This window comes from Fundulus heteroclitus, chromosome 12, assembly GCF_011125445.2.
Source record: "Fundulus heteroclitus isolate FHET01 chromosome 12, MU-UCD_Fhet_4.1, whole genome shotgun sequence".
Taxonomy (NCBI): Eukaryota; Metazoa; Chordata; class Actinopteri; order Cyprinodontiformes; family Fundulidae; genus Fundulus; species Fundulus heteroclitus.
Window position 1 is genome coordinate 28,268,614 of NC_046372.1, and position 60,948 is coordinate 28,329,561.

General features: G+C 38.8%; 2 protein-coding genes across 4 annotated transcripts; one reads left to right on the forward strand and one right to left on the reverse strand.

The window, feature by feature from the left end:
* Positions 1-21,246: 21,246 nt before the first annotated feature.
* Positions 21,247-25,980, reverse strand: tmem167a (transmembrane protein 167A). The gene is made up of 4 exons (XM_012861357.3): positions 25,861-25,980; positions 24,166-24,275; positions 22,890-22,924; positions 21,247-22,081 (listed from the first exon to the last, which is right to left on the reverse strand). The coding sequence occupies exons 1-4, from the start codon at positions 25,861-25,863 to the stop codon at positions 22,011-22,013; spliced, it is 219 nt and encodes a 72-aa protein (XP_012716811.1). The 5' UTR covers positions 25,864-25,980; the 3' UTR covers positions 21,247-22,010.
* Positions 25,981-26,005: 25 nt separating this feature from the next.
* Positions 26,006-53,965, forward strand: LOC105925484 (DNA repair protein XRCC4). Of its 3 annotated transcripts, none has more exons than XM_021315816.2 (8): positions 26,006-26,120; positions 34,353-34,507; positions 35,269-35,468; positions 45,241-45,407; positions 46,449-46,613; positions 46,828-46,895; positions 50,418-50,550; positions 53,711-53,965. In XM_021315816.2, the coding sequence occupies exons 2-7, from the start codon at positions 34,375-34,377 to the stop codon at positions 50,540-50,542; spliced, it is 858 nt and encodes a 285-aa protein (XP_021171491.2). In that variant the 5' UTR covers positions 26,006-26,120; positions 34,353-34,374; the 3' UTR covers positions 50,543-50,550; positions 53,711-53,965. The 3 variants fall into 3 exon arrangements, with proteins under 3 accessions (XP_021171491.2, XP_036000289.1, XP_036000288.1); XM_036144395.1 differs by having other exon boundaries at positions 26,008-26,044; XM_036144396.1 differs by lacking the exon at positions 53,711-53,965 and having other exon boundaries at positions 46,449-46,651; positions 50,418-50,544.
* The last annotated feature ends 6,983 nt before the right edge of the window (positions 53,966-60,948 follow it).

The window sequence follows — 60,948 nt, forward strand, 5'->3', positions numbered from 1 at the left end:
TTTCAACCTCTCTATACATGCACACTTTCAGTATCTACTGCTTTGGAAGACACCAGTCAAATCATGTCTCTTTGCATAAGGGGGGGAGGGGAGGATGGGCTGCAGCAAGGGCCCTTCCCAAATTCTTCTAGCTGCGGCCTCAGTCTGCATGGCTGGCTGAGCACCGGGTTGCTGCCCCTGGGCCCTGCAGCCGAGGCACAATGTATGCGTCCTTTCTCCCTGGCTTATTGTGCAGATTCTCGTTGTCTCAGCGGTATCGTGTAGCCTCTGTGAGCCGGAGGCCTCGGCGTCGTTTCTGTGTGCTCAGACGGCAGCGAGGCTGCGGCAGGCGGCGCACGCTGGGAATCAGTATGCTGAAAAACTGTGGAAAACCAGCGAGGCCGAGGACCTGGGTTATGCAGCCCAAAAATAGAAGTAAGGGGGGGAAAAAAACGAGTTCGCTCCAGCATTTCCAGGACCCTGGAGCGGAGTACTGCAGCAGACCCCTCAGAGACTCTGGCGGTGGGGTGGAGAGACGTCAACCAATGGGGGCTCAGACGCTCAGAGTGTGTGTGTGTGGCTCTGTGCGGCAAACTCAGCTCCTCCACGCAGCTCAAAACGTTGCCTTGTGGATGAGTGCAGGGATGGCCTCTCCCTCTCTCTTTCCCACTCTGTGTATGAGTGCTTGTGTGCACGCACATCTGCCAGCATGTGAACAAATGGTGCAACCACTGCAGCCCCAGCTGAAGACAGACCAACGCTTGTTTCTGCCATTCCCTGACATGGTGACTCCTCTCCCCTCTGTGTGTGTGTGTGTGTGTGTGTGTGTGTGTGTGCGTGTGCGTGCATGAGCGTGCATCAACGTGCATGAGCGTGCGTGTCAGCGAGGGCCTTATTAATAATGATGTCTTCTTCCTATTGCCAAGAGCAACCTTAGTCCCAGCTGATGTAATTGGAATTAAGAGAGCAAATCATAAACAACCTGCTATTGTTTTTTTTAGTGAGTGGTTAATCAGTTCTTTATGAGGTCATCTTTGATATAATTAAGCAAACTCTGTTGCTTTACTGCAATCTTGGATGAACAGATTTACCATTGCTTGAATCTATTATCAAGCCTCATGCAGCGTACCTACGGTTCCATCATTCTGGCCTTCTGCCCCACCGTGGCTTCACGATGAGAAGATTCATGTCACTTGGTTGTGTGTTTTGGGAGCTCCAAACTTTTGTAAACGTAAAGTATTATGCTGACCTTGAAGAACACTAGCCTGATTGCCCCCTACATATATAGCCTTAGTGGCATACCGCCCTCTTGTGGTCACAAAAGAAAACTACTCAGGACCTTCTTTTTTATGGCAAACTTGGAGTACTGACAAAAAGCCTATTGTTTTATCTTTTTAATTGTAACACTGATACATTGGAGCCAGGCCCGTATTAAGACAATGTGGTGCCCCTGGGCATTATACCTCAAAGCCCCCCCCCCTTACCCGTGCTGTCCTCCGGTCAAAAACATCAGACTTAATCAAGGCGGTTTCTGTAATGTAATTTACTATTTACTAACTTACACAACTACATGTAGGCATATGAGCAGTGAGCAATATTCAAATATCTAATTTTAAAATGTTGAAATAAAAAAAATCTTGATTTATTTATAATTTATTATTATTGTGACATCAGTGTTCACAAAACAAATAATGCATGGTCTTTCAACAATTTCAAGTAAATAATATAACAATTTATGAAAAATATATTTTTATAGCATGTGTCATGTGGTGCCCCCCCCATGGTTGGTGTCCTTGGGCACTGGCCCACTGGCCCTTATGGATAATCCGGCCCTGATTGGAGCACCTAATGGCAGGTAAACTGGAGATCAAACTGACCACTGACATACATTGCATGGGTAGTTGTGTCTAAATTTTGGAGTATAGTGCATGAATGTGCTGGTATACAACGGCCCCATAACGTTTACAGTAGTACTTCTTGATGAACAGCGTGAAAGCCTGTTCATTTTCTCCTATATGGTGCCACATTAGGGAGGTTAAGCAGCAAAGGTAAGTATGTGGGTTGTGACCATGAATATTATGCCAAATCCCCCTGCTAATGAGAAAAAAAAAAGCTATTTCTGATATTGACCTACTGACTCTCCTTTGGTGTACTTTACTGGACTTGATGCAGCGTTGAAGGAATCTTTAATACCTGTTTGGTGTTGGAACTGTTCAGCAGCAGTAGAGCTTTCTGAGCTATCTAAAATTTTAGCTTCATCTAAACCTTCTACTTATATGATAGACCCGATCCCAACCAAGTTGTTTAGGGAGGTATTCCCTTTGATTAATGCCCCCATTTTAGATATGATTAAACTATCCTTAGTGGATGGGTATGTAACACAGGCTTTTAAAGTAGCTGTTATTAAATATTTACTTAAGAAACCCTCTCTTGATCAAGATGACTTTATAAATCAATTACTTCGACTGCAGACATGTCTTGATGACATCAAGAGCTGGATGACTTTAAATTTCCTGCGCTTAAATTCTGACAAGACAGAAGTTGTAATCTTTGGACCAGAGTCCTCAAAAAATAAACTTCTAAATCAATCACTTAATCTGGATGGCATTAACTTGGCTTTTGGTAATAAAGTAAAAAGACATGTCATTTAAATCCCATATTAAACAGGTTTCCAGGATTTCCTTATTTCACCTCCGGAATATTGCCATGAATGTCAATGAATGACACTGAAAAACTAGTCGATCTATTTGTTATTTCAAGGCTGGACTATTGTAATTCTTTACAATCAGGAAGTCCACAAAATGCAGTTTGAGGCCTTCAGCTGATCCAAAATGCTGCAGCAAGAGTTCTGATGAAAATCAACCAATTTTAACTTTTCTTTATTGGCTTCCTGTTAAATAAAGAATATGATTTAAAATTCTCCTTCTCACGTATAAAGCCATTAATGATCAAGCTCCATTATAAGTTCAGTATCAGTTCACAAGAGATACAAACAAACACTGCTTTATAAATACTCTATGTCACAGGGAAGATGGTCACCAATTTATTGTGGAAAATATGGGACAAAAGGGACATCACAAAAACAGGACATTTCTCCAGAACCGAGTTAAGATGGGACTGAAACTGGTCAGGGGAGCTCCAGGCAGCCTGACAGCAACATTGAAGAAGCTGTAGGAGCTTCTAAACAGCACTGATCGTGTTCTACAAGTCACAACAATCTGCTGTGTTCTCCATGCGTCTGGGCCAAGAACTAGGGCTGCAAAACCAAGTTAGTATTCTCACAAAACTTTGTGGAAAAAATATGTAATGGTTTGAATAACCCACAATTGAACTTTTGGACCATTATTTTAAAAGGTAAATTTGGCATAATGACAACAAGGTGGAATGATAAAAGAACACCATTATTTGACTTTTGAGATAGATAGATAGATAGATAGATAGATAGATAGATAGATAGATAGATAGATAGATAGATAGATAGATAGATAGATAGATAGATAGATAGATAGATAGATAGATAGATAGATAGATAGATAGATAGATAGATAGATAGATAGTCCACAGTTCTGCAATTAAAATGTTTATTTTTTACTGGTCTGATGTAATATTCTAATCTCAAATGTTGTGTTTAAATTAGCTGTAATCAAAAATTATCCTAATTAACAGAAATACAGTCTTAGAAAACATCAGTCTGTGTGTAATTAATATATATAATGTATTCACTTAGTGATTTCAGTTACTGACATTAAATTAACTTTTCAACAATAATAAAATTTCCTGAATGTGACTAAATTCACATACACTACCCCCTAAGGTTTGGACCTTTCTCATTCAATTGCTTTTCTTTATTTTTCATGACTTTCTCCACTGTGGATATATAGGGAAGACTTTAAAACTATGTCTCAAAAATATATAGAATAATGTATCAAACACAAAATTGTGAAAACTCAAGATATCTTGTACATCTTAGCTTTTTCTAAATACCTCTATTTTGTTTTGAATTCAACTTTGGTCAGTCTTGGCCGTCTCTCCTTGAGCTGCATGAATTTAATCACCTGAAATGGTATTCCAGCTGTTCAAGGAGTTCTAATAAGTAGTAATAAAAATAAAGACAAACCATTGAATGAGAAGGTGAGTCCAAACTTTTGACTGGTAATGGAGATACTTAGATATATAGGGCAGTAAGGCAGTAAAAAAAAAAAAAAGATACTCTGTCAAACATTTTCTGAGACAAAAATGCTGAAGATGCAGGTATTGTATTTTGGCCACTAGATGGAGGAAGAACACAGTTTAAATGATAGTTGAAATTATTATTATTATTATTATACACAATTACATGTTTTTGTGTTTCCTGTGTACGGTTCTCTTTTCTTAACTTGCCAGTAAAATTAAAATCTCTCTCTCTTTCTCTGTTTTACAGTTTGACTCGGCTCTTGGTTTTCAGATTATATGTTTGCTATACTGTTTGTTGTTATACTGTCAGGATGGTTGACCATAATTTCTTCAGCTTTGTCACTATAATCTGGTCTATTGTCCAAATTTGAATGCCGTATTTAGTACTCTTTTTTTAATGCTCTGTACATTCATTAACGTTAAGTGTGTTCAATAGAAAGCTATATTTCTCAATTTATTTCTGCTTCTAAAACTCACACGTATGAATAACAGTTCTGAACGTTCCTGACTGAATAGTTGTGCAGTGCTGGTGAGAAGTTCACATGCACTCATCATGAGCAAGACTGTCATTTGGCATTTAAAGACACTTATGAACTGTTTTATTTAATCATTTAATAGAGCACATTGATTGTGCAACAAACATCTTCACAGATTTTTGAAGCCTTAAACACAGGTTTGAATTTAATGTGATTTCATTTCTAATCTACACAGAATCACAATTATACAGGCAAGCTCAAATATCACATACATTGACTAAACATTCTTTAAAAGGTTGACAAGAAACCACACACCATATTTTTCCGACTATAAGTCCCGCTTTGGTCATAGTTTTAGCATGTAGCACTGCTACGCCAGGGTGACCAGACTTCCCAATTTCAGGGCACAGAGCCTGTTTTGCATGACCTGTCCCTGGCAAAAGCTGTCCCTGGAAATATCCCCAATTTCAGTTTGTCATGATGGAGTAAAAAAGTTTAGTGCAACAAGAGGAATTTACCCGGTCCTGCTGCTGTCCCTATCACGTCGAAGGCGCGTTCAGACGCCCCGTTGGCATTGCAGATAATGCAAAACAATCCAACATAAATGTGACTTATAGTCTGGTGCGAATTATGTTTTTTTCATCTTTATGACACAGTTATTGACTGATGTGACTTATATTTCGGAGCGACTTATTGTCTGAAAAATATGGTACTAGTTAAAACCGTCAAAAAGCTTATGGCTTAATTCTGGCTGAATATTTGCCAAGTCACCTAATCAAAATAGATTGAGTTTATTTAAACGTGCTGCTTTTCTTGCATGGGCCTGTGGGTTTTATTCACAGTCCATAATTAAACCATGTTACAATTTGTTGAGGTTGTGGCTATTCAAGAACCCTGTTGTTGGCCTTCTTATTTTAACATTGGTTCTAATGTGTGTGTTATGTACATAGCTTGTACATAAATGTATCAGCTAATTATGTACAAGCTCTAACCTTCTGACCCAAACTGTCATCCTTAATGGAAATTATTTGTTACAGTGATCAAGATCAATAATCCAGCAATCACCAAGGTGTGAGACTATAATAAACTGAAAGCCCCTGAAATGTAAGTGACTGTTCATTGTGAAGTGATTTTTTTTGGCTTTTGACCAAAAGAAGGGCCTATTCAAAAACAGGAATTTTGCAGTTGGACTATCGATTGGACCATGGACTATACAAATCTTCTCTGGAGCAAGTTTCTTTGCTCACATGAGACAAAGGTTGAACTATTTAAAACAACAAAAATAATTGTTTAAAAAAAGGTCAACATAAAGCTTTCACACATGAGAATTAGGGGTGTAAATCCCCAGTTTTATCATGATACAATGTTATATTTGGAAACTATACGACATTGACCAAAATCATCAAGTCTGTTACGATTTCAGATTGATGCGATTGATATGATGTGATATCTGCCCATGTAACACTATTATTTACATTGATATCAACTCACAAAAACACCCAAATATGAGTTGGCCATTTTATTTTAAAGCTCTTGCATGTATCAGGCATTTAAGGGAAAACCAGCATTCAGCCAATTTCAAAATACTAATAAGAACAATAATCGATTAGCTGCTCGCTGTAGTCTCACGGTTGAATTTCAAAATAAAGGCGTATCTTAAAAATGACGATATGGATCAATGTTTTCATTTTGCATTGATGTAAATGGAGCACTAATCATTAAATCAATACATCGATGTGGATTGATGAATTTGTTACATCCCTAATTAGAATACTATACTAATAATGTAATTAGAATACATTATTAAAGTATCTCTGATTCTGATACCAACCGTAAACTAAAAGTGGTGGTAGTCTCCCTATGAGGGTTTACTTTTGCTGCCAGTGTCACTGGTGCACCTCACAACAGGGGGGAAATAATGAAGATGAAGGATTAATCCCAAACTTTTTTAACTTTACCTCAAATCAACAGCAAGAGGGTTTCAGATTGAATGCAGTTGTACATATTTTCCAATCAGAAAAAAGATTTCAAACATTAATAAATAAAATTAATAAATAAGTCTCTTTCTTGATTGAACTCAAACCTCAACACTTTGAAAAGTTTATACTTCAAAGTATGGTCAGTGCCTTGAAACTAACCTATAATAAATAGCTCCACCAATTCTGATTAGAAGGGAGCAGCTTGTGGTTTCTCTTCAACTTGCTAAGGTAATTGGCCTGGTCAGCGTATGTAAACTTCTGGCTTGCAGTGAGATGAAACAACTGGTGTTGCTGTTACAACCATACAGTAGTCTGATTCTGATTTCAGAAAAAAAATCCTTTATGTTGACCTTTGAGTTGGTAATTATCCGTTTTGTCCCTTCTAAACTGTCTAGGATCTTCTTTTTACTCGATGCCTCCAAGTTTCAGAGGGAGAGGTGGTACCAGGGGAATCCCACTTTGCCAGCCTCCTCTAATAATATTGCTGACAAGTGACATAACAACCAGAGTCAGATTCCCGCAGGGATGGATCCCAGACCACAAAATATGGAACGACTGGAAATTGCACAATACTGTTTTGTCTGCTGCATACTGAGAATAACAATAAAAGGCTTTGCAGCGTAATAAGCAAACACAACAATTGTTTTAAATGATGTGTTTCCAATCCTCTAGCATATGTCAATGATTCGCCCCAGCCTTTCTATGCATTCATGGGAAATGTCACTGCTCCGCATGGGTCACAGCTGACGCACTAGCTCTTCCAGCCTCCACTTTAACACGCCGCTGTGTTTGATTATTAGCAGTAAATCATCGGTTTGCGTCGGAGCCTCCCAGATTTACAGGAATTGGTTTTAATGTTGCTTTTAATTGGATCCAAGCGGGCTGGATGGGAAAATGTCGAGAGAAGAGCTGTGCTGATAGCTCACAATTGTCAGTCTGGATGTAAAAAACAATGTATTCGTCTGGTTGTCAGATGTTTGCAACTAACATCCTGCACAGAAGTCATTCAATTATTCTTAATAGTGTGAAGTACAACTTACTGAAGAGGTTTCGTCTGAAGTTTCATGGAGTTGCATATTGGAATCATAAGACAACGCAGACGCCAATTGAGAAGGCCTCTTTTGCCAGATCCCTTTGCCGTAAGTTTAAAAGGCAAAAATCAAAGCGTTTTCCCTTGACCTACATTCTGTCTCTCTAATGTTTTGTGCGACATCCATCCTGGGGGGCGTTGTTTAATCCTTGTGAAACAGACAATAAGGAAAAACAAGAGAGTGACACTCATCATTTTCTCCTGCCCCTTCTTTCATGTCGGATCGAAGGAAATGTTTCCCTTGAACATTTAAAGCAGCTCATTCATCCTCATGACAAAAGCAATTCTTGCTGCGCTGGTGCAATTAGTGTCTTGTGTGGTTCTTGACCGAAATGTTTTCCAAGCAGCATCCATGTTTTGTGGGAACTTGGAGGAGCTTGAACGAACAAGCTGTTTTTCTACAGAAAATAGGCTCAATGCACGATACAAGTGCACTGTTAGTTTAAAAGGCAGGACACACATTTGGCATTCAATGCTGATGTCAAAGTATATAGAATTATGTAGCAATATGTGGCACATATTTCAAAACATCTTTTATCTTTGCTTTGATTACTCCTTTGCGCATTTTCGGCCTTCTCTCGATGAGCTTCACGAGGATGTCACCTGAAATGGTTTTCCAACAGTCTTAAAGTAACTCACAGAGATAGTAGTAAAAATAAAGACAAACCATTGCATGAGAAAATGTATTTAAACTTTTGAATGGTAATGTATTTCAAGCACTCAAAAACTACTGTAAATTCAAATTAATATATATATATTTTTTTGTTTGTTTGTTGAAATGTGTGTATTTTATATAACTGGCCAAATAGAAGTCCAACTCTCTTCAGGGCAGCATGACAAGAAACCATACCTCAAAAAATGCTTTATTTACTCACAAAAACGCAAATTTTACATTTGTTCTGGATTTACAGAGACTTGAATACTCTATACATAGCCTCTTTGAACTTTTCATATTTTGCCAATCAAGCATACCATCCCTATTTTAGAACATGATGGTGGCAGCATCATGTTGTGGGGAACACTTTTCATCAGCATGGGCAAAGAAGCAGGTTGGAGTTGATAGAAGGACAGATGTGGCAAAATACAGGACAGCCCTGGTTTAAAGAGCCAGATATACAATCTAGTGGCTTAGATCAAAGCATGTGCGCATGTGTTAGAATGGTCTAGTCAAAGTACAGGCCTAAGTCTAACAGAATATCTCTGGCTGTCTATCAAATATGACAGCTTATTTTTTTTTCCCCCAAATAATAATCCTCAAATGTTTCTGTGTGTGGCTGTGCATACTGAAATGAACTAACCTAGATCAATGCTATGGTTTAGGTGAGGCTAAATGTAAAAAATAAATAAAAAAAATGTTCACACGTTTATCTGTTTTGAAAACCAAGCACCAGCCTCACATGATGCAAGTGACCTACGGTCGGAGAGGAAAAACCACCAACCTTCAGGATTTTAGAGTTCGTACACCTCAAAACATCAAAGAAAGTTATTGAGCAAGGAAGCTTGTAACTCTACCTTTTTGTGTGTTTGAGTCTGTCTTCGTTCTCCAGAGAGTTAATCAATGGATTCTGTGGTCTTGTTAATACAACCTCCTCGCAGTAGGGCGGTAGTGGGAGGAAGTGACCGCATATGGACCTTGTTACCAAGCCTTGATGCGCTCTTCAGGTCACACAGCAGATTTGTGCTTGCAGGGAGATACGCCCGCGTGTGTGTGTGTAGCACTGCACGGTTTACACGTAGCTAATATCTGGTGTTCAATGAAAGAGCATCCTTTTAGATGATATCTTTCAGTACTAAGAACTGTCCATTTGATGTTCAAGTAAAGCAGCTATGTCTTGGCATGGGAGGAGGATGAAAATGTTCTTTAGAATAAAATGTCTAATCATTTTGCGCACAAACAATGTCATAAATTGAGGAAATGTACAAATTTCCTAATGTAAAGTATATGTGTGGAGCAGAGAAACACCCCCTCCTCTTTCGCCGGGTTCTGTTGTGGTACAGAGACCAGTACATCTCCTCCCTGTCTCTGCCTGAGTCATGTCTGAGAAACAAGGAGGGGACAGAAGAGTCTTTGTAACTCTCAGTCCCAACTAGTTCCCACATCTGAAAAACTTTTCTTATCTGGGCAAAAACACAAAATAACAAAAAAAAAAAACAGACCTTGTTTTACTTCGCTCAGGTTTTAATCAGTGCTTTAAGTGCTAAACAGACTACCGCACAGATAGAAAGATTTCTGTAATCAGACGACCTGTCTGTTGGACATAACACTCAGTATGTGTGACTGATTTGTCTATGGGGTATTGCAACAGGAATCCTATAAGACCACAACTGCTTGTGGTGATCAGTCATCTTTTATGGCCTTTCCCCCTCGCTCAGCAATCTAAACCACTTTGTTGTCATAACTTCCTATAGCAGTCACATGATGGAGCACTTAAAGTGTGATGTTGGTTTGGAGAATGGATTCAGACAACATTTAATATCTGAGTCAAAATATTTGTTAGATTTCTCACTTTTCATCAACTTTTTAATAAAACAGACAGATGATGATACGAGGCATAAAACATAATCCTTCTGGTTTCATACAAATATAATCTAAAGATTTATTGCGAGCGTCACTATAACAAGCCAGAGAAAGGACCGGCGGTTTTATCTGCAGGCCTGGGTTTGGTCAGAAGGATTGTTTCTCCTTTGTTGCTAAAGCAAGAGCTTTTGCATGGAAGGAATTTAAAGACGCTATGATGGAGGCGAATTTATGTTGCCCTCTAGGAGGTTCAGGAAAACTGTCCGAAAACCATCTCAGGCTGTGTTTAGGTTGAACATCAATGGCTGTCGGAAGGAGCACTTTGAGGATATCTTCAATCTCAATCCAGTCCCCATGCCCTCCGCAGAGCCGGCAGAGTCTGAGGACTTAGGGGAAGGCAGGTCCATCACCGTGGCAGAGGTCACTCAGGTAGTTAAAAAAATCACCCGAACGACAGGACGTCAGGAGGAGATTTGCCCCAAAATGCTCAAGGCTCAGGATATTGTGGGGCTGTCATTGACACGCCTATTTGAAGTTGCAGAGGACTGGGACATCACCTGCAGAGGAACAGACTGGGGTAGTGGTCCCAGTCTTTCAGGGAAACTGAAGAGTTCATGTTTTCCTATCACAAAACTCCAATAAGATGTATTCATTATTGCTGCACTGAAATTACTGCGGGCATGAGTGTATAATTGAAGGAGCATTGAGGGATTGATTCCTACAACAACACAGTAATTCATGTAGTTCAGAAAAGGGACTGATAGCAGACCTTTGGAACTCAGGACAAGTCTTAACAGACCCTAAAGAGTATTTTGGCACGCTTAAGCTCCTCAGGAAGTACGTCTGGTCAGTGCAATCAACTGACTTCATTTATATACACAAAGAAAAAGTGTAAAAACACTATGTGTGTTGTGCCTGCCTGTATCATTTATGCACATCCTGAGCCGGTGTCTGTCTCAAAAGAAAATATTTCACAACGGTAACACATGGTGACAATAAGGATTCTTGATTCTTAAGGTTTGTGGTTGAAACCTAAAAAAAAAAGTGTCAAAAAAGTTCAAACAGTATGATGACTTTTGCAAGTACTTTCATTGCACAACATCAAAATGTGCAGCAAGACAAGTGTGAACATTTTGTTTGTGGTTCTTCTGCAGCATCACTGTTTGCATCACTCAGCCATTGGAGATTTCCTGCAAATCCAGCTATTGCACCAGGAAATATTGTGACTAATTAGAAACAGTCGTATTTTAAAAATGGGTTTGCCTTCCTCAACAACATATTTACGCTCAGAGTCACTACAGGCATGCTCAGTTACATACAGTTACTAAAACAGCGAGAGAGAAAAAAAAAAAGCAGCAAAAAATAAAGGTCGCACCCATAAGTATGATGACTCGAAAACGGGCGTGTATGGGGCAGAGGTTTCAAATCAATTTTGCCCTGTTTCTTTAGCTAGATGTTCCCCACCCCAAAGCTGTGCCAAACATTGCCTGGTGATGTCTAACGGACACACTAATCCTAGAAAAGTGTAGAACTGTCCTGTAGCAACATATCACTGATCCATCCGTGTTTTACAAGCAGTAAAAACAATCCAAGTCTGGGCAGCAGAAGGCAGAAGGAAATGCCCACACAAAGAGAATTTAAAGACAAAACAAAGTGAGTTATAGTTTTGGAAAACAGTTAAAACACATCAAAAGATGTTTACAGAAATTGCTCTTTAGCAACACAGAATGACTTCTTTTTGTCAATCATATGATATTAAATGTCTTTCTTTGCCCTGTGATTATTTTTTTTTTCTTAAAACCCAGCAGACAAGTGTTTGCTATGATGAGGTTTTTTTTGTGTAACACAGTTTAGGATTATTTATGAATCAGTAAAAATGCAATGCGACTGAGAGATAATTTGTCCTGAATTGCCCTAAAACCCAAAGCAAGTCTGCTTTGACTGTATTGTATTAGCTGGACTGTGTGTTAATTGGATCTAAATCTGATTAAATGATTTCATGGTATTGTATCAAAGTGGACCGATGAGCTGCATTTGAACTGAGTGGGATTCTATATAATGGGATATAAACTGGATCTGTTAGTTCATAAATGCAAGATGACAGTGGAATCAGTGCTAGGTGAATAAACCGTGGCAGGCAGCTGAAGTACCCTGAGAAAACCTAAACATACAGAGAGAAAACAAAGAAACTCCACACAGAAATGCCCCAACAGAGATTTTAACTCGTCTTGGTGCAATGCAACAGTCGACATCCCAGTAGTACCTCAGAATTTGCTGCTAATTCCACCTATTTTCATTCAAGTTTTAGATTTTGCTGATTATAGAGTAGGATTTTGTTCGTAGGATGAAAGAACCAAGCCTGAACCAACAAAAAAAAAAAATTGAGTTTTGTCATAGACAAGACTAGATAGGCATGCAGATATAATATCTGGAAAGCTGTCTGTTCAACATTATTAACTAACCCAGCCACCAGAGTTCAAATAATGTCTCCCTGGAGGTGATAAAAAAAACCTATACACAGTCAAAAGTCAGAGTCTGGGGATCTTCACTCTGTAGATTTAAATATGAGAATATGCTGAAAAGCAATACACCAATGTGTTCATATGATTTTGTAAATTTTTATTTTATTAGTCCAAAATACTTTGTTAATGTCTCTTCACATTGGACGTAAACATGAAGCTTCTCTTTGCTTCCATAATCATTGTGCCAAACAAGGGATGTGCAATTGAGAGGCACCTATACTGCATTGACTGTAAATATGGTGGCGCCCTGCCACTGCAGTGTGGTACTCTCTGAGAATTTGGGTCTCTTAGTTATGCTTCACATTCGAGTTTAAACTGAAAATTTTCTGTAACAATTTTCTGCTTTAATTTTCCAATATAATGAGAACTAAGATGGAGAAAAAAAGGAAGATAAAGTAACACAAATTATTACAATAACTTTAACAATACTCTGTGTGCCTGTGACCCAAAGCAATGTTTGGGTCACAGGCACACAAGAACCTTGGTTTTGGTTTTCATAAACACCTTTGTTGCTAAATTTCTACAATGATCGTCACATTTTGAAGGCAAATCAAGTATGAATAAGAAGGTTGCAGAACTTACAGGTTTCGTTTGCAAAATCTTGATAGACTCCCTCACCACAAGGGAAAGCTTGACACCTGATGGCCAAAAACTTACCGGGCACACTCGGTCTCTTTATCTGCAGGTAATCGGTAATGACAGTGACAATTTTTAATATACCTTCTTGAAAATTTAGGAAAATATGCTGGAACGGTTACATGTTCCGAGAGTCTGGTTTCATAATTCAGCTCAAAATTTACTCCCAGTTCAGAAAGATTTACAATTTATTGAAATGCATTATACATGCTGCATCCAGCTACTCAGGTATCAATCATTTTGTTAAACTTAATGTTGCTTTTAATGGTTGTTGATAATTTAAAGATGGAGATTTTTCTAAGGTGCCAATAAATAAACATATAAAAATAAGTTATTACAAAAAATTGAGTTTGTGTAGGTAGAAAAGTTACATTATCTAATTTCACTGGATATTAGAGGAGTTATGCCTTCTCCTTTTGGTGAATGCATAATCAAAGTACACTGTCTTTCCTCGCTCTTTTCCAGAGGACTGTAAGAGTACTGACTGATTTATCAGACAAAGGATGACAGTGATCATTTATGGCTGAAATCTCTGCAATTTTGGACCACGGTCAATTATTTACATATGTTCACCTGCAACGTTCAATCTAAGAAACGTGTATCAGTGCTCTCTCCCTGTTTTTTTGGGGTTTGTTTTCTTTAATTTTGTGTTAATATCATAATTATTATACCCATCATTATTATACCCAAACAGTATCAGTTGGTGTAGTTGTCGTTGCATTTAGAGTCATCGTGTTTTTTCATTGATGTGGAATCCTTCATGTCATTTTGCAATCTAACACGGGCACAGTAATGGAACACCTGTAAAGTTAAGGTGAACTAATAGAACAACACCCTTAAAAAACATAAACTTTTTAAAGTTGTGGATCAATTCTGGTTTGTTTCTTGTGTTTTGTTGTAAAAAGTGACACTGAAATGGTTTTCATTGAACTATAAAAGCCACCTTTTAAAGGACACACGCTGCTCTTTCTGGACCCACAGAGTTTCCTGACTGAAAGAAAGTTTAAAATCTTTTATTCTATTAAAATGGCAGGTGAAAATATTTCTTGCTGAAAGTTGGGAAAGCTACCACAATGACCTGTCACACTGCATAGGATAATCTTACAGCCCTGAATAAACCATTTTACATCATTCCCTTTGTTTTTCAGCCTGGCCACTGACCCAAGCTTACCCTGTAGAAAGGATATGGGTGTCTTTCAGCTATAGCTACTTTACCCTTGTTCGCTCCCTTCATGGGCAAAAAAATTGGCACTGTTTCAAATGGAGAAGTGAGGAAAGAACAAAGGCTTCACAGCAAGAGTTCAGTGTCAGGAAATTTATCCATCACAGTGTTTCCTTTGTTTGTTTATTGTTAAAAAAGGAGTTTTGGTTGTATTAAAAACATTTAACAGTTACAAATTTTAATATGTAGGGTCATAGGCAGGTTTAACACATGACAAGATATGCATAATCCTCTTTGCTCATGTACAGCTTCTCAGCATCTCATTACATTGGTATATCAACATAAAAGATTTATGGAATTAGGTTCCTTGATCATTTGAAGTGAAATTTACCGTAGTTACTAGATTACACACAGAATGATATATTTCAAGCAATTATGTGCAATGTTGATGGAAATAACGTGACAGCTAACAAAAAACAAAATTGTCACTCAGAAATTTTGAATATTACATAAGACCCATAGAAAATACAGAAATATGAGCCTATAGACAATAATGTTCATGTAGCCTACTGTAGAGTGAATTAAATTAAGTTTTATTTATATAATGCCAATTCTCAACACACGTCAAGGCACTTTACAAAGTCAAATTGAATTAAATCATACAATTTCCTATCTAAGGAAACCCAGTAGATTGCATCAAGTCTTGACAAGCAGACTTCACTCCTCATGAAAGAGCGTAGAGCGACAGGGTCAGTTGTCTGCATTGTCGATGGCTTTGCAGCAATCCCTCATACTGAGCATGCATGAAGCAACAGTGGAGAGGAAAACTCCCCTTTAACAGGGAGGAAAGCCTCCAGCAGAGACACATAAAGCACAGAAGTACACATTGATCCAGGAATCCTTTCTATGTTATATGGTAATAGCGGATGATCTGCCTTTTTTGGATGCTGTCATAGCTAACCAAACGTCAGACCAGGAGTACCTAAGAGAAAAATGACAGAGAGAATAAAAAGTTAAAAATTGAAATAACAACAAAAAGTGCAAATTGGAGAACAGTAGGAGAACTCAGCAGTGAGAAAAATAGATCTTGATGTCCTCCAGCAGCCTAAGCCTAACCTTTTTCAATGCACTCAATACTTGGTTGGGGCTCCCTGTGCATGGGTTACGGCATCATTGCAGCTTGGCATGGAGCCCGTCAGCTTTTAACTCTGCTGAGGTATTAAAGGAGCCCAGGGTGCTGAAACAGCATCCTTCCGCCCGTCTGCATTGTTGGCTCTGGGGTCTCTCATCTTCCTCTTGCTAGCACTCCTTAGATTATTTACAGATTTTAGGTCAGGACAGTTTGCTGGTTGGCAAACCCCACAGCAATATCATGATCATTAAGTAGGTGTTGGTTACGTGGGACGAGTGAAAAATCCTGCTGGAAAGGGAAATCAGTATCTCCGTAAAGCTTTTCAGCAGAAGGAAACACAAAGTCTTCTAAGATTTGCTGGAAGACTGCCTTGGACCTGATAAAACACAGTGGAGAAACACCAGCAGGTGACATGGCGCTTGAAACTATCACTGACCATGGAAACTTTTCCCCGAACCTAAAAAGAAAAACAAAATTATACGACACTGCTCTTCCTTCAGATTCTATGACCTCAAATCAAGGTCCCATAGCCTAAATGAAATGCTAAATTTGCTTTCATTTAAAAAGGGGAACTTCAGTCTACTGAGCAGGTCTGGTCCTTTTAATCGTTAGTGAAAGAAAGCTGCGTCTAACGTCTGTAGTGGTTAACAAAGAGAACACAACGGTTGTAGCTCATGTCCTTGATATGGCCGAATGGGGTGGCTTTTGAAGCTCTGACTCCAGCTGCTTTCCGCACCTTGAGAAGCTTCCCCAAACTGCAGTTAGCTAGTAGCTTGAGCACTTTTCTTTTTAAACCACAGATGTTCTATCAGTTAACGTTTCATTAGTATGCCAGGGCACAACACTCAGCAAGCAGTGGCGTACTGAAAATATTAAAAATAAGCTCTTAAAATAAATTGCTTTGTGTGGAAATAATCTATAGTTTCCATGTTTTATTTGAATCATCATGTCCGTTGTCTTTTCCAGGCATCATATATCCACGTTTCTTTCTCTTGGAACAGTGATTTAAACATTTCAGATATTCAAACATGCCCCACTACTAATGTTGAGGGCCCGGGTCTGTTTGGAGACTCTTGGCTTGCACCGCAGGAGAAGTTTATTAGGCTTGATGGCCTTTGAAGTTCCTAAAAAGACTGGAAGAAACTTCCCATTTAATCAAAGAGACGAGGAAATGAAACCTAATGTGCTCTGGATGCTCTAATGGGCTTAAATGAGTGATAAGTGCAGAGAAAGGGAAAGCTTTGAGTTACGTTGCACCGCCTTCATAGAGTTAAAATTGAGCCACACACTACTGAGAGAAACTTTCCAACAATCATTAAATAATTAAATAAATAAGAGCCATTGACTTAGACTGGGTTAGAATTAAAATGAAAACAAACTCAGAAAGATTGTAATGCAAGTTTAATGTATATAAAACTTGGCTAATGTTTTGAAATCTGCAGTTAGCCAGACATTTTTGACTATAATTGTATGAAAGACAATAAAAAGGGTGTTGATTCTTGTAAAAATCTATGACACTTGATAGCTGGAGTCATCAATCCATCTTGGCTTTGATGTTAAAACCTTTTTCAAGACTATAATGTTTTTTTTTTTTTTAAATCACAATCACGTGTTTCAACATCATGTTACAAGATCATAGATAACCTGTTTTTTTTTAATTAGGCTAAAGAAAACTATCCAAACCAGCCTCTCTTTATTTGCAAGAGTAATTACTTCCTTATTAAATTTCGATTTTTTCTTTTTTAGAATAGTGACTTCAGAGTTCATCATTCACACTGAAACCTGGTTCCTGCTGGATCTTTACAATCAAGAAATAACTTTAAAACAACCTTTCTTAGAACACAAAGAAGGTGAAAAGATAACAAGAAGCTAAATATCCCTAATCTACAGAAATTCAGGAGCAGACATGGAAACAGTCGTGTCTGAAAGAGTTATTCTAGACATCTGTCAGTCTGCAAAGGGTTGCAACCACAGAGAGAGGCATTATTCACAAATGGAGAAAACGTGTACCTGTGGTGAACCTTCACAGGGGTGGCCCGCCTAAATTACTCTAAAAGAGAATTATCCATAAAGTCACAAAAGGACATCTAAAGCACCACAGGCCAAACTTGCATCATGATTCAACAATAAGACAGAGACTGAGCAGAAATGACATCTGTAAGAGAGTTCCAGGGCCAAAACAAATGCTAACCAAGAAGTACACAAAGACCCGTCCCATGAACAACAACAAACATCTCGATCTCCAAGACCTCTGGGAAAATATTCTGTGGACTGAAGTGACAAACGTGGAACCTTTTAGAAGGTGTGTGTCGTGCTGCGCCTGGCACAAAACTAACACATTACAGAAAAATAACATCTTACAGTAAAACATGGTGTTGGCAGCATGATAGTCTGGGACTGCTTATCTTCTACAGGACCTGAAGAACTAGTTGTAATCTTCGAAGACATCAGTTTGTGGCATTAAGGTGACTTATAACTTTGTTATGCCGCTGGAAATTGAAAAGAACACCACCCTCCACCCTAAAAAGACAGGTTTTGAAATGGCCTAGTCAAAGTCCAAAATCCAATCCAATTGAGTTGCGGTGGCACAAAACTAAACAGACCCTTTAATGCCCAAAAACACTTTTATGATTCCCCCTCAGTGATGCAAAAGACTCATTACGAATTATCCTAAACACTTAGTAGCAGTTGATGCTGTCACCTGTAGCACAACCATTAATTTTAAGTGATTATTGTATAGTGAAACTTATATAAACTTATAACTTATATATGTCATATAAAATATTAAATTCATCCAATATTAATTTTTTTTTTACTTAAAATGTGACCAAAAAAAATCTGAATTTGGGGAAAATGCTTTTTTCACAGCACTGAAAAGTCATACTAATTTATTTTCACCCTGAAATGCTCTGGGAATTCTGTTGAAGTTTCTTATCTTTCCCATTTTACTTCCAAATACTCAAATGTTGATTAATAAACTTGCTTTGTATGGAGTCAGCCATCCTTAAGGTAGGGAGACTTACAAACCAAGCAAAACCTTTACAGATTACGTTCCAGCCACACAGATTCCAATTTGATTGCATGTTTTCTTACATCCTTTGGCAATTTGGCATGGATTTAAATACATAGTTTTAGTAATTGACATCTGCAGCCTCAGCTAATGCGGGATCAACCTTTAGTCTTGAATACAAAACTAATTCTTGTTTAGTTTGTTTCCCAGAAGGAACCGCCTACATCTAGACTGCAGACGCTAAACCTGCCATTTCGCCAAAACTCACTCTCAATCGTTTCTTTATCTTCTAAAGGACTGATTGTCGCTGCAATCAAGAGACAAGCGCCAACTCTCCCACAGGGTTTTCTTGTCAATGTCAGCCCTTCATTACTTCAGTTCATTGACACAGCAATGTCCTTGCAACTTACCGGTATCTTGGTTCCCTAAGATAGAAGATGACTGAGAGCTTCCCGCTCCTCTGCGTCTGTCTGCATCACAGCCTGAGAATCACAAGCTAAGCAGCGGGCTTCACTTGATGCTTTATCTTTAAAACAGTGTCCCGGAACAGCCACACACATAACTGATGGCTCAGGCCTAACAAGGGACGGTATAAGGGCCTGGTGGGATTTGGACGCTCATCAGGGACCAAATTATCAAGAGGGAGCTTGTCTACAAGTGTTGACCTTTGATAAAACCCACACACTGACAACGTGTGTGGGGCTGCCCATTGTTTGGAGGTTAAGCTGCTTTGACGAGAATTTGATTCACGTGTTCCATTGTTGAGACCCGTACGAGAGAAAAAAAATGTCCTATCAATTATTTGCTAGGTAGCTTTAAACAAATTAGCCGTGATATAGAGCTAAAAAGCACCGCATTGATCTTTGCCCATCAGAATCATGTTAAAAGAGAAGTGCAGAGGAGAGAATTTCAAGAACTTGTATTGCAAAGTGGATAATAGTGAGAAAATAAAATTCTAGGATCTAATCTGCCTCCCAAGTGGGAATTTAGATATGAGTAGGACAACAAACATGCTCCACTTTCAAGTCTGAAAACCAGTAGGATTTTCTAATTGTTGCGCTTGGTGAACAAGCTTACTACTGTTAGCAATGCACGCCAATAATGGATTCCTTTATATTTTGCTCATTCAATCACTGTTGCAAGTCTTCACTTAACGTATTATTTGGAATACGTGAAGACAACAAAAACTGCAAAAGAAGCAAAAAAATAAAATAAAAAAAAATGTTTTTTAACTTGCAGTCATTAGGCTCTATTATAAATTGGCAGCCTTGTGGGACTGAAGAGTTTGTGAAAAGCCTCCAGGCTTGAAGGGACTGTTCTGTTAGTTTCCGCTTGTGAGTAAAAACGAACCACAATTAAGTCAAATTTTCCAACCGATCATTTTGCACTGCTTTGATAACAAAACTGAAAAAAAAAAAAAAAACTAAATCCTTTTGTGTTGCCGTTTAAAAAAAAATGCCTGCCAGGACAGTGGTACTTGGAAAATATTTATGTATTTACCAACATGGCATTTATGATGGAAGACTTGAGAACTGGTTTAGACCAATGGCTCTAGATCTTTCTCTACACGAACCATCTTGGTAAATATTATGTTCTTACGCACCATCATCTTGACAGGCACATACAAGGTTTCATTTTATTAATTTTAGAAAGAAGAGACATTTTCACAGAAAGCTTCAAAAGGAGAAGGAAGGTTTCTCAACAACCCCAACCTCAAAATCCAATATGGATGCCTCGCCCACATAACTGTGATAACGATCTCAATAAATCTCTCACATGCCCACAGTACTATATAACGTCCTAGAACATACACATGTGGCTACAGTGTTTGAAAGCATAAGATGCAGCGTATTGTCATTAGATTACATTACTAAATAATTAGCCAGGTAATAACACCAAGCTAATTGGCTGGTTTAATAATCTGTCATGTGATTAATTTAGTGAGAGATCCCAAAATTTACATAACTGCACTTCTCACCTGAGTAGTTTCTGATTAAGCAAAGATGACTTTGTTTAATAAAAACACCTTTGTGCTTTTTGTGTAAATTATCAGCCATAACACCATTATTAATATTGGATATCAATAGCTGAAATTTTCATATTGGTGCACCCATCCAATGTTCCAATAGCATTGCTTGTCACTACTTTGTCAAAGCAATCAAATACTGAATTAACTGCAGGGGGCATCATGCAGTCACATTGTTTTACAGATTATCCTATCAGTTATATCATTATAATTACTAAACCATCCTGCATAAACCCAAAACTAACCTGGACTTTCGTCCACATAACATAACATCAAAGTTTTCCTAATGTGAATAAAAGCTTGGCGTATGCCCAGTAATGGAATGTAATGGATAGTTATCCGTTTCTTACAGTAAACCTTGGAAACATGAGTGTTGACTGCATGATTATAGGGAATGTTTTTCCATATTCTACACTCTTGAGGACTAGAATTAAAACTGGAACTCTTCAGCAGCTGTCAAAGTGTGTAAGGCATTATTTTCTGAACTGTCCATTTCATGAAGAAACAAGGATGACAGCGAAATTATTGCAAATGTAGTTTTGCTTGTCTGGCGTATTCTTGACACTATAGTTTATGACATTACAATGACCACAATCAGAATATCAACAGAAAGACCAGGGCAAAAACAAGGAATAAACAAACAAACCAAAAACCAAAAAAAGGGCTTTTAATAAATAGCTGCAGTCTGAGCGATTAAAAAAAATGACAGTAGCTTTTAGAGACAAGGAGAAACTTGCCGTCTAAAGAGCTATATTAGCAAACTGTTTGGTGTTGAATGTGATCTACATCTTTAGACATAACAAACAGGACGATCGTGTCAAGCTCTCGGATGTATGGACATTATATGGACTCCTTTTTTGTGCCAAACTTCAGTTTGTTGCGATTATAAACTAATATAAATCTGCGAATGTATGGTCAAAGCTATGGACCGACTGTTACCACCAACAGTTGATAATAGAAGCAGTGGTCCTCCTGATTCCCAACTCTCCTCAAATGCACACGGATCAGGAGTAGTAAACATTTCAGACAAACAGACCCAGATCTGGAGCTCTACGGGGAGGATTACACAGACCGGGGCTATCAGCGCACTCCTGTTCTGTCACGCAGACATATTTTGTGTCTCTGTGGTTCCAACATGTTAAAATTACGGTTCATCTTTTTTTTGTTTTATGTAGTTTTTAAACGCATTATCTAAGTGACAGCCATTGGGGGGTCCCTTCCAGGATCAAACAGTCCATGCCTCATTTCCTGTCCACGTCTTCAATGTTCCTTCTTCTGCCGCCGTAGAGGACGCTGTGCTAGCTGTGCTATTGTAAAAACAATATACTGAAAGCCATGACGACGCAGCAGCAAGCCACCCAGGGACTCTTCCGCTCACCTGAAGAAAGGGAACAATGTAAAAATTTAAGCCTTTGCTTTTCAAATGCAAGCATTTTACTGGAAAGTGCTTCCAGAGCTAAAACATACAGACGTATCCAGGACATAGGAACATAAAAGCCGTAGCCTAACGTTAAGCCATTCTTAAATCAGAGACATCAGGAGTAAAGTTTGATGCCTAGTGATCCAGAGTCCTCTTTTTAGAGGACAGCAAGCTCCCAGAGTCTGGATGAAATAGAGCGGGCCAGAGAATCCGAGGTGCTTGAGGAACGTACAGAACTTTTCTGTAGGCGATATTTTGTGGAAACAAGTCATCTGTCCACAGTTGGCCCACTGTAAGTCAGCAAAGCCATCTGCCAGGAAATCTTAGAAGACTTTATGATTCCCGCGGCTGACAAGCTTTATGGAGATGCTGACTTTCTTTTCCAGCTTCTCCTTAACACTTCAACAAAGCCACACGCCGTTTGGATCCATGCCACTCTGGCTTCATGCTGTATTTCAGGCAAAAGATGTCCCAACCAGGTATTCTACAGTATATAGACATGCTTTTCAGTAGGACCACATTTCTTTATTAAAAATACATTTGTCTTATGTTAAGGATTATGCAATTTTTTTTCTGAAAGTCTGATTTTGTGGATTGAATCAGCTGTAAACCAGAACCATTACAGTCAAATATAAATACTAACAACATATTGTGTGTGTAAATCATCTATATAATAAGTTTCCCTTTTTGAACTGCCTAAATAAATTAACTTTGAGAATATCCTAATTTACTGAGATGTGTGTGCAGAAAACATTAACAGGCTTACCTATTCTGGCACATTTCCAGAAAATTCCTAAGAGTCTAAAAAAAAAGAAAAACAGACAACAAGGATTCGTCATTAACAGACACCCATTTTCTGAAAACTCTTATTTGTTTAAAATAAATCATTTCAGCAATTGGTATATTTAGTACAATTTAATGAACATAGCAATTTGAGTGTCAACGCACAGTGTGGATGCTTCCATTTGGCTTCATCTTTGTTTAATTAATATTGACAAGAGTAGAACTTGTGGTATTCTTTGGTACACTTGGAAATAAATGGAATTAAAAGAGTTTGTAGATTTGTTACAACATGACTGTAGTAACCAGTAGCCAGACGTTGGCTCTGCATTTTAACAGGACTGCATTCCACTTTTGAAAAAAAGAAATAAAGAAAATAGAAAAAAAAACAGGAAGGCTGTTCCAATCCCAGGATTAAAGCCATTCCAGCAAAAAGGTTGGTGGATAGCCAGATGTCTTCCCACTTCTGTTGATGGTTCAAGCCTGCGCACTACTCCAGGCCTTTGCTTTTTCCATTTTTATTTTTACTTGTTTCACGTGTTGTTTCTGCATTTTCAAATCCACATTAAGACAGGGCAGATGACTGTTTTATGCATCAAAAAAAAAAAAAAAGTAAAAATCTAGTGCCTACTCAGAGAACAGCGCAAATACCTTGCTTCTAAAATACTTGGCTAATGCACAAATATATACACACAGAATATTGCCTTGTGGTGACATTCAATGATTGAGAGCTTCTCCATGAACCAAAGCGTAGCAGAGAATGCCTCATTCCTTTCACACAAGATGAGACCATTACAAATCCTTCCATCCACCACCCTTGTCTGGAGAAACGTCTCTCCCTTCACCGGCGGCGTGTGAGTCATTGAATGAGCTTAGCTGTGGCTGTTCAGCATCATGCCAGGTTTACTGGACAAGTGAATCACAGTGTTTGCACACTGAACGATAATAAGCTTGTAGATATTAAAATGAATCCTTTAGCTACATGACCTAAGAGAGGCTTCTTAATAAATACAAACAACTTTCAACAGCCACAGTGAGTTAGAAAAGGTTTCTTATGTGAACAAGAATTACCTAGAATTTTAGAACCAGTCAGAGTGTACTGGTAAGCTCCTGCTTAGGTCGGCAATAATATAATAATACTAACAACCTCCAGGATGAGAGACCCTAGGCAATGGCAACTCCACCAAACGGTGAGTTAATTATGCAGTTTAGTATAACTTGTGTCCAGCTCTTGATTTTTTAAAACCTGTGTCAGATCATACCCAGTTTTGTTCTTGTCCAGCAGGCTGGGAGCCAGCGACCGGATGTAGGCGCAGGTACAGATCAGCAGGAGAATCACGGTCAGTAGCGACTGGAAGTTGAAAATGGCTGACTGTAAAATAAAAGAGGGAGACATATTAGACCCCAAAAAAGCAATTAAAATAATTTTTGGCAGGTTATCAACTGATTAAAAATTTGGATTATTTTCTCCCACGTTCATTAAATGCACCAAAAACTGGAAAGTAAACTTGTATCGCCTTTATTTACAGCTCAATTCAAAACCATTGTGTCCATCTAAAAAAAACAAAAAAAAAAACTGTAAAACATTTTCTTTTATGGCTAATGTTTGTAACATTTAACGGTTAAATTAAAAACAATCTATTTACACAGCTGAGTTTGTATGTGTTAAAATCCTCAGAAAGAAATTTCAATTGTCAATTTAGACTTCTAAGTAATCCAAAAACAGGTGCTGACCTGCAAAAACAAAACTGTATTTCTGGGAGAAAAATAAAAATAGCCAAACTTGGTGGAGAATTCTTTTTTGTCCATAATAAAGATCGGGACTAATTATGAAAGACATACTGTTCTTTTCATCATTTATTTTATTTCCTTTATAGTTGATATATTTGTAGTTAATGTCTCTATGCAGTGAGTCCTTGAAACCCAAGTCAAATACCTTGGTTAGACACACAATCTCAGCCAATAAAGATAATCCTGATTAAAAACTAAGGCGTCCAAATATTGTCAAATGCAATGACAACAATCTGAACTGTAAGGAGGAAAACATGTTAGTGTTACAGCAACGTTTTGATTAGCACTGTACTGTACTCTACCTCTTGGTTGTCATGATAAACTAAAATGGTTTTGTACTGTTCCAGACTGAAAAGGAAAACAGACCACATTTTGCTCAGTAGCTGAAAGTGCTTTTAACAGCACAGATACTAAATACACACCAAAGGAAGCTGTAGCAGGAAAGACCTGTGCCTGATGGAGCTGTACCAAACTGTGTCATGTCAGGCGATTAACAGCAGCAATCAGCTTCTTCTCATGAGCATCACATCTTATCTTAGAGTTATTCAGCTAGTGGTCAAGACGGTAGCAGTAACTGCATGTAAGGGTTATCATCTCTACTTTTCTTATCAACGTATATTGATTTCACAAGCTCAAAATTTGGAAAATGCAAATTTATATTTTACAGATTTGAGTCTGATCGTGCTAAATAGCTCCCCGTGTCCATCTCTGGTTAACTTGTGGTGAAATAGGCACGCTCATCCCAAAACCGCGGCGCTGCTGAACCAGAGGCGTCTGGAGTAAAAGGCACAAATATAACGCCATGCTGGAGGAGCTCAAGCTACGTGGCACACCCGAAAACATCACGGTTTCCATCTTTTACTGCAACACAGCTTTGAGCTACTGAGCAAATCCACGGCGACACACAAACCCACTCACAGGGTTATACAGCTGCGTTTGCAGTGTGGTCCTTTTCGAAAACACCGCAGCGCAGTTTGCTAAACTTTTAGCCTATTTTTCTTTTAGCTATCCAGCCTGTCGGGCTAGCATAAACTATACGGCTATAAACCCAGCAGCAGCTGGCCCCGCAGCATCTAACCAACACACACCAAAAGCAGGCTTGCATTATACAATATAAATATTCACCACGATATAAGTTGTCGCTAATAAAATGAAAGCAAACGTACCATTTTTGATAGCAATCAAAGCCACATCACACTTCCTGTCCTTTGGAATTTACGTAGCGTTACGTCACCAGTGAGGACGTACCTTACGTTGAAACGTACCGACCGCTGAAAGCGTTCACGCTGTTTGCTGATTGGCTAAGAACAAACAGCGGAACGAGATGAAGGGAGAAGGCGAGCTGTCAACGTGAGTGTGCGAGAATTAGCCACAGTTATATTTAGAACCTGCAGCGTTTGGACTGTGCAACAATTAACTTGTGCCTGTAAGTTTATTTGTTATTTTTTTGTGGGGGTGGGTGGAATCCCTGTCCCCTGTTAGTAAAACATTAGGTATTGTCTGTGTGAAGAGCGCAACATTATTTCAATACCCATGAAGCAAGAAAACGGCGCAGAAACAAACTGCAGTCTGTTATTGCTCTTCCCGCATCATAAAATGGTACCAAAGTACTTTGTCTCGCCTGTACTGCACTGGACAATCGTGTAATATAGCATTACCGGAACTAGGAAGTCGTTGTTACTTTCTATGAGTATTTTACACGCTTACAAATTACCACAATTTTTAATAATTTAAATAAGATAATTGAAAGAAAACTCACACAGTGCCTTGCTAAAGTGTTCATACCCTTTAAACTCTATTACATGTTTGCCACGTTATGACCATAAACTTGTGGTAATGTAATTTATTGTGATTTTATGTAGACCAACACAAAGCAGAGCATAAATATGAAGCCCAAGGATGTGTGTATATATATATATATATATATATATATATATATATATATATATATATATATATATATATATTTCAAATACAAATCTAAACACATAGCACACTTTTGTAAGTGGCCTGTCTGAGGCAGTGCTTTGCAGAACCACATTTTGCCGCAAGTATGTCTCGACCAGCGTTGAGGCTTATTTATTTATTTATTCTGCCTGTTCACCTTTGCAGAATCAATCTCAGTTAAATTGGTTGGACAGTTTTTTTCACGCAATGTCAGATCTGGATTTTGACTAAATTATTCCATTGTACTTTTGGGAAAAAACATTTTGTCCTGATATTTTTTCAAGGATTGCCCTGTACTTAGTTCTACCCGTATTCACATAATCTCTGTGCATTTTCCCTGTCTCTGCTATACAAAAATTTAATTACATTAAATTCAGTTAAAAAATACTTTAACCGCAAGGGGAAATTACAAGTTTTTATAACTAATGTTTTACAAGTTTCTTTGAAAAATTCAATTGAAGATGTTGACAGCTGTGGGCAAGAAGGAACTTCTGTAATGGTCAGTATAACAGTGGGTCTGAAGAAGCCTCTGGCTGAGGACACTGCTTTTTAATGACAATCTCATGAAGAGAATGCTCAAGGTTGTGTGTAATGTTCTTTATTTTATGAAGAACCCTTCTTTGCATAATCAAAATGAAAAATTCATTGAAGTTAAAATAGATTACACAAATAAAATACATTTGAGTCAGAGGTTGTGATATAACAAAATGTAAAGACGTTCAAAGGGTACTTTTGCTAGCCAGTACTTGTGCTCTGAGTTTAGAGTTCGTTCGGTCATCTATGTATTTATTTCATTTAATATTTGGTTAGCTATTTTGGTAGCTGAACTTTTTTGCTAATTTTTCTGATCCAGTTTAACTAAAAAGAAAGCAGATTTTTTTTCATTTGTGATTTGATCAAAACAAAATTATATTAAATCTCTTGTGAAACATTTTGTATACTTAACAGTTACAATTCATGTGATGTCAATCCAGTTATTAAAGATACATACTATACCATACCATACCAACTTTATTTATTAAGTGCTTTAAATTAGCTACAGCTGAAACAAGGTGCTGCACCAACCTGCAAATGATCAATAAATATAATATTTATATACACAATATATACATTTGATGTAAAAACAATTACAGAATAAACACAATAAACTAATATGGAATGGTAAAGTGCATGGGCTCACAGTCCAATGCCTCTCAAGTTCAGATTTAAATAAAATTATTTACACTTAATATCATCCAATTCAGACTTAAATTAGCAATAAAATTTTGTTCTGGAAAAAGTTTTCTCTGCTATTGTCCCATCATGACGTAAGCATAGATTTTTGCGGTCCACTTTTCGGTCAACGTTTTCACAATAAAGTCTCCTCCCTTTAGCAAGCCACACACCATCTTGATTGCATTTAAACCATGTTTTGTAAATCCCAAATTGACATTTGCTTCTCAGACACTCCTAGATCACACTTCACGCGCAAGGAAATCTGTCATACTCTAAACCACACATAATTAAAGTTTTATATATTTCACTGCAGGCATTCATGTGTAAACAGGCTCACATTCATCACAATGTGATTTGGTTTTATGGATTACAGCGTACTGACTGCTTTAAGTCCTGGCACTGTTGTCAAATCATGGTCCAAAGTAGGCACAGTATGTGCAGCACATGCTATACTTTTTGTAGTACATGCAGCCGTCTCGGAACTACACATCAAAACAGTCTGGACTGAGATTGCTTTGTATATCAGGATGGTAAATGCAGGCAATATTTCTGAGTGCAAAGTAGTTGTTTAGAATGTGTATTAGCCTATATGATTGACTTTAGATAGCTGTTTGCCAAAGTAAGCTAGTAGTTTATAAAATGTATGGAGGACAATCTTCTTTTGACTTTAAGTTTTAGGGGCATTACCTTTTCTATTGGATGTCCCATATGCTACCTAACACCAATGTGCGTGCTTGTTTCTTGCTATGTTCCTCTGGCTGGCTGCGTGTGCGCACATCTAATTTTTATTGTATCCTGTGAGCTTTTGTGTTAGCCGTTCATTGTAGCTCCGCTGCTCTCATCGTATGCTTTGAAAATGGCTGAGAGTCGCAAGAAGCAAACTGTCTTACAAGTTTCTGAGGAAAAAGAGGAAGGCCTCAGTAGAAAGCAATAAGATCAGAGTGGCTTTGGGAGATTCTTTCATGCAATGGCGGAAGAGCAGGGAGGATGATCTTGCACATACGCAGTTATCCAAAAAATGGCTTGGGCATTTCAACCGTACATTTCCAAAAAATATACTATAACTTTAAGTAGTGGAGTAACATTTATTTTTAGTTTAGTTAAAAAAAGACAAACTGCTAGATGTGTTGTGTTGCATGCTGTGTTGCATGCAGTACTAAATCCAACATTGATATAAGGAAGACCTGTGCAAGGAATTGGATGGTATCTATACATGAAAACTCTTGATTTCACCCCTTTGGTAATTTATAGCCTATTTTGTCCCAACATCCCTACATTTATAACTGTAAGCAAACTAGTTTGTGCCTATGTACCTCACCATTTCATATTAGTTTATTTTTCTCGCTAGTTCATATTTTGATGATTGATGATTTTGCTGTCACTTTCCGTAGCTACATTTACATGGACAAAAGTAATTGGAATAAAGGGCGGATCGGAATAAAAAAGTGTCATGTAAACAAGGCAATCCGCATCTCACGATTGAATTAAGATCAATCTGAATTAAATTGTAATCCGAACGAGACGGGTGGTTTATGCTGATTGATTATTCAATCAACGTGCATATAAATACTTGTCAGGTGCAAGTTATTCCGCATGTGGCAAACTGACCCGAGTGCGCATGTGCGCCCAGCGTAAACACGACGTATTTCCGCGTTGTTGAGTGGCGTTGGGAATACGTTGGGAAGCAAAACTTTTGGGCTCCCAACACAACTGTTCTGTTCTAAAAAATAAAAGAGCTCAAAATTGTTGCTTATTCTGTAATGATTCTGGCACTGGAGCTGATCCTACAGACAATTAACACACCTGTTAACTATCCACCCCTTTGCAATCAACCTCTTCTGGCTCCACCTGTCTCCAGCTGCATATAAGCTCCGTCCTAGTCAGTCTCCAGTGCCAGATTGTCTCAAGCCACCTGTTAGAGCATTCCAGCGTTACTTATTCTGCCTGTCTGTGTCTGACCCGATTCTGTCCTCCGTCACCGAGCCTGCCTGTCCCCTTAAACTGTCTGTGCCTGTGGAAATTGGACCTGGATCTGGACCTGGATAATCTCTCTGGACTACCCCCTCTGTACCTCCGCTGGAATATTGGATTCCCCGTTACCGGACCCGGACTGCCCCTGGACAAACGCCTCTGGAAAGCCCCGCTCAGCCTGCCCGACTCTCGGCCGTTCAACGTCCTGGTTCTCCTCTCAGTCAGGGAGTTCCAGCCCATTAGCGTGAGCTGCGCGCCCAGAGAGCCGACGCCTGCTCACGGTCTTTTAATAAAGTTTGTTAAAACGTCACTGACCTGTCGTGGTAGAATCTTGGGTCCAATTCTGATTCATGACATATTCAGTAACATTTCAACCGTTCAAATCCATCCAGGGCGCCTGGAAGATAAACATACTCATGTAATTCTGCTTTGTTTACTATTTTTTGTTGTTTAGCAAAGTCTGAAGTTCTTTTGTGTGTTTTTTTATGTGAATTTAATAACAGAATATTCAGAATAAAGCCAGGTTCATATACACACACATGGTCATATTTGATTAATTGTGTGCCCATATAATGGCACAATCCGATTATTTAATCCAAATACATTTTAATCTGATCGTGAAATTTTGTGCAAGTAAACATAGCTAGTGTCAACATTATTGTTAAAATGTCCCACTATAATGACCTTGTCAGGATTTAACACTAAATCAGATAAGTCAGAGATTTCCTTAACTAAGCATACAAAAATTAATTCACCTTTCTTTTTATTTAATCTTTATTTAATCAGGAAATTACTAAAGTAAAAAAAATAACATTGAAGACTTAAATCAGCACTATTCAACTTACAGACAATAAAATATAATCATTTCATAAACGTTTCAAGAATTTAACTGTGTAAGTAAAGGTATAGGAAGCATTGAGACAAAACATAAAAGCTATGTGCCATGGCATTCTTTCCCAGTTTATTTATCTGCTCCAGTTTGTGTCAAAGGGTTGATTATCGTTAAAAATGCTGACAGTAAGAACAAAGAATTGGCTTTGATGGTTTTTCTTCACTATCCATCTCCAACAGACAGTGCAGTTTATTTATTGATGTGTCCTTATGCCATTACCACAGGGTCATCGCTCCCTCACAACAGATGTTACAGTAGCTAATGAGTAGCTGGGTTCACTTTATGAGGTTAAAGTTGATGCCTTGAGCAACTTCATTTGTTCAGCCATGCCCCTTCTTAAAGCACAAAGGGTCATCCTTAATCGGTTCCATGTTTTATTTTTACAGGTACTTAAGGTTGTGCTGTGTGTGTGTGTTGTGTGTACTTGTACTTGCAGCTGAGTAAGAAAATTTTTGCTCATTTTGCTAGTATAGTGAGGAGTTTTTTGGTCAAGGTCCTTCCTTCCTTCCTTTAACCCCTAATCCAGAATAAAAGTGAGGACCATATTTTTGTCCTCGCTTTCTTCTGGGATAGATTTAGGGCTAAGGTGTGAATTAAATTTAGGTCAGGGTTAGGCATGTACTGGTAAAGGTTAGGGTCAGGGTCAGGGTAAGGCCAATGGAAGTCAGGGCATGGTTCTCAGTAAGTATTCAAAACAGTATTTGTGTTTGTGTGTTTTGTGTGCAGGATGTAAATAAGAACTTTTGTGCTGGATCTTTTCAGCATGGATCACTTTTAATGACCTTGATGCCATCCCTCTTTTACTGTATATGGCAAATGTAGAGGACAAAAAACAACAACAACATGGTTTGAGGACCTTTAGGCAGTAACTCATTGTTGTTTCCAGTTCCCATCCCTGGGCCAAAATCAAATTGATCCAAATCTAAGTGGTTTTTACTCTACAAAGTGGGTTTTATCCAGAGTACTGGGCTAGGCTGTCAACCCCCCAAAAAAGGTTACTGGCGTTAGCTGTTATCAGCGATAGGTTTACAACTGTGCTGATGCATGTTCAAGAGCTTTATTGACCTTGCTATATTGCTCTTAAATCGGACGATAATTCAATAACAATATATATTGATCGATAGCATCCCAAGCATCCCCTTATGAGGCTAACGGTTCGCAGACAAACAGATTTGCACAGGAACAGATGAAACAAGGAAATAAACCAAACATTAACCGTTACATATCATTTGGCTGAATGATATCAGTTTATCTTCCAGCCAGCGGTGAAAGCCAGTGGGAGTTTGAAAACGGAGCACTGGGAGTCAGGCATTCTCTCTGGGTGTAGCGAGCCTCGACAGCTGGCAACTGGCCGTTAGCACAGCGGGAACGGATATCTCCAGAAATGTCAGAGCACTCTTTCAATTCAGTGAAATGTTGATAAACCAAACAGATATTTAAGTTTTACACAGCTACATTCTTGCCTATAAACATTGCAAAAGTAAATTTTATGTCACAGAAAGCACAGTAACAAATGCACACTTTACTTACAGCTTTTGCCACTCTTCTCCACCCATACTGCTTAATCAAGTGTGTATTTGAGCTGCTGTCTTGGCCAGGTCACTCTTGGAAAAGAGGGTTTTAATCTCAATGAGTTTTTTTTACCTGGGTAAATAAAGGAATCTATCTATCTATCTGCTTCCGTTTGAGCAATCTGCTTCAACCCATACTTCAAATCTGGGGAAAAGGACACATTCGTTGGCAGCATTTAGAGCAGTCTTTGTTGCCTCACTGTGATGTAGTAGCCCTACAAATGCGGCCTTTCGAAGGACGCAGCCCCTGAATTTGGACACAGCATTTGTCCTGTCACCACTCTCCCCCCCCCCCCACGCAAAAACAACCCGAAACAAAACCTAACTCCTAATTTAGCTGCTTCCTTCTCCAAACTCTTTCACCTGTGTTTAAGGTAATGGAAGTAATCTAAAACACTGCCCTCTCCTTGTGAAAGCACTAATCACATGCTGGGGTTTGACCGTTCATAATAAAGTAAAAGTTAAGAGATTTGTAAAAAAAAAAAAGAAATGCAACACGTAGCTGGTCAACTAGATGGCCTTTTTAGCCTGGATTATATTGTAACCCTTTGATCAGTTTAGGTTTTAGCTGTAGAAACACAGCTGTGTCGTTGCTGCCTGACTCCCTTTAACTGCAGCACTGAGTCAGGCAGCAACGACATTTGCCAGAGGGTTATGTGGCTCAGGCTGTTTATCACTGCGGCATAATGAATCAATTTCACAGCAGGAAGTACTTCAGCGTGAGCGGGTCCCACTGTTTTTTTAAATTTCTTTGCAATAGTCTGACACAACTACAGTAGTGATGAATAGACTATTCACAAAGTTTAAAAAAAATCTAAAGGACAGAATAAACTTTCCAAAAACAATATATAGTTAGCATTATATTATTATTACCTTTAAATCTATATATTTATTGAGAATTTGTAGCTTAGAAAAAATAAAATAGCTGATCTCATTCCTAAATTGATCTGTCTACATGTTTTGTAAGCCCATAAGGTGCAGTAGAGATGATTTGGGGTAAAATGTTAGAAAGATGTCTGCAATGAATAAAATACATTAATTCTCTGACTGCAGTCAAGTAGCTACTTGTCATCAAATCTGCCCGTATTAACAGCATGTAATTACCTTGCTGGTAATAGGCAGCACACACTCCCACAAAAAAGGAAGAAAAAAGTACTTGCCAAAAGCTGTTAATCTCCGTGTGGTCCCACTGACTCAGAGAGACCCCCACCGAAGACACACACAAGGCGTTTGCTCACCAAATCCACAAAGTAAAACAATGAACCCCATTGATGCATCTGGTGGATTAAGAAAATCCTACGGCGTTCTTATGTTTTTTTTTTTTTTCAAGGTAGCTACAAGGACATCATTTGAACAGCAGGCCAATAAAACCAGCTAACCACATGAAAGGGGGATTGCTGTTTTACACATTTATAAAAAATCAGTTTGGTTTAAAGGCATGGTCTCATACTTCCACCAAATGCCAGTTTAAGCAACCTGGAATTGGCATGCACAGGGCCCCTGCTACCATGCCTGCATGGTACCAGACCAATGTTCCTCTCAGCAGTTGGTCAGGGTTTTTGATATTTTTGGTCAAGCCAGGAGTGAAGGCTCGATCACCAGGTACAGTCCCCCAATACACATGCACAATACCCTGGCTTGTGGAGAATGTCTTGGTTCTAATTAGTCTGGAAAATGACCTACTGTTATTGTGTTCTGTAATTAATCAAGATCATTGAACCAATCAAGTATGAGGTTATGGTTCTCAACCGGTGCAATTTTGATTGCTCTCTTTCGATTGGGGTCAGTCTCTGCCTCAGGTGGAGGAGATAAAGTACGTTGGTGTATTTTTCAATAAAGCTTTTCGTCAAAATAATTGGTCTAGGTGGTTTGGGCATCCGATCAGAAAGCTGTTTGGATCATTCTTGCTTGGGAACACCTTTGGATCCCTTACAATGACCTGGAGAAGGTCGCCAGGGAGAGGAATATCTGGGTTTCCTGATCTCAGATATGCGGCAGACAGCAGATGAATGTATGGAGTGTTGTTTTGAATTTGTGAATTATTGTTCTTGACATTCCGCAGGCATTAAAGTAAAACGAGAGACATGAGCGGCACAATTCGACAGATTACTCTGAACCCAGGCAATCCCTACTTCCTGAGAATTGACTGGGCTGTGGACCTGGGCGCTGGGTTCACGCTAGCGCTCACCGACGGAAGCTCGGCATGGATCGGAGAAGGTAAGGATTTAACCACCTCAAAATGGTGGTTTCCTTTGACCCGGCTACTTTGTCACCAGGTGTATCGTTCATCAGGCTGTCCACAGAATTCATGCACCTGGCTGACCCCGTCTCATAATGTTATGACTGCTCTGATTCTTTAACTTGCGCGACAGCAGGGACCTTGTCTCATCATTCTTCTTTACTCATATGCGCTGCAGCTTACAGGTGTGGAAACTATATTAAAATATACAAGGCTTGTCTTTGTTAATGCAAGCCAATGCTAATGTGAATGTGTGTGTGCACGCAAGGCTGTTTCTGCGAGTACGTGTGGGCCTATGCTCACATATGTACCGGACTGTGTGTTCTCTTAAGGGACACCTGGAAACATAACTGCACCATAGTTTCCTTGCTGTCCATCTGCAGAGCTGACAGGTAGAGATGGGATTGTGACAGTTATGTGTGGGCTTCTGGGTTGTCAATGCTTCTGTGTTTGATGTGTTAATTGGGACCTTCAAGCCAGCGTTAGCAGCTGTGCAACATCTGATGACATCCCCCCCCTGGTTTCGCTGCATGCTTCCTTTAAAACCCGCTTTCACATGCACTCTTGTGTTACTGCTTAATTAATGTTTGCAGTGTTGTTCCGCAAACTTCTGTCAACCCCGAGCTCCACACTTCTATCCCGTGCATCTATGAGATAATGTCAACACGAAAAAAGAAAAACAAACAAAAAAAAAACTTTCAAGAGAGATTAGCTGTTTGATCGGTGAATGTTTTGTCAGTTTCAGAGGATGAGGTGACAAGAGAAGCCCTTAACTTGGGAGTCCTGAGGGAGAAATATGTTGGGGATCTTCTTCAAGCTCTAACAAAAAGTGAAGAAAGAGAAGGAGGAAGGAAAGGAGAGGGCAAAGAGGAGTATTCTTTTTACCTCACCCCCGATCACAATCGTCTTTCATACCAGAAGATCTGTAACAGCATTTCGGTGAGGAGGCTTTTCAATACATATTTGTTTTTTTTAAAAGCTACCGGAATTCATAAAATAACAAAATCAACAAATGTTTTTTTTTTTTTTTTTACCATTAATGATGAGTAACTAATAGAAACTGTGAGACAGAAGACAAAACGTAAGATAGCTTTCTAAACCCCACTTTTAGACATTTTCCCAGAAAATAAGTTTAACTCAGCCAGTTCAACTTTTATCAACGTAGCATAGGCACACCAGATTTTCCTTTAAAATGTCCTGGTATTACAAAGTGTTTATGATGCAATAGACCTGAAAAGGTTCTTAGGACATTTGGAAGAGAAACAGGCCAACATTATCACAGATGTACCATCATACAGGCTTCTGCCGTTTTTCCACGTACGGTATTCCATAGTCGGTTTTACATCCCACCAAGATGTTTGTTGCAGACATAAGTGAATATTTGCCAAATTTGACCATAGTACCCAGTTCCTGTTAAAGTCTCAGTGGGGTTTTAATTTCTTTCAGTTCATTTCATCTTATTGCTATAGCACCATTTATCAACAACTATTGTTTCAAGGCATTTTGTATGACAAATAGGTTGAGTTCCTATCCATAAATACATATAATCAAATCATATCCTATAGCCTGTTCATTACTTCAACTCTTGCTTCATTTATATGTTCAGCTGCTAATTTTGATATTTAGATTAAAGGCTAAAGATTAAAGTGCAAAACGTCAGACTTTTGTTTTTAACTTACAACTTTGTAATTTGGATTTTAAAGTACAAATGGAACATTTCCATTACTTTATCTACATTGTGAGCAGCAACATCAGCAAATGAAAGCAGAAGCTGAAAAAAACTCTGCAAATTCAGTTCTTTGGTGGCCAGATAAGAAAGTTAATTTTGAAGTTTATGTAATAAAAACTGTGCAACAAAATAAGAAAAGAATATCTCTGCCATTTACTCTATCTTGTCTCTTTTACAAAACGTTACAAAACAATGTTTGACATTAATGCTCTGCATTGACTGGAACTGGTGCTGAGTGTTTTAGATCGCTGGTGAAGATGTATCAGTGCTTTTGAATCCCATAACAATATGGCCTTCTGTGTTATCAGCACTCCCTGAGGACAAATGCCTCTAACGACAAACAACAAAAATATAAAGGAGGCTTTTTTTTTTTTTACGCTGGGGGCTGTTTAAAAGATAAGGTTTATAGCTTCCCTACCTTAAAAGAGAGTTATAAAAGTTTAGCTGCCCTCAGGCAAATGCGAACAAAAATTACTCAAACTGTACTTGACAAATAGCATCCGTGATTTGCCAATAAGAGAAACATGATGAGGTAGCTACCATTAAGAAAAAGTGTGCTAATGTTAAATATTTCAAACAGTCACTATCAAACACTGAAAATGTTCAAAGGCATAAGTTAAACCCTTTTCTAAGGCTCTGTGGAAATAATTTACTGTGACTGTTTGATAAAGAGCAGGTCAAGATTCCCTGTTGATCTTCATGTGATTCCTCCAAACTAGGGGTGCCTTTACCTTTAGGGAGCAGGTCAGTAAAGGTCCCTGGGTGCTGCTCAAGAGACGCTGATCACAGAGTGAGGGCCAGAAGGTTAGGAACACAGTGCAGACCATAAAACCCTGATTTATGAAAAGGGCTCTCCATTCTTACACATCGGCTGATTAGTGACCTTTTCCTCTCCCAGCTTCCCATGACTTTCTCTATGGATTACGGATATGTTGACAACCCTGTATTTAAAAAGCACATTTGTTGTAGTAAAATTAAATGTAACTATTAAGCATGTCAATTTTTATTTAATCTGAAGCTGTTCAAGAAAGGAGTGCCTCGTCATGAACCAATCCCTTCATGACGAGGTGATTTGCAGTATAATACAGTATATAAAGTGGAAAATGTAATATAAGCAAAATGTATACACAATCTAATACAGTTTACGTAGTCACAGTAACCTTTATAAAAACCCATTTTCAATTCAGTCTGAAAAGAGAATGGCCTGATAAAGAAAACAATTTCATTTGAAAGAGAGCTACGTGAGTAAACATGTTTTTTGAGGTCAGATTTTATAGGACAACGGGCAGAGATGATAAAAAGGCAACATTTTCTCAGATAATCATTTTGTGGGAAAATCAACTCTGAATGTGCAACACATCAAACCTTGTAGGTGATGTGCTAAAGTAGGAAACTGAGCCGCGATTCACACAGACTTACGAAAAACGTCTCCATGAGTCTCCATCTCAGCTGAGGCGTTCATATGATAGAATCAGAATTTGCTGAGAGCAACATGACAGCATGCATCCATCCTGTCTTCTGGATGGTGGTGGTGATATATTGGTGAGGCACACTTTTTATCTATTAGAACCAACTCAGCATTGATGAAACGCCACAGCCTACCTGAGTACTGCTGCTGACCATGTCTATCTCATTACAACCACAGTGTACTTGTCTTCTTGTGGCTACTTCCAGCAGGATAATACACAATTTCACAAAGCTTAAATCAAACTGAGTTATTGGAACATGAAATCAAACAATCCACATTAATCTGTAGAAATTTGCTAAATAAGAATAATCCTAGTGTGATCGCCGAAAAAAAAAGAAACAAGTATGACCAAACCAAATGCAGTGGTCAACCCCAACATTAATTGATACTTATCCCTTTGCTTCATTTGAGTGTTTCATCTGTAAATACCTGCTCCCAGGTATTCAAATTGATGCTACTTTGACACTGGTGACACCCCTGAACATGCCATCAGCTCTACCCTTATCTTGCATCAGCTCCTCCTGCAGAACATTGATATGCAAAACTGCTTAGAATGCCTTAAATAACACAACAAAGCTTTAAATGTGCAGCTGACCTCCAAACGCATCGGATACAAATCTAATGTGATCTGATAACATCTGAAGTAAGTAAACCACAATCCAAAAGGACCCCACCCTACAACCCACAGGGCCCAATGAATGTGTTTCTTACACCCCATCCATCCCCTAGAACCAGTTAGGGTATCTGCAGCTCTTGTGTGTAACCTAGTGCTAACAATGTTCTGGGCGTTTAGGTCATATGACTTAAAGTAAATAGAACCCCTATTAGACACTAAAAATTGTACGTTATCTCCTGTGCATTCCAGCTCAAAGTGTCACACAACCAAACAGCCAGCAGCCAACATGTTCAAAGCCAGATACCTCACTGAAGATTAAGTGTGTAAAGTATTTTGCCCTACTATCAGCTCTTGAAAAAGTCCTGTCTGGTAACCAGCTTGCTGTTTCTGTGAACGTTTGTTTTTATCAGGAATGAACTGATTGTCGCCTCTCACTTCCTGCTCTTTATCTGGCCTCACGCCCATTCACAGTAGATCAGGGAGCTGAGAAGACAAGCTGATCTCAACTCTTGTGCCCACGTTTCTGATACCGAGTACCCGTGCAGAACCTTGAACGCTGTCTCATCGTCATCAGGCGCTCCCGCTCTACCCACTCACTTCCCTCTTTGTTAGACACAACAGATATTTAAAGACTGAAGATTAATTAATATGGCTGAGAATGTACTTTGTTACATTTTCTCACACTACAACCACACATCTCTATGTATTTTGCTTTGACCAAAAATAGAAGGAAAGTAGAACAACACTGTAAAGTGGAGGAAAATGATATGTGGTTTTAAAGCAAAATATCTAAACAGTATAGCGTTAATTTGTGTTCAGCTTTGGTGACCTAATAATTTGTTTGACCCGCATTTTGCTGCAATTATTGCTGCAAAACCTTTGTGGTATTTCTCTACCAGCTTTGTACATCTTTGCCAAATAGCTCAAGCTCAGCTGGATTGGAATGAAAAATGTACATTAACAGCAATTTTTCCACAAATTCTCAATCCCAATTGGATTTATGCCTTTAGTTTGAACGGGCCTTTATAATACATAATTATGCTTTGATCTAAACCATTTAATTTCAATTTAATGATTTAGATCTGGCCATCTAACCGTTAACCCTGGCCTTCTTATATGTCCTTGGTAAAGAAAAGCATCACAACAGTATGATGCAACCACCACCATATTTCATTATCAAGATGCTATGTTCTGGATTATGGGCAGTTAGTCTTACTCCACACATATATATATATATATATATATATATATATATATATATATATATATATATATATATATATATATATATATATAGACACAAAAGTTACATTTTGTTGTCACATGGGCCTTTACTTTTGTCATTGTTCCATTAAGGTCAGATTTGTTGAATGCACAACTATTAGATGTCCTGTTGAATTTTTTTCCACCTGAGCTATGGATCTCTACAGCTCCTCCAGTGTTACACGGACCTCCTAGCTGCTTCTCTAAGCATCTTAGTTTTGTTGAATGGCTATAAATAGCTACATATGCTTTTAAGTGTACTATCATACTGTTCCGCTCATACTATCATAGTTCAATTCTCCTTCCATGTATGGAGCATGAACTGAACAGTGTTATATGATCAAAGCTTAGGATACTCTTGTAAAACCAACCTCTACTTTAAACCCTGGGAGGCAGATCCTTTAGCTATCAGGCCAGTGGAACCAACTCCCAGTTTTGGTCCGTGAGGCAGACACCCTGTCTACTTTTAAGACTAAGCTTAAAACTTTCCTTTTTGACAAAGCTTATAGTTGGAGTGGCTTAGGTTATCCTGAGCTATCTCTGAAGTTATGCTGCTATAGGCTCAGGCTGCTGGAGGACATCAATGTCTATTTTACTCACTCTGCTGAATTCCTCCTACTGTTCTCCAATTTGCATTGTTTGCTGTTATTTCAACTTTTAACTTTTTGTTCTCTGTCATTTTTCTCTTCATATTAGGTACTCCTGGTCTGGCCTAGCTGTGACACCATCCAGGGAAGGCAGATCATCTTCCATTACCATATAACATAGAAAGGATTCCTAGTTCAATGTGTGCTTCTGTGTTTTTTTTTTTGTCTCTGCTCTGTCTTCTCTAACCTCCAGTCGGTCGAGGCAGATGACCGTTCATACTGAGCCTGGTTCTGCTGGAGGTTTTCCTCCCTGTTAAAGGGGAGTTTTCCTCTCCACTGTCACTTCATGCATGCTCAGTATGAGGGATTGCTGCAAAGCCATCGACAATGCAGACGACTGTCCCTGTGGCTCTACTCGTCTTCAGGAGGAGTGAATGCTGCTTGTCAAGACTTGATGCAATCTGCTGGGTTTCCTTAGATAGGAAACGTTTTGACCAGTCTGTACAATCTGATTGAATTTGACTTTGGAAAGTGTCTTGAGATAACATGTGGTGAACTGGCGCTATATAAATAAAATACAGCTCTAATCTTGACCTATTTGGTTTGTTCCTTGGCTTTCATGGCACTGTGTGTTCACTAATGTTCACTGACAAACCTCAGACGCCACCACAGAGCAGCTGCACACATATTGAGAATAAATTGCACACTGTCGGACTCCTTTTACTAATTAGTGACTACTGTAGGCAGTTGATAACATTGGATTTTACTTACGATGTCAGAGTATCATGGGTATAATTTCGCAATGCACGTCTGATTTTTATATGTTAAAAGTTTTAAAGCTGGACCATTCTTTTCCTTTTACTTAAAAGTTATGCACACCCATGTTTAGGTTGGGTTGAGGTTGGGTTGGGTCAGCTTTTGATTAAAGGAAGATGTAATCCTGAAAACCTTGCCACTAAATGTTGATTTAGGTCTTTAGCAGTGTTGATGGGTGAGATAACAAACACTTTGTTTTCAGTCCCCATGGTATCATTTTCACTGGGACAGTTGTGCTGCACACCTACATCAACATCTGACCTTATGGTCTGACTGAATGTCTTAAGACGGACACACACAAACAAACATCTAGACCACACACTCTGAACCACACTGCAGTACTGGATAAAGCAAAAGTTTATTTTAATATTTTAACATATTTTACTAAATTATTGGACATCAAATAAGGTAGTTTTTTTTTTTTTTTTTTTCTTTTTTTGGTCATAAAAAGTCAAAGTCTATCTCAGATGAACATGAGCTGTAAGAACCATTTACTTAATTTTTGCTCACTATCTTGTGTCTCTTTATGTCAAAGATTAGAGCACTCTCTTTCTTCAGATTTTATAAATATTTTAGGGACTGAAAAGCTTACTGTGGATATTTATCTCATTGTTGTTTCAGTCAAGGAAAAGAATGTGGCAGTGGGTTTTCCGTCACAGACAAAAGAGTCTGACCTCCCACATCTTGGCAGAAGTTGGCAACAACATGCCAAATGACCTTTAACTTTGTGTGTCTGGAGAAATAAATTGAGAAAGGAAAAGTCGACAGAATCATCGACTCCTTCGCTGTGTCCTAGCAGCTGACTGTGGTTCCTTTAATGCATCATTTACCACCATTGTTCACTAATGGTAATGCTGCTTTGACAGACTTCTGAATTTATTGATTGTTTAACATGTTCCCCTTTCTGTGCAATAAAGGTAAACCTTTGGTGGCGTGAGATGCATGTGTTTACAGCTGCAGCTCTAAGAAAACCTAGAAGCTTAAGGATGGAGAAACATGCAACCTTTGGTATTTAAAAGTCAGCAGGAGCAGAATAAATAAACAACAGCTGAGATTCATTCAGTCAACATAATCTATCCTACCCCAGGTTTAGATGTGTGTTACTGGTGCCCTCAGCTAGTTTAGTGTTGGTTATGGAAGAGTTATGCGCGTAAACGCTGTCAGTAAGCAGAGTAGAGATTCACAAAGTTCCAGGCATTATTTTGGACTAAATGTTGTACTGTAAAATGATGGATGCTAGCATTCACAGTGTTCTTTGAAGTGTGGAAATATGTGTGTGCTCAGGATGTCAGAGTTCACTGCTTTGCCAGCATCCATTATATGTGGTTGATTTATTGCCTAATGACCTTCCTCAGGTGGAGAGCAAAGCAGAGATTTAGGTCTAGATAGCAAGAAGTATAGGAGGGGGTCAAAGAGAAGATGGATTGGAGGTTAGGGGAAGATCAAAGCTTTTGTCTTTAAAAACTAGAAAGGCTTCCAATTTGTGGTAAGCACACCCCAATCCAAAGGGCTAGCAAACGGACAGTAAAATTGATCCTTTCACTGTGTAGAAATTTATATATTTTAGAATTTCTTCTTCTAATCCCTTAAATAGCGCAAAAACTTTATATATCAACTGTTCTTCTCAGTGGGTGTCTCTGCCAAGCTTGCCAAACTAAACAATCTTGGCACCCATCTACCAGATCACAGCTACATCAACATGCTGATGAGTCATTAAGCTCTGGGTCGCACCAGTTCCCTCCACCAGAGAGAACTGCACTGGTCATCTGAGACAAGTTGATGTTATTGGACACACTTTAGTTCCCGGGATCATCTTCCTTGAATTCTGGGTGGTCCCTTCTTGTCCTGATCCCATCAAGGTTTGCTCATGTCAAATCACTAGTTGCAGGGAGTGGTCCATGCAATGAAAGAGTAGCCAAGTATTGGGGGATTCAGAGCAAATGATTCATGACTGTTAAATAATCCAGGGCAGATTTTGATAAATTTAAGATTTTAGATTCTAAACTTGAGATGATCAGTGAAACTTAAAATAAAAAACTGCATAATAGTAATTTAATTTAGCATTAATAGGAATCTTTGAATCACATGCAAACAAGCAGCATAAAATTAATTGCAAGGGTAACTGAGAGACAATTTAAAAAAACAAAAAAAAAAAAAAACAAACTTATTTTCATACGTAACTCCCTTAGGGATTGGCACCCTGGGAGGTGTGTCATATTTCAGCAGTAAGATTAATTCTGCCTTGCATTAAAGGTGTCCTAAATGCCTCATAGTTATCTACTTTTTTATAAAAGCAAGTCAGAGATGGTCAGTTTTGGCACTCCATTAGCTTCTACAAATTTTGCTTTACTCTTAGCACCAAAATCATCTAGTACAGGGGTGTCCAGCTCCAGTCCTCGAGAGCCGGTGTCCTGAAACTTTTAGAGGTTTCCCTGGCCCCACACACCTGAATCAAATAGCACAATTAGCTCCTCAGTATGCAGTCAGGTTCTTCAGAGTCCTGCTAATTAACTGATTATTTGACTCAAGCGTGTCAGACCAGGGACACATCTAAAGGTTGCAGGACACCGGCTCTCGAGGACGAGCTGGACACCCCGATCTAGTATTTAGACTAGTCTACTCTTTGGTAAATAATTGGTTCTTACAACTCAGAAACATTTTTAAACTTATGACTAACAATGATGTCATGACAGCTATAACTGCTTTAATCACCTCAATGTTAGATTATTTAAATTTGCTTTATTTAGTTATCAACCAGTCTCAGTTTTCTGGTCTGGAGCTGGTTGATAATTATGCAGCCAGACATGTAAATGAAACAAGAACATAAGGTTGATTTGACATTGTTTATATAAAAAAAACCACCAGATAAAACGACAAAGCAGCCCCAGCTACCCCTCACAGTCTTGAAAACATGGCTGTTAATAGCCCTAAATTGCTCTTTGGTTTGAGTGTTCACATGCATGGTTGCCTGCCCAGTGTGTTGCTCTGTGATAGACATGATCTTCAGGGTGTATTGCACATTTCATCCAATGGCCTTCTTTGAAGTGAGACCCAGGTCTTCCTTGAAAAAGAGATTATATATTTCAATGGTGACTTCCTAGTTATGTAAAGGTCAAACAATAAAAGATTACTCAATTGATTACCTGTTACATAGAACAAGGGAAAAAGATGACAGATGAGATGCTGAATATACTAGGATGCAGGAAAACATACAAATGAAAGCAGATCTGTTGAGGCATTGTGAACTCAGTGTATGTTAAGTGGCACATTCAAGTTCAGCGAAGGAGGGGAAAACAGCTGTGTGGCCTGCCAGGACAGAATCCATCCAGGTAAAAAATGACAGCTATTTTATAAAAGCTTTTGAAGATGGTGGCTTTATTACAGTGAGTCTGTGACCTCTGTACAGCTTAGTAACGATTTAGCACCGTATGACCTTCTGCTTTTTCAGTTAGCTACTAGTTGTATGTGTGTGTGAAAATGCAGCTATTGCCAAGGCAACAAGCAAATATAGTGCAGCTTTCAGGGACAAAATTGACGTTCTACTGTGAAGTTTAGAAATTGTTATAGGTCAGGTAAATGCTTCTGTGTGCTGCTGCAAGTTTTAAAGCTTTTCTCTGTGATTTTATGCCAAAATGTAAACCAAATGAGGACTGTTTGGTTGCATCGGATGGACGTCTGTGATTCCAAAGAGCTACTGAAACGAACAAACTGAGTGTAAATGTCTCACATGCATAGTTTATTGGTGCCTTCCTAATTCATTCAGCTTTTCTCTCAGACACAAGAAAACACCTCATCCTCAAACAGTCTCCGTCTTCAGATATTCGATGCAGTGTTTGTTGCACCATAGCAATGCAGGACTTCTCATGATAACAGAAAGGTGCAAATGCTTACTCATTTTTCACTGGTAGCTGATTTTTGGAAGCTAGATGAGGCAAGTCAACGATTTCATGTGTCGCTGTCAAGACTGCAGTGCCAAGTGGACTTTCTTCAGGATTTTTTCCAGCTCCACTGGGCTTTTTTCAGTGTCAACACGTTTATTTAGACTCAGATCTGTCTTGAGTTGTCGGGGCTTGGAAATTAAGGTCATTCTTCACGGTTGGGCCGCTCCGCTACCCATAAAAAATAGGGCCATTGAACCTCCAGATAAATATAAAAATTAATATGATGCGATATTCCTCCTTCATTTTTCCCATTTTTAAATACCTCTCCTTCTTGTCTGTTTGGGTGTTCAGGTAGACTTGGGCTCTGTGGAGCTCCAGCCAGCTCCAGACCCTCTGGAGTTGATCCGAGAGATGATCGGCAAATCTCTGCAGCACAGCACAGATCTGGAGATGGAAAACTCAAGGCTGTTGGAGGAGAACCGTAGACTGAGACAAGATCACCAGCGAATACTGAAAGAGTAAGCAAAATAATTAAAAAATGTTTTGTTGTTAGATTTATGTGCTGAGCATAATTTTTTTTTTCAGTTGTGTTTACTGTTATTCAATATTTAGAATCTATAATGTCTAAAATTATGTAAATCGTGTTAAAATCACACAACATACGTATCTACCCAAGAACAAAAGCAAAATACCATATGAAGAGCCTGGTTGAAGCGTATAAGAGAGTATTATTATGTGCAGTGAAAGGAGTCCTTTACCAACATGGACTGAAAGGAGTCCCAAAAAGGAAGGAGCCATTAATCCAAAAGCAACAAAAAAAGACAGATTACTGTTTACAGATGTACTCAGGGACAAGGACCTTGATTCCTAAGTAATTGTGTTATGGCTTGAAATGGAAGTGTTTTGCCATAATGACCATTCTAAGAGGGTATGATGTTGTGGTGCTTTACTACAGAGGGTAGTGTGAGGGCTTCACAACATATTGAAGCATCATCCAAAGCATTCGCCAGGAAGTCAAGGCTTGGGTGCGAAGGGGTCTTCTAAAAGGACAATGATGCTAAGTATACCACCAAATTACTGTTTTAAGGGCTGTAAAGAAAGACACTGTTTTGGGAGTGGCCATCACAAACCCCTAATCTCAATTCCACTGAATATCTGCTGGCAGAGCTGAAAAGATGTGGACATACAAACCTTACTCAGTTACACAAAAGTATGAGCCAAACTCCAGCCAGCAAGCTTTTGATCCAAGTCATACAACTTAAAAGGCAATCTTAAGAAATGTTTAAAATCTCAACAACAAATACGTTGCTCTGGTAATTAGGAGATAGAGATAATTGTTGGTAATAATAACTGGACTGAAATAAGAGAGGTTTAGTCTGATTTGATGTCAAACAGTGAGACAAAGTGCCCTGTGTTTTATGGAGAGTATGCATTTATCTGTTTGCTCATTCATGTTGTGGTCAGCTTGCCAAAAAGGAAAAAAAAAAAGATATGCCTACCTTTCAAAACGCGTTTTAATCATCTTCTCACAGAAACATACTGTATGTTTGTCCCAACAGGCTGGAGCAGCAGGTTAAAGATAAGGAGATGTTAGAAAAGGAAATGTATTCACGTTTTGTCATGGTTTTGAACGAGAAGAAAGCCAAGATCAGAGGCCTGCAGGGTACTGTCCGGCAGCTCAGCCACACTGAAGACCAGCAGAGGGATGAAGAGAGACGACAAAGGTTTATATTGGAAAAGCTTGCTATTTTTCCTGATAACAGTGAGCCCGCACATTTGATATTCCAATACTTTCTCCCTATGTCTAATTTATCAGTGATGCCTAACTAAAAGGCTCTGGTTGATTAAAATGGTCCACTCACTATTCTTCTTTTTGAATTTTCTTTGGGGATGTATGGTAAACTAAACCCTTTCTCTAAATTGTGTAATTCCACTCAGTGACAGTGAAGCATCTCAGAGGGAAGATGGCAGTCATCCATCTCAGGAGTCAACTATCCTCATCACAGGTCTGTTGGTTTATGCAAAATTATCCATCAAAGTAATCTAGCCCAGATTTGTATCAGTCCACTTCAGAGGTTTGTTAGACAACATTAGTGGAAAAAAAATGCATCACAGAGACCAAGAAACACAACAGAGAGGTCAGGAATACAGTCATTGAGCTCTAAAGGCGCTTTAGATTATAAAATGGTATCTCAAGTTTTGAACATATGTTCAATCCATCATCTGAAAATGGAAAAAATGCAAACCTACCAAGACATGGCCTTCTATATAGGCTGGTGAAGGAAAGCATGAGTCAGAGAAGCCCCCAAGAGGCCCAAAATAACTTTGGAGGAGCTTCAGATAAAACGTCTATTAGTCAAGCACTCCAAACATCCTACATTTATCGAAGAGCATTAAGAAGAAAGTGATTGTGAAAGATGGTGTTATGCTCACAGTGAAACGTGGTGATGGTAACATCGTGCTGGTATAGTTTCCTCCAGCGGGGTTAGTCCCTGTTGTAGCAGTCAGAGGCTGCAAAAGACTCAACACTGCAGACGAGGTTGACCTTCAATCAGACCATAAACATTCCCCCAGAGTTGGAGTTGTCAAGATCAAAACATATTCATGGGTTCGAATGGCTCAGTCAGAGCCTAGATTTATGTGTAACTGAAAAGTGATCTTTCCAAACGTTCTCCATCCGATCTGACTTAGCTTGAGCTGCTTTGCAAAAAAATCAAGCAAACATTTGAGTCTCTGACTGTGTAAAGCTGGTGGAGACATTTTACTAGGCATTTACTAAGTGATTGAACTGAATACACAATGCAACTTCTGAAATTTGTAGAAACACTCAAAACCCTGTTTCTTTTTTCTTCCACTTCACAATTATGAGCTAGTTTGGGTTGTTTTATTGAATAAAATCACTCAAAAAGAAGCTGAAGATTGATGTAGTTTTACAAAATGCCAGAAGAAAGTGACACATATCTGTGCAAAGCACTGTAAAAGGAAAGGAGAAAATGAAAATCCAAGTCGAGCTTATTCCCATTATCAGTATCCTCTCTGATGTCACTCTCTGATGTGATTTAGTAATGACGGTAGCTCTTAATGAAACTCTTAAATTTTAGCTCTCCCTCAACAGATTTTACTGACCCATAAACTGAGCAGTTAAAGTTAATTTAATATTCAAGCCGAGGATTTAAGCAGCAACTTGAAAGCAGAGAATATACCCCCAGGTAGCTTGGTTCTGGGAAACACTTGTAAGCTTGCCATGATTGCTTCAACACGGCCAGCCATGAGGTGGTCTACCCCGTCCTGCATCACGCGGAGCTGACCCGTGACGTCATAAACACCCCCTTCCCTCAGCGGCTCTGCGGCCTGCTGGGGTACCTTGCTGCCTCTCTCAATGGCTGAACTGGTAATCCGAGCCAAACTCTTGCAACCCAAAGAGAAATTAACATTGCAACACGTGTAGTGACTTCAGAGGGCTGTGTTCCTAGGCTCTCCACTTTCTCTGTCACATACATGCCCTCCTCCCCTGGTCTTCATTCACACACTTGGTCGTTCAGAGCCCTGGGGGGGTTTAAGTCACAATTTGGTGAATTTACAGCTTGTCAGCAAGATCTCTGAGCACTTATCCCTCTTTGTTTTTGGCTCTTTAACATTAAGGCTTTGTTTCCAACATTGTGATGTGTATATTATTATCTAGCTTTCAAAGAAAAGATCAAACAAATTTTAAAATCTTCCCAAACAAGCCATCACATCAACATTCACGTTGTTGATGCGGAAAAATACAGAATTTGCGACCACAGCACATTGAGCCGTTTCATTTCTTTGCACAATGTGAATCTCCATCCTTTTAGCTGTTGCCAAGCTTCACTCAGATCAGACACACAACAGCAGCACAGCCTGATGTTTTAGTGCACTCTGATTTTCTTTTCCCCATTCTGACATGTTGGCCCCTGTTGACCTTTGGGCCCCAGACTGTGTTTTCATGCTGTGCAGAGCTGGGGGGGCTTTCTTTGACCCGCTCCCTCCAGGTTTAGCTTCTGATAGTGACAACACAGGAAGCATCACTCCCAATGAAGATAACAGAGATAGAGGAAGAATGAAAGGAAAGGTGAAATGCAGTCTCTCGGACGGGCTAAGCCTCTTAGGAGGAGAACCGTAATGAGGAACATTTCTTCATGGATTTAATTGTAATTATGTCAGCTATAGTTGCCTTATTTTATCTCAAAATCAAGACAGAACAAGTGTTGTTTTTTGTTGTTGTTCTGATACAGCTGCTCAATCTGGTGATCTCTGAATGTGAGCAGGCTAGTGGCAGTGTTACAGGGCAAACAGGTGTGTTTGTCTCTGTGAATATCATCAATTGCGACCAGACTCTTGAGGAATGCTAGATCTCCATAACTGATAAATTGTGCAAAATTGCCCTGGGTTGACAAAGGTTAACGGGATTACTAGATCCTGAACCAGCTACAAATGTGCCAGAGACACTGATTAGAAATCAATCTAAACAAGGGGGAAATACAGCAGCTTTACACATCACATCATTGTCTATATACAGTCTAGAGTTGTCCATTATGCATTTTCTGAATCCCAACAAGCCTTTCTAAAGAAATACTGTGATATACAATAAATAATCTGAATAAACATGTTTATGTTTGTATAATAACTGCATGTAATTTAGGGTATTTTATGGTCAAATAATTTTTGTGCTTTTGATCACCCCAGCATGGAGTGCCTTGGAAAGGTCTTACCCTCAAACCTTTCCACATTTTGTCATATTAAAACCACAAATGCTTCTTATTCGGATTAGATGTGATAAACAGGAAAAAGATGCATAATTTTAATTTTTTGTTAACGTATAGAAAGCTTAAAAGGTGAGGTGTGCATTTGCCAAACAGCCCAATTTTCTCTCTCAAAATAGAACCCAGTGCAACCAACTTCTAATTCACCTCATTAATGAATTTAGTTTGTAAGGCTAGGGAAGTTTATTTATATATCACTTTTCAGTAACAAGACGATTCAAAGAGCTGTTTGCTTGTTTGTAATAAAATCTGCATATATAATCGAGCCGTTCTATGAAGGCTTCAGAAGTTTGTTAGGGTTAGGTGATAAAACAACAACCTAAGCTTTGGACGTCCTATGGAGCACTATTTAATCATTGATCCAAAAATGGGAATATTATGGCAAACCATGACCATCCAACTAAACTGACAGACTGGGCAAAGATAGCGTTAACAGCAACTAATAGACCCGTGCTACCTCTGGAGGAGCAGCAGAGATCCACAACTCAGCTCGGGGAATCTATTTAACTAATCTGGTGGTATTGACAAAATCTGAACAAGTTAAAGGCATTTCAGTGCCTTTGGAAGGCTGTGTTGTTTTATTATGTTAACTGCTTTACCTACTGTAGTCAGGAATATACTATTGACACAACAAATGTAAATGCAACTATGTAGACATGACTTTTATGATTTATCATTTGTGTTTTGTTTTAAACAGCTCTGTGTTATCTGTGAGTCATATGGACTCTTTCTTATTGTTTCCAGGTTGTAGTTTAGCTTCACAAGGCATCTCTATCGATCAAAGTTTTTCCAATGATGAAGACAGAGAGCCCAGACGGAAGAGATGGTTGCCTAACAATCCTAACATAGGCTCTTCTGAAGAGCAGTAACGTTCATGGTGAGATTAATTTACAGTTCATGCTATTTAACTGGTTTAGTTTCCTTTCTTGGCAATGTTTCGAAACAAAATGCAAAATATGAATATAGAAAAATGTAACTTAGGTTACATTCAAATATGCAGGTCTTGACGCTCATTTACAGTTTTTTTTTTTCCCTGAAATCTTTTGTGTCTGTGTAAGTCGTTCATACTACTATTTAAATGCAACTGCCATCAGACTTCTGTCTGAACAGTTCGCAACCCCAAAATGAGAAAGTAGACATCATACAGCAGCTCACTGTTTATGGAAGTAGTAATGGATGTAATTGTTACTAGCAGCACGTTTCATTAAAAAAAGTAATAGTTGATACTGGCATCTATGTGTTATTTTCAAGTTATTGAGCAAATGGAACAGAAAATATTAAGACCACAATATAACCAGAAGATGAAAGGTAAGGCAAAAAAAGTACAGCTATTAACAACGGCTGTTTGTGGAGCCGTGACTGGTACTGCTGTGTAGACGTCTGCGTGGACGTGTGGAGGGAGCCAGGGCAGTGACACAAAAGTCGGATGAAATGCGACATGACTGTTGAGACTGCAGATGCTTTTAAAACTATCAGATACGCGTCAGATTTAATACCACAATTAGGATTTTCTTTGGAAGTGAGAAGACTGCCGTTGGGCTGTTCACACTGCAGTGAATAAGTTGGTTATGGGTCGCATATGGGCAAAAAGATCGGTCGCATTTGCCTGCAGGGTGAACGTAGTTAGTCCATAGCACCTCTCAATTTCTGATAATTTCAGAATAAAAAGACCCCAAAGGTTTATTTCAAAAGTAACATAATCATTTTAAGTGTATAGTAGTAAGAAATAAAAAAATAGCAGTTGAAGATATGCAGTTCTCCTTTGAAATATTATTGCCCATTAATGCCATTTATTATGTTTAAAAAAAATTGAGTCATTGTTTAATCTTTTATTACTAATTAAAACATGTTACAAGAATGTAAAGAATGAATAATCAAATAGTTATAACTATTTCGCCTAGTGTATCAGTTATATCAATAGATAAATGTGTTTTGCAGGATAAAGACAAAAGCTTTCAGTGATCATATCCATACATCTCAGTGTACTGTATGGCATAGGATACTTCTAGTTTTACTTTCTTCTAGGGCTGTCATGATTCATCGAATAATACGAGAACCTAGATTCATAAAATTCATCGATGCAAATGATCTGCCTCAAAGCTTTGTTACATTGTTTATTTATTCAGTGCATGTTCTGGCCAGCCGGCTAACGCTAATGATAGCCTAGCCAGCTAATGCATGGAATGCCAAGTGTGGCATTCCATCGCTATGAAGACAGAAAGCAACGGGCAAAAAGTAGCACGGATTAAGAGAACTAAAGTGTTAAAGGTGAAGGGACACTTTAAATTTAACAGAAAAAAACCTGCGCAGCAAGAATCCTGGTATTGACTGAGGCTCAATCTGAATACCATAATAATAGCTTCTAGCACCTGTTCCTAGCTCCTGTTGCTTGACCTTTAATAGCAGTAAGAACCCTATAATGGATAGGAAAGGAGCTTCAGACTGCTGTGGCGATTTCGGACAGCCTTTAACCCCAACATCATTATGTGTTACATTACATGATGCAAGTCAAATCCAGGCCTACAGCCTTCCAGAAATGAACTACAAAGTGTGCACACTCCTCTCTCCGGACATTTTTATTGATCTCTGTGAGGGGGCTGTGCTGATACGTCATGTCACCCAAAGGATTGTGGGATATCTTAGCGCCGGTAAGGGACGTCGCAGGGTTCCTAGGCAATACTGGCCATGAGAGGGAGCATACAGGCTTCTTTTTCTACCTCCTTCTTTACTGACTGCACTATTCGGACAGCACTTATCGCACTTCCGCTTTGGCTAAAGAGTCCTTACTCTGTAAGGGTATTCGGATTGAGCATGAGCTTCTAGGTGCCGAAGACTAGCGCTTCTACTCGCTCCTCAGCCCCTACAGTTCCTCTCTCGTCTGAGCCTGTTTTGATTGGTCAACATGGCGGCCAAACAGCCAGTCACGTAAGGGCCATACCATTATGTGAAAAAAGAGAGGGGTGCAGCAAGTGCAGCTATGAGTAGAGGGTGAGTTTGTTAGGTTGTTCTGTGAAATAACTATAAGGGACAGAAGAAAACAAAGCCTCTAGTTCCAGTTTAAAGGTGTTGGGGACAACAAAGCAGAGCTCCTTCACTGCAGAATGAAAATAACTTTAAGAGGAGGTTCCACTACAAACCTGCAGAGACATATCAGAGCTGTCTATCTAGAGGAGAGTTTGGTTTTGGCTTTGTTCTTTGGATGTCTTTGCAGTTGTTGTTAATTTGTGCAACAAAAAAACGTTTGACTAAACTATTTCATTGTTCTTTGAAATCAACTGATGTTTTTTTTATTCCATTGTTAACTTGAACACTTAATTGTTATCTGAATATGCCTTACTATCTATGAATAATCAGTTTTTCATTTCTCTTCTGCTGTACAGCTTAACTTCAAATTTATCAAGTAATTATGTGACAAATCTGTGTACATTTTTATCCAATTATTCAATTACTCATCAGAATAATCGATTACTAAAATATTTGTTCATGACAGCCCTACTTTCTTCTAATCTAGCAAACTCATAACTTCCATCCTCCAACTGTGTCTGCCTGTGGCTGCCAATGAATGACTCAGACAATTGCAGCCCTGTGTGTGGTGTGGCACCATTCAGCCGAGCAGTGTCAAAGCAAGACGTTTTGAGCTCCATTCAAAAACTGTTTTTTTCTAGCCAGATTTCACTTTTCCTTGCTCTTTAAACGAATAACAAGGGTTTTATGACAACATGCTCAATAGGCTAATATAATTCATCCTAATAAGATCTGAGTCAAATTCACAGCACAAACCAAAACATTGTCAGCCAAGAAAATAGATTCCCAGATGCTCTCCCATCTTCTATGCCAGATTTTTTGTCCATCAATGTGAAAGTAGCTCTCAGTAAAGCAAATCCCTTTTATTCTTTTTAATTCTTACAATTTCCTGCTACAGCATTCGTTAAGTTATGCTTGCCTCTTTTGATTACTAAATAAGACGCTTTAATGTTGTTATCTTTTCTCCAAACCTCCTGACTGAACCTTAACACAGGCCTTCATGTTCTCTGCAGTGTCTTCTGGAGCTGATTGTGTCACCTCTAATAAAATGGACAACATGGCTGGGAATCTAGAAACGGATTATGGATGTGGTTCTTCAGGATTTGGTTTTACTGGCTTCCCCCAGCTAATTTATTGCTGCCTATAAGTTCAGCACTTGTACGGTGTAAGAATGAAGGATCTAAGTTCCCCACTAGGGGTAAACCAACCACTTACAGACCAAAACTTATTTGTTAATGTTTTTGTATTTTTTTTTTGCTTTTCTGTTTGAAAATAAAAAAAAAAAATGCGACCATTTGACCTCCACCTTCTTCTTGTTTTTATGTACCCTTTTATTTTCTGGAAATATGTGACCAAAACAACCAAAATGGTTTTCTCCAGGGGGGCTAATAAGGTTATTTAGCTCTCTAGTGTTTTAATTTCCACACCTTGTCTTTTAACTCAGCTACCAGCGTTAGGTCCTGGTGTCACTGCCGTCTTTATGCCGTGGCCAAAGCACCAACCTTCGGGGTCTATACCTCATCTTTCTGCCTTTGGCTTTTAGACCCTCTTGCAGTCCTTTGTTATTTTGATGATACCTTTTTGTCTGCTTAAATCCACGGGTGGCCGCCTGGTTAAGCCTCCCGCAACACATTGTTGTTGGTGCAGTAATCCCCAGAAGAATGTCCCACTCTCTCCTCTTCACTCTTCATGAATTAGGTATTTTACAAAGAAAATAGAGAAGAGTGCCAGAGGTTCATTTACAAATGGGTGCAGGACAAGATGATGAGATGAAGTGGGGACAATTTGGAGACCACTCTGAATATTTTAGTGGTTTTATTCTAAATTTTGCAAATAAGTTTGATTATAAACATAACTATTGTGAGGTTCAGCTTGTCTGTTAAAAAGGACATACATCCAGAAGTGTGACTGATTTATTGATGTAGCTGTAGGTATTGTACTGTGCGGACATGCAGTCATGGCGAATCGAAGAAAAGTCCTTTTCAGTTATTTTCTGTTATAGTTATTAAAATAACCGAATAGAAAAAAAAACCTGAGGCCACTTTGCCAGGTTCCACAATTGTCTAAATCTTACCTCAGGTGTACAGAAATACACAACAGTTTCTAAACTGTTGAGAAAAGATTAATAAGCTGTGTAACTAACTGTAAACTAAGTACACCCTCACTGCTCATGTACAGTTTTTAGGGTAAGGTGGCCGCCAAGGGCTGCTAATCAAGTGCTTTTGATATATTAATCATCAGGAAGTCTAAAAGATAAGATAAGATAGGCTTTATTGATCTCACAGTGGAGAAATTCACTTGACACACATCGGCTTAATAAACAAAAGAAGGTGCCAAAAGGAGGAAAAGGTGCGTAAGGTATAAGGTATATAAAGCAGGAGTTTTGCAGTTTTCTGGTCAGTAGCGTAAAGATTTGTGCTAATCAGGTCACGATGCTAACATTTCAAGATATTGATACTAAGAAAAATTCCTAATACCTTTTTTGATAGTGTGACAACATTTCTTGAAGGCACAGCAAAACTATGAATGATTACAATATGACAAAGTTAATGTTAATTTTCTTTATTAGGGCATAACCAATAAGTAGGGAATAGTTCAGCCATCGTTTAGAGAAATATAAGATTTGAATGTCACTTTCCTGTTATCAAATAAACAGACAAGCTAAAAGTCAAAAGCTTCATCTAAATTTGTACTAGCCTTATGTAGCGATTAAACATTTGACTTAATAGCTTAGATTTTCTAAGTTGCATATGAATTAACTCTGGACTTCAGAAACAATGTATTTTGGGCAAATAACACCAATATTGAGGTGTAGGCCCAAAATGCATAGAACCATTTTTGCACAAAACCCCCCCCAGCACATATCAGCACAGACACCTATTATTATCTGTCAAAGATAGTGGTGGAGAGTAATTTTGGGCCTTAACTGAGTTGGCCATTAACTCTCCTGCATGCCAACAGGATTGATCATATAATTGTTCTGGGGTGCACTTTGTGTATAGCACATAGCTTTTGGAATTTGAATGTGTTTTTATTCAATGGCTAATAATTTTTACACTCAAAGTAAAAGTTAAACAAACTTAGAACTTGGATTTTTAGCATTTTTAAAGTAAGATATAAGGGTATTTTTTAAGCAAAATGTCAATTACCTGAATCTCTCCGCAGTAAAGGAGCTTTTTCTATTCTGTTCGATTTCTATATTATATGTTTAGAGTCATGTAAATTGCTTTATGATTGTGGTATTCAGGAATTATGTATGTAACCAGATGGCCTGTTTCCAAGGGCAATCTACATCTATCAACTGCACACGTGCTCATGCAGCTGAAGGGGTTAATGATGTTCAGGAAAAAGCAATGATGGCTGTGACAACCTCAGATAAGTATTTAGTCACTTGCTTATCATCGTCATTCACTTACCAAGTGCACCTGTAGAATTCCCATCATCCAGAGAAATGACAGGAGTCTTCCTGTTTCCGTGCCACAGAGCTGCAAGGAGACAGAGCAGTCTTTGTTTCATGCTGGGCTGTTCAGGACTCTCACCGCTCTCCACCTTACAGTGTAATGTCTGAAAACGGCTTGGCCTCATACAAACAGTTTTTTTTTTAAAAACTAAAGATGACAGCCCCCCTCTCTAAGATCTATCAACAGAGACTTAAAATCTAAGAAAACCCAAACAGTTAAATTATTCAATACATTTACCAATTATCACAGTTATTGGTTTAGATTAGAGCTAAAAATTATATTGCTTTGTTATATTTCTTATGAAAAGCATTTTGTTGTTGGATTGAGTGTGTCTGTCTCTATTACCTCCTGCAGCTTTACTTTGCTTTACAGTTGGTAGGTTTGATAGTTCAGGGATGTAGTCTGAAACAGTGTGAAACCTTTGGCGAACATTCCCTTTGAAGTGCAAGCCTTCAGTTATTTGTGAAAAATAATGTGTTATGGTGGGTTTTGTGTACTCTTATGCAGGCACGTGGGCAGACATTTTGGGGTCAGGTGCTCAAGCCAATAAAAGGCATCCATCACTAAATTAATTAATAAAACAAACAAGAAAATCACAGTAGGATATTTTGTATTTAACTTACATATTTATGTTTGATGACAGTTATAATATGTCTTATCAAACAGGGTAACTCAATTAGTCAAGTGGAGTAATTAAATCAATACCAGGTAACATCAGACAGAACGGCCATATTTTGCATATTATTACAGCTTTTCTCTTTCAGGGGTAAGCACAGCAAGTCATCTGTCTCCATCTGACACTATTTTCTAAATCTTCTCTCACACCAACTACCATCATCTCCTTTTTCACTCCATCCACAAATCTCTTTGGTCTTCTTCTGGGCCTTTTTCCTGGCAGTCAAGCCTCAACATACTTCTACAGATGTACTCAGCATCCCTCCTCTGTACATCATGGTTCCACTTGGGTCACTCTCATTGACACATGTATTCAATCTTGCTACAGCTAACCTTGAATTATCTCCTTTCCAGGGTAAAACTTGATCTCTTTTGATTTTCCACCCCCTGTTTCCTTCTCTCACTGCAGATCACAATGTCATCTGCAAACATCATAGTCCATGGAGATTCCTGTCTAACCTCAGCCTGTCCACCACCACATCAAACAAGAAGGGGCTCCAAGTGGATCCTCAATGCAGCCTCACTTCCCCTTGAACTCCTCCGTCAAATCTACAGCACACCTCACCACTTTCTTACAGCTCTCATGCATATCCTGCATCACTCTAACATACTTCTCTGCTGCTCCAGACTTCCTCAAACAATACCACAGCTGCTCCCACGGCACCCTGTCATATGCTTCCTCTAGTGCTACAAAAGCAGATGTACTTTTTCCTTGCATGAAAGCATACATGAAGATCTCAGATGCTCACATCTGACCTCAGTTTAGCTTCCACTACTGTTTCCATTAAATTCATTGTATGTCTCATCAACTTTATTCCTCGGTGGTTATCACAACCGTGCACATCTCCCTTGTTGTTGGTACCAGCACACTTCTCCTCCATTCCTAAGGAATCTTCTCGCTCTTACATACTTACATACCTCCACATGTGTATCATCAGGATCAACTGCCTTTCCACTACTCTTCATCCTTTTCAATGATGTCCCTACTTCATCCTTAGTGATATTTGCTACTTCCTGTTTCAAAGTAGTCGCTTCTTCTGCTCTTTGTTCTCTCATTTTCCTCGTTCGTCAACCCTTCAACGTACCTCTTCCATCTTCTCATCACACTTGGTGCAACTATACATTTCCATCTTGATCCCTAATCACCCAAAATCTGCTTCCCATGTTTGTCTGTCTCTCACCAACCAGTATAAATTCTTCTCTCCCTCCTTACTGTCCAACCAAGCTCTATATACCTCTACCCTCACTTTACTCTGCATCTCTCGGTACTCCTGTGACCATATTCACAATGATTCTCAGAGTCCTCTTAGAGAGCTCCTATCTTAGCCTAAAAATTTCTACCTAGGAGTCTTAACTTAAGAGTGATTCCGATAGCTGAGAGTGACTCTGAGTAGGGAGATGACAGAAACTTTTATCTTAGTAAGAGGAGTGGTTGACCCCGTTGCTAGGGGTGATACAGTCTTTTAAGAGCTGCGATTGGTTGATGGTACAAGAAAAAACACACAAATGTGCTCCTAGTAATGAAAAAAGAGAAATTTAACCGATTTGACTGGATTAAGAAATCAATGACATGATGAAAAATCTTAAGTTAGATAATTGTCACCCAGCATCAAAATGTTTTAACACACTTCATTTATATCCACATCATCATTTTGATTTGCTTTTGTTTACTTGCATTACATTTTACTATTTAATCTATTTGACAATGTGCACTCACCTGTTGGCATTTTAATGAGATCGCCTGCTAGTATAAAGCGGTTATATTTGGCATAATGATCGTCATCAAATGGAGAAAAAAAGATGGAAAAAAACCGAGAGGAGCAGTGGCTTTGTCTACATAGCTTTGGAACGCTAATAGAGAAGTGTTGAAACTTAAATTAGTCCCTGGATCATAGCACAAATAGACAAACGTTCATTACCACAGAACAATGCAGCTCCATCATTTTCCTTTTCTGTCCAAAACTTTGCAGAAAATTGTTTAAACCCAGCTGAAGGCATATTTAGATGAAAATAGAATGTTGGAAGTATTCCAGTCTGGTTTTAAAACATTTAGCACTGATTCTGCTCTTTTAAGAGTTTTTAATGATATAATTTTGGCAATGAATTCTGGAAAGTGTTCTACTGGTGCTTTTGGATTTGACAGCTGCTTCTAACCCAGTGGACCACAACATCCTTATCTCCAGCCAGGAGCAGTGGGTGGGTATCACTGGCTCTGCTCTACTGTGGTTTAGGTCCTACCTCACCAATAGCAGCTTCTGTTTCATGTTAGATAATTTTAACTCTGCTTCAGCTGCCCACCCCTCGGAGATCCCCCAAGGGTCCATGCTTGGTCCTGTCCTGTTCGCTTGGTGATTTTTTTTTTTTTAGAAGCATGCAATGCATCCAATTTCATTTTTATGCTGAAGACTGCCAAGTCTATTATCATCTGAAAACATAATGGTTCTGTTCAACTTCTACTTGATTGTCTGGAAGACATCAGGAGATGGATGGCTCTGAATTTCCTCAGTTTTAATAGGGAAAAAAGATGGAAGTTATGCTTTTTAAATCCTGCAGTCCAAACAATGTTCCTTTATTGGAGCTTTCCTCTTTGGCCCCATATGAAAAGTCCAGTGTCTCTAATTTAGGAGTAAAAATGGACCCTAGCCCCAAACCTGTTGCACATGTAAATGCTGTGATCAAGTCCTCCTTTTTTCAGTTGAGGCAGCTGTCAAAGATTAGGCATGTAGGTCATGTGTTATGCATGGGTGCTACTTGTATGAAAAGTCAAGTGTTTTCAGCAGTTGTAACACCTACACCCCCCCCCCCCACACACACACACACACACACACACACGCACACACACACATTTTTTTTTTAAATTTATTTTAGTTTTTTAATCTTCAAGAGATGTTTGGCGAGAAATCAGGGCATGTTTTCAGAGGAACTATAATGTTTAGTATCGTGGGTAATTTTCACCAAACAACTCAGGGAATTCCACAAACTCGGACATGTCTGTCTTTTCCCCCCTTGTCATGTCCAGCTTCATGGCAAGCAGAAAAGCTCTGACTGCCGTAAATATGCCAAACATATTTACTTTACCAAAGGACAGTACTTGTCTGGCTGAAGCTATGAGCCAGAGGAAAAGTGTGTCGGCTGCAGCAGGTGGGTCTGGAGCTCTGCATGAGGGCTAAATGGAGGAGGTTGAGGAAGGTGGCGCAATGTCTGGGCCTGTCCTATGTTTTAACTATTCCATGGGGGCTGCAACTCTCGCGTGCCAACTCTTGCATGCCAGTGTATATCATATTCTCAAAATTTGCAGCAGTGACCCAATAACATCATTACTTTGTCTAAGGCTAATTATGCAAATGATGTATGTCGGCTGATGAACATTAAATAACCTTGGAATGTCAGGTACTTGAAAATGAGAGTCAAACTGACAGCATTACCTACTTACTTTCCATTCATCAGTTTTTGGGCTAGCCATGCTCATTTGTACATTTTAAATGAAATACCCAAACCATTTTGTACCTGCTTTCAGATCATAAACATACAACTACGAGTGCCTCCTCACGGATAATTTTGTCCTTTCACAACACAACTTGATCCACTCGATTCAGATCATGCAACGGTTGAGGCGGAACTAGAGGGGCATGACCTGCAACCTGTTGCCTTTCTGTAACAACATTACCTCCTGGGCAGTTGTGTCCAAGTTGAAAGGACTTAGGGACCATATAAATTCAGTTTAAAAAAAAAAAAAGAAAGAAATACATTTCTTGTGCATTTTTATTGTATCAGCTTGATAATGAACTCAACATGCAAGATTTACGTAGAAATGGGATCTTTAATTCATTGCAGATCTAAAATGTAAAAAAGGGTCTTGCACGATGACATTATTCTAAGTCAGGTTAACCATTTCATAATTTTCGGGGTTGATTGTTTTCCTTTTAGTCTAAACTTGGCAACATGAATTCAACATGGTCACTCTTTCTTCAGCAGTGCTTGCTTTATTAATCAGGGAAGTGAGCTTTTGAGTAAAAGTTGCTGGATGTTCTATTTATTATGAAATTCAAAAGAATGAAGAAAACTGTTTGTGTGGGATCCAAGTTTTTTGGAAATTCTTTTAAAATTTTACTTGT

Bases quoted from the DNA above. Each gene is read 5' to 3' on its own strand.
- LOC105925484 (XM_021315816.2), top strand. From the start codon at position 34,375: ATGAGCGGCACAATTCGACAGATTACTCTGAACCCAGGCAATCCCTAC. The intron at 45,408-46,448 runs GTAAGCAAAATA...TTGTCCCAACAG, and splicing joins CACCAGCGAATACTGAAAGA to GCTGGAGCAGCAGGTTAAAG. The intron at 46,896-50,417 runs GTCTGTTGGTTT...TATTGTTTCCAG, and splicing joins GTCAACTATCCTCATCACAG to GTTGTAGTTTAGCTTCACAA.
- tmem167a (XM_012861357.3), bottom strand. The intron at 22,925-24,165 runs GTATGATCTGAC...CTTTTTTTTTAG, and splicing joins CTGGACAAGAACAAAACTGG to ACTCTTAGGAATTTTCTGGA. The intron at 22,082-22,889 runs GTAAGCCTGTTA...CCCTTTCTTCAG, and splicing joins CTGGAAATGTGCCAGAATAG to GTGAGCGGAAGAGTCCCTGG.